We start from the raw sequence: 72,089 nt of genomic DNA, 5'->3' as shown, positions 1-72,089 counted from the left end.
GGGTTCTCATTCCGTATATATCTCTTGTTTTTCAGATACAGGTCCAGGTGCTCAGAAGTGAGTTGTGGGTCGTCTGAGAGACGGCGAAGATCTTTATTTCATCTACTTTGTGTTTTGATTAGAATCTCTCCACCTTTGTTTTGGAAAGTTTATATTATGTATTGAACTCTTTGAATTTGCCTATAGAGGCTCTCATGTTTCCTTCGGGAGAGATTAGGATATACTCTTGTCAACTAATTTCATAATGTACTCTAGCCGACCTAAACTTCGTGGGTCGCCACTAGTAGCTACTTACTTATGTTATATATATCTATCTGTTATCTATCTCTTAATCTCCTCTACGCCTTGTCCGTATATTGTTTTCGGCTTCACGGTTTATCTTTTGTTGTCGAAACGTGAGAGATACGTCTTCGCGATTTCATTTCTACTCTTTTCAGGCTTCTTGATTAATACTCCTTTCGAAATTACCTATATTTATTTATTAAAAATCCACCTGAGAGTCGTACCACCGTAATATCATTGACTTATGACTCGAGCATAAGGATTTGAATATTAGGGTGTTACATTATGGTATCAGAGCAGTTCGTCCTCGTGAGCCTGAGGGATGGAATTGCTTATGCTTCAATGCATACTCTGAGTCTGTGCCTGTGCTAGTTAGGGTATCTAATCGATACGTCTAGCATGAAGTCCATGAGTGTACCTTTGGTACTTTGAAGCACTATACTTCCGATATTGAGACTGATCAACTTGATATCGATTGTTTGATGTGTATAGGAACCAGATGGCACCTCGTGGACCCGGTTGGGAATGTGAAAGAGATCGTACTAATACGCAGGAACCAGAAATCAACCCGAATAACCCGGTAAACCTTATGGCGGCGTTGGAGAATATGGCTGCTGCTATGCAGGCCACTACGGAGGCTATTGGGCAACAGATGAACAATAATGGCAATGGCGGAAGGGAAGCTCAGGGCCCGATGACACTGGCAACCTTCTTAAAGGTTAATCCACCTAAGTTCAAGGGAACCACCAATCCGACTGAAGCTGATACTTGGTTTCAGGCCATGGAGCGAGCACTGCAAGCGCAGTTGGTGCCTGAAGAGCAGCGTGTTGAATTCGCTACCTATCTACTCACGGGGGAAGCATCGCATTGGTGGCAAGGGGCTCGACGTCTCCTGCAACAGGGGAATGATCATATCACTTGGGATGCCTTCCCGGTGGAATTCTATAAGAAGTACTTTCCGAATTCCGCCAGGACAGCCAAGGAATTGGAGTTACTGCAGCTAAAGCAAGGTGCTATTTCCATATCTGAGTATACAGAAAAATTTGAGGAGCTATTCAGGTTTTCTCGCATGTGTCAAGGAGCTCCGGGAGACTTCGAGGAATGGAAATGCATTAAGTATGAAGGAGGGCTCCGGAGCAACATCTTAAGTTCAGTGGGACCAATGGAGATCCGAACTTTTTCAGAGTTAGTGAATAAGAGCAGAATTGCTGAAGAGTGTGTGAAGAGGAGGGTTGCAGAGAAGGGAAGTCATAGAGAGCACAACCAAGGATTCGCACCAAGGGGTCGAGAGTTTAAGGAGAGAGGATACGTACAACACTTTCCCCAAGGACAGAATAACTTTGCGACGAGTAAGGAGTCCCAAAGGAATGGTAAGGGAAAACGGACAGCGGCTGCTTCTGATGTTTCAAGCTGTCAGAGATGTGGAAGTCATCACCCAAATAGGCCGTGCCGATTGGGGTTAGGTGTATGTTACAAGTGCGGGTTACCAGGACATGTATCAAGAAATTGCCAACAAGGAGAGAGTCAGGATGCGGGCCGATTGCGACAGTAAGATTGAGGTAATTGCCTTAATACAAATGGATAAATGCCTGTGATGTAAATGACTTTCTGTTGAGAATGATGTGTTGTGTTTGTTATGTAGTTGGTTGATTTCTGGATTTTTGGTGAAATGGATTGAACTCGTGACTTTTAGTTCATTTGATTTAAATAGATAAGGGATGGTCCTAAATGATGGATTTGGAAACGTTAATTCGAATTGTCGGTCAAGTTAAGTGATGGTTTAGTACTTGAGGAAATAAGTGATGGAACTAATACTTGACGAGAAATCAAGGTGGCATAGCGGAAGCTTGCTAAAGCGTTAGCATAGTATGGTAATAATAAGGAAAAGTAGAGCATGATTGGAAATGCTTTATGCTTTGAGTACTTAAAAGTTTAGTGAGCTTAGGCAGATAATGATTCTAGGTAATTGGAATTAATTGCGGCTGTGAGCCTTGATGGTTCTGAAACGGATGAGGAAATTATCATTGATGCATAATTAGATTTAGATGATGAGAGAGTGCGAGTTGTCGTGTTTGAGAGATGAGTACCATGATGTTTGGTCATAGTGACCTTGGAATTAGATTGAGATTTATAATGATTGGTTTTGAAAGACGAATGTGAAAGCCACTAAATTGAAATACAGATGCAGTACTGAGATTGGTTTGAGGGAGCCCGTGACGGGTGGTAAACTCCAATTTTTGGGGAGGTACTGTTGAAAATTTTTCTCCAAAAAATTTGAAAGAGTGCTGGTTATGGTTTTGAGGATAATTTTTTATATGAGTAACTTTAACGAAAGAGATGTGTCTCGAATGCTTTTATAGATTATTAAAGGAAGGCGGATTCTCATGATTTTTGTTAAATTGTTATTTCAAACTCATTTGCTTTCTAGAAATGAAAGGGGTTTTTGATTGATGAGTCAGAGACTTTATAACAGCAAGTCATGTAGAAATTCGAAGGTTTGAGAATAAGAAAGTAAGTTTGGAGGTTATGCTTGGAGTTGAGCTGTGATTAGTGGTAATTGGCTTGGCAGAGGGAGAGGATAGTGATGGATGGAATTTTCGAGGACGAAAATTTCTGTTAGGGGGTAGAATGTAATACCCGGTCTAACCGAAATTTAGTAAATAATAAGTTAAATAGGAGCGAATATGGTTGGAATATTTGGCAATTGGAATTTGATAATTTAAATACGATATTTGGATTCAGTGAATTTTTCCGAGTCGGAAAATATAGTTTTCTGCGTAAAAGTGCGCAGTGGAATTTTGACCGGCAGTACCGGCTGAGATCTGTCTGGTACTACAACTGAGGAAATTGATTATGGGTAAATAAGATTAAGAAATGAGGAATTATAATTAGGAAAGGTAGAAATATTTAAAGTGCGATTTAGAGCGCTAATCTAAAAGGTTTTGGCCCAAAATTGGGCCAATGGGCAAAAATAAGTGAACCGGGCCTAAGTGGGCCCAAGACCCAACATATATAAACATTAGTTGTGAGCATTTCAGCTCATTTTACCCTAAAAAGAAGGGTTGGGGCGCTGATTTGAGAAGAGAGAAGAGAAGAGAGAAAACCTAACTCTCTTTGATCTTCAAACCACCATAACTTGAGCTACGGAGCTCCGATTGACGAGCCGTTTGCGGCCACGCGTTGCTCTTCTCATCCTCTACAATTATATCTAAGTTTGGTGGTGAGTATTTCATTCATCTCTGCCCAGTTTTCGAAATTCCCTACTGTTACACGTTTTTGGGTAGTTAGTGTTGAAATCTTGTGATTTTGGGTGTTTAGGGATACTCCAACATGGATTCTAAGTGGGTTCTATCCCTACTTCATATGGACTGAGGTAAGAAGTGCTCAAACCCTTGTGATTTGTCATTTTTATGAGCCCTAGGTTGATATATGTATGTGACATTGGTTATGTTAGTGTATTTGGTGATGTTGGTGCACAATTGGGAGATTGGTATTGCTTGAGGAGCTTTGGTAAGGCTTGGAGCTAAGGTTGGTGAAGAATTCCAAAGAAGAGGCTCAATTGGTTTGGTTACAAGAGGTACGGTTTAAGTTTCATTTAAGTACCATGTGTTGTGATGAGAATTCCTAGGCTAGATGCCCCTAGGATTAAGTTTGGATTGTGTAAATGGTTGGTGCTAATATGCATAGTTGATATGTAATGTGAATTAATGATTGGGTTGAGAATTGTGTGACCTTGTATGCTTGGTGTATTGAGAATTTGATGTACTGGGTAATGAGTATTGATTTGTGGTTTATGCATTTAAATTGTGAAAATTGGGCCGGAGGCCGTGAATTTTGGGTCGGATGCTGGAAAGAGGTAAGAAAGGTAAGTCGATGTGTGCATTGTATGATGGCACAAGTGATTGGATGAATTTCAGATAATGAATATATGAATGATTAGGTTGGTTATTGAAGAATAAGGTTTGAGAAGTTGAAGTGTGGAATTTGGTAATTTTGGGTGAAATTATGTAGATGAGGTATGTTTGGTTCGGTTGAGATATATTATGTGATCATATATGTGATTATGATTATTGATGCCTTGATGGTATGATGATGCATTAGAGATATGTATGTTGTGATATATGCTTGGGGAATGATTAAGGTTGATTTGTGGGTGAAATCACGTGATAGTGAGTATGATATTGATTACGTATAATGATGGTTGATTGGAAATGGTATTATTGGAAATTGGGATGAGGAAGGATGTATGACATGATATTGTGTTTGTCCTTTAGCCATTTGATTGAGAAGTGTTAAAATGGTTAGATGTGGTTTTGGGAATTTTTGGTAAAGTGTCAATGTGTGAGTTGAGGATGGCTTGATGTGGATTTTGGTACATTTTGATTGATTTCAAAAAGGGTTGAAATTGGCATGTTTTGGTTGATTTTGAAAAGAGTTGAAAACGGCTTGTTTTGAAAATGACACCTAGTGGTTTTGTATGAAAATATGGTTTTTGGGCATACTTTGATGGGACATAACTTGGACTACGGATCTCTGTTTTGTGCCAAATCTGTTTAGAAATGAAATTGGATCTGAGATGTCCATGCCGTTTGAAGAACGGGTGAAAAATGATTTAAAATGAGAAAGTTATGTCCGTCGGAAGATTGGGGGTTGAATCTGTAAATTCTGCAGCTTTTAACTTAGAAAATTTTTAGCAGAATGACCCTCCACGCGTAGGCGCACTTGGCGCGTACGCGTCGTTCTTCAAGAAGGCACTATCCACGCGTGTGCATGGTGTGCGCGGGCGCGTTGATGCGCTGCACCAAATGCCTAGCTATTTTCCCGAGAGTTATGCCAGAGTTGTGCCAGTTTTGTGCCTGGGGCGCAAGAGCACCCACGCGTACGCGTGGCTGACTCTTGTGCGTCGTTTGGCTATTTTTCAACCCGTGCGTCCGCGCGTATGACGCTTGCGCGTCGATGAGTTTTGTGGCCATCCACGCGTGCGCGTGGAGTGCGCGTACGCGTGGCCCTGTTTTCATGCCAAAGTTGATTTTTGAGTTTTAAAAGCCAAATCTCATACTTCTAAGCCTCCGATCTCACCTCTTATGTATTAAATCATTCTGATATGCCTAGCAATGAGCTAGGGGATGTGGTAACTTGCGAGTGAAGCAAGGGGAAAAGTTATGATCAATGATGATCAAAGATGATTATATGAGATATGGAGGATGACGGTGGAAGTACCGTGCATGCCATGAGCCGGAGGGCTATATTTATTGATAAATGGCCCGTTCTTGATTGGACCATGAGCCGGATGGCTGAGTTATTGCCGGGTTACGGCAAGGCCATTATTGTTTATGGCTGAGTATAAATGCATATATGATTAATGAATGAATATGTTAAATGGATAATAATGAAAAAATATTGAAATGTGATGTGCGACCCCGAGTAGTAGGCAGTGGCGTTATCCACTTGCTCTGGGTATGATACGGAAAAGGAGGATTATGATAAACAAGTTTAATCGTGAGGTTTTGAATAAATGTGTATTTGTGATACCTGGGTAGTAGCAAGGGTCGTGGTTCGTCCCGCTTGCTCCGGGTCATTGTCTGAGGATTGATAATAATGAAGGGTGATTATGAATAAATGTTTATTTGTGATACTTGGGTAGTAGCAAGGGTTGTGGTTCGTCCCACTTGCTCCAAGTTAATGTTTGAGATTTGATAATAATGAATGTTGATAATATGAATTGAGATTGAATGAATATATGTTTGAGATGCCTGGGCAGTAGCAAGGGTTGTGGTTCGTCCCACTTGCTCCGGGCCAATGCTTGAGATACCTGGGTAGTAGCAAGGGTTGTGGTTTGTCCCACTTGCTCCAGGTCAGAGATTGCGACGCCTGGGTAGTAGCGGCAGTAGTGGTGAATCCACTCGCTCCAGGTTGAGCTTTTAGACACTCGCCTGGGTAGTAGCCGCAGTAGTGATTATTTCACTGGCTCTGGGTTGAGCGGGCAGTAGCAAGGGGGTTGTAGCTCAAACCTACTTGCTCCGCAAGGGGTGTTTCTGTCCAATGGTTAGCTACCAGGACATGTCGGGTTGGCTATATAACCGACAGATGATATCATCAGCCATAGGGCAGACATTCATCATTTGCATATGTTTGAATTGTTTGGGTTTGCCATTTGTCTTGGATTTCTACATCATATATGCCATGTTACCTGACTATATGCTACTTGTTCTACTTGTATCATGTTTGTGTATTACTTGCCTGTATTGCTTGTGTTTGTACAACTGAGAGGCCCCTCATGCTGGTGTCGGTGGGTGTGAGGGCTGTTCTTGATGGAATGAATTGATGATGCGATTGCATGATGATGTATTGATATAGAACTGCTGAGGCAGAACAACTGGTGATGGTTTTGCTTATGATTCTGAGTCTGATTCGTGGAAGAGTCAGCGAGTTGGGAAACATGTGAAACATGAATTGAATTTAGCACTCCCTTATGACAGTTGCCTATTCATGGATTAGTGAGAACCTAGGATGAATAATTGGTGAAGAAGTTTAGGATGCTTAGTGAGTTTTTGTTGCAGTACATTGAATTTATTTGGCACTTTTACCGTACTGGGAACCCATGGGCCCGGGGTTCTCATTCCGTATATATCTCTTGTTTTTCAAATACAGGTCCAGGTGCTCAGAAGTGAGTTGTGGGTCGTCTGAGAGACGGCGAAGATCTTTATTTCATCTACTTTGTGTTTTGATTAGAATCTCTCCACCTTTGTTTTGGAAAGTTTATATTATGTATTGAACTCTTTGAATTTGCCTATAGAGGCTTTCATGTTTCCTTCGGGAGAGATTAGGATATACTGTTGTCAACTAATTTCATAATGTACTCTAGCCGACCTAAACTTCGCAGGTCGCGACTAGTAGCTACTTACTTATGTTATATATATCTATCTGTTATCTATCTCTTAATCTCCTCTACGCCTTGTCCGTATATTGTTTTCGGCTTCACGGTTTATCTTTTGTTGTCGAAACGTAAGAGATACGTCTTCGCGATTTCATTTCTACTCTTTTCAGGCTTCTCGATTAATACTCCTTTCGAAATTACCTATATTTATTTATTAAAAATCCACCTGAGAGTCGTACCACCGTAATATCATTGACTTATGACTCGAGCATAAGGATTTGAATATTAGGGTGTTACATCCCCAGACACTCACACAGACTGCAGCACCTCAGGCTACCATAGAGACACCAGCAGAGCACCCTTCCGGAGATAACACTTCTTCACACCCAGCCTGATTGAGCATCGAGGACGATGCTATTATTTAAGTATGGGGAGGTCGCCATCTCTGGCGAACTTTATTTTGGTGAACTACTTTCAGACTCTTTATCCTATTTTATTTCTTTTTCTGTATTTTACTTTATTTTATTTTTATTTTATTTTATCTTATTTGTCTTTCAGTACTTGCACATTTTCTTTTGCTGTATTTCTATTTATTTCTACTTTATTTCTACATTTTGCATTTTGGGCTGTGTATATATATCTTAGATAGTTAGCTTAATTCGCACTTTTAGCTTATTTAGTTGTGATATAGAAACATATGGATTATTTAGTTTAGTTTACCCTTTTAGCATATAATAATTTGGTTTAATTGAAAATAAAAGGGTAAACTAGAAATTTTAGTTTTTCAGAATCACAACAATCCACCCACTATATATATAGCAATAAATGTTGGTAAATTGACAACATTTTTCAAAGAATACACTTATTTTTATATGAGCCACTCAAAGATTCACATTGAGTTGAATGGAAACTCTTAATTCCTACTTGCATGATATACATAACTGAGATATGGTTTCTGAGCTAAAAAACACACAACCTGTGAGTTTTTGAGCTTAATTGCGTGGTTATATTATTTAACCATAGTTTTCATTCCTATGTGTTTCTCCCTTCTTCACTATAATTACAATCTTTACTTTGTTTCATTCTATATGTCCAATATTCAATGTATTTACATTCTTACATATGATTGAGGCCATTACTTATTCTTTGCTCACTTTTTCCAAATAAGCCTACCCTTTTATGTCACCCTTGTTAGCCCCCTTGAGCCTTTTAATCCCCTTCTATTCTATAACCACATCACTAGCCTTAAGTAGAAAAACAAATTAAAAACCCTAAATTGGATCCTTGGTTAGCTTAAGATAGAGATTGTGTATCAATTAAGTGTGAAAAACTGTGGGAACATGGGTTGATAGGAAAGGATTAAATTGATAAATTATTTGGAATTTGGGTGCATGCTCATGTGAAACCAAAATAATTAAAATACCATGTGCATTGATATGTTGTGTTTAAAAAAAATTGAAAATATTCAAGTAGTTAAGTAAATAAGTAAATAAATAAGGGGACAAAATTACCCCAATAATGAGTTTAGTAAAGAAATCAATGCACATAGAAAAAAAATTGAAAATAATATGATGCATGAGTATGTGATACAAAAGTGGAAAAATTGGGGAGTTATGCATAATTTTAGAATCGTAGAGAGTATGTATATGTTAGGTGAGATTTTAGACTAATCAAGGATTCAATTTATAGCTCACTTAGCTTTATATATATGCCCTCACCCTTACCTTAGCCCCATTACAACCTTGAAAAAGACCTCATGATGTTTGCATGTGTACATTGAATATTTGTTGATTGGTTAGATGAAGAACAAAGTTTTAGAAAGCATGACTAGAGAAGAATAGAGTGATTAACCCCCAAACACTGAGTGACTAGAGTGTATAAACAAATCCAGTAAGGGTTCAATGGCTCATTTCCATATTTTCATATTTAATTATTGATTGTCTTGCAAGTTTGTGAAATCTTTTAATTAACTCAACTCAATTGTGAATGTGTTTTAAACATAATTTAGCCTTGGCTGTGCATATATGTTTTCTTGAAGAATTTAACTCAATTTAACCACATGTAAGCTTTATATATATAAGTGGATAATAATTAGAATTGCATGATTCATTTAGGTAGCTTGCATTTTAGAATAGATTGCATTGCATAAGATTCCACCATTCTACCTTCACTCTTTTTCTCTTGGATTTAGCATGAGGACATGCTAATGTTTAAGTGTGGGGAGGTTAATAAACCACTATTTTATGATTTATCTTGTGCTCAATTGAGTGTTTTTATCAATTCTTACCCACTTATTCATAAGAATTGCATGGTTTTACAATTCATTCCTTATTATGTGATATATGTGAAAATATGTTTCCTATGCCTTAAAAATATTAATTTTAATTATCCTTTATTACCATTCGATGCCGTGACCTGTGTGTTAAGTATTTTCAGGTTTCATAGGGCAGGAATGGCTTAGAGGACAAAAAGAAAACATGCAAAAATGGAAGGAACACACAAAATGGAGTTTTGAAGAAAATGGCAGCGACGCGCACGCATGGACGACGCGGACGCGTGCCTCACGCAGAACACAAGTGACGCATACGCGCGGCAAGAAAAATCTCCAAATAACGCGCACGCGTGACCCACGCGCACGCGTGACGGGCGCCACGTGCATGAAATTGCAGAAGTCGCCCCGAGCGATTTCTGGGCCATTTTTCGGCCCAAATCCAAGCCCAGAAATATAGAATAAAGGCTGGAGAATGGGGGAATCAATAGGACATTCATTCATTCAACAATTCATCATTCACAATTCTAGGTTTTAGATGTAGTTTTAGAGGGAGAGAGTCTCTCTCCTCTCTCTTAGGTTTTAGAATTAGGATTTCTCTTAATTTTAGGATTGCTTCTTCATTCCAAGTTCAATGTTCCTTTAATTTATGTTCTTTTCTACTTTTATTTATTCTAGTGCTTTCACTTGTTAATTACTTATGTTGCCAATTTGGCTTAAGAACTCTTCATGTTAGATTTGAATGTTCTATTTAATGCAATTTGAGGTATTTCAGATTTATGATTGCTTTATTCCATTTATGATACAAATAATTTAGGTTTTTTTCCTTTTGGCTTTGGTCGAGTAATTGGTGACACTTGAGTTGTCAAACTCAGCTGTTGATTGAAAATTGGAAATTGCTGATTGATTTGGATCCCTCTAAAGCTAGTCTTTCCACAGGAGTAGACTAGGACTTGAGGAATCAAATTGATTAGTCCACTTGACTTTCCTTTATTTAGTAAGGGTTAACTAAGTAGGAGCAATAACAATTCTCATCACACCTGATAAGGATAACTAGGATGGAATTTCCAATTCTTATACCTTGCCAAGAGTCTTTCTAATTATTAATTTATTTTTTTTCTTAACATTTAAATTACTTGTTCCGTATTTCAATAACCCAACGATACTTTTCCATAACCAATAATAAATCATACTACCCTACAATTCTTTTTTAGACGACCCGAGGTTTCAATACTTTGGTTATCAATTTTATTGGGTTTGCTTAAGTGACAAACAAGTTTTTGTATGAAAGGATTATTGCTTGGTTTAAAAACTATACTTGCAATGAGAATTTATTGTGAATTCTAAACCATCAATCTTCCGTTCATCAGAGATCACTTGGCAGGTGTGGTGTGCTTGGCTGTTTGCTCTTGGGAGAATTTGGACAATGCCAGGTTCACTAAAGCAACACTTTGAAAGTTGGACAAACACCTCAGGGAGGAAGATTGAGCGAAAGCGGTGGTTCATTGATTTGTTTGCAGTTATTTGGACAATTTGGCAAGAAAGGAATGCCATAATCTTTAAAGATCAAGCCTCAGATGTGGTGGACATTATAAGCAGGTCTTTTAGCTTTTCTGATGAATGGTTTGGGAATGCACCCTGTAATTGTTGATGGCAATGTCGAAGATGACTCGGGGTCACTAGGTTCTATGAGGTCTTTGACGTATTTGTTGTTATCTGGTTTATTTGTTTTTCAATGCTCCACCTTACGATATTGAGCTCTATGCACTTTAAAAAAAATGATTTAGTTGAATGACATAATTAAAGTAATAAAAGAATTCTAATACTAAGTGCGAAACTCACCTAGTAATAAAGTAAAAGCATATTTTTTTAAACTTATAATACAAATAAAAATTGAACATCTTAGGGTCATGTTTTAAAATAACTTTTATTTTGTTACTTTGAAGATCAGAATATTTAGATACAAAATTATTATATTCGAGGATGAAGTCTAATTTGAAGCATGAGAAAAATTGTTGAAGGTGCCATGAGAATAGCTAGTGTGTATGAGAATGATGGAAGAAGAATGGCAAAATTTTCTTATATACACAATCAATTATAGGATTATGTTACGTGTACACCAAAATCAGTCACCAGTATAAAATACATGTTAGAATACAAATATATATTGAAAATAAATTAAATCACATATGTATTTTTACACAAATACATTGGTGGTTGATTTTAGTGGCTGATTTTGGTGTACAAATAACATTTTCCTCAATTATATTATATGTATACTAAAAGTAGTTATTAAAGTCAGTTATTAGTATAAAATACATGTTAAAATATAAATATATATTAAAAATAAATTAAATCATATATATTTATATATAAATATATTGATGACTGTTTTTAATAGTTGATTTTAACGTACAAATAGTATTTTTGATATACAATAGATATATGCCACGTCAGCTGGCCATAATAACCACAAACTCATAACTAACTTCCTCTAACTTAATCTACTCATCATATGATCAGTGTAGACAATCTAACTACCTACTTTCTTAAATTAACAAGTTGTTAGTGCAGTTAAGAACAGAGGCAACAAGTAGTTAGTGCTAGCAATCCACTGCAGTTAGATGCATTTTTTATATTTCAGATAACAGAAATACTTTAACTAGATGCATCCTTAAATATAAACAAATCATGCGGCGCGGCCCACAAATTTTCTTTCATCTTAGCAAGTGCTTCTACGTTTCTTTCATAATATGCAGCCTTTGAGAGTTAAATTATCCATTTATTTACTAAGAAATAAATATGGTGATAGAACAGAATGAAAGACAATATATGAGTCCGATTACGTTTTCGAAAGTCAGGATATGAATCAATGATTTTGAAAATACAATGTTGTGGGTAATATTAGTTGTGTTTCTATATTTATGTACTAATATTTTTATTTTTGGATAATATTTGTGTGTTTTGTTTCAATTTTGTATTGATATATTTTTGTACATGACAGATCCAAAAAATTTTGATAATGGAGACAAAATATATATCATATAATAATAATTCTTTAGTTTAAGTACAATTTAAATCATTATATTAGATAATAAAAATTTTAATTAGATTCTTAATATTTGTTCCGTGAGTTACCTGAAACGGGTGAGTTTAGACCTGAATGTGAAGTCCAGACTCTTTTTTGGGGCAGCGTCCGACATTTTCTAGAATTGAGGTACCGCCGTCCAAGTTCCTCGTGAGGAGGTGGAGGGTGGTACTTGCAAGGGACTCCAATACTTAAGTTAACAAGAGTTTTAGGCAGATTTTAAGTATATTGAAATTCGAAGAATACCTGAGGGTATCATGATATTTATAAGTATAGATGTAGAGTCAATAACTATCTTTTAGAGTTGTTCCACCTTTGATGGTGGATAGTCATTTCCTTTTATTAGGGAGGTTGTTGGGATCTCCTTTCTAGATTAATAAGAGATATTGAGGGGGTTAGTTACTTATTTAGATAAGCAAGGCTAAGCTCGTGTCGCCGTGTCTGTAAAGGTCGGGTAAGTGTTGGTCTAGTGGTGCACGAAATTACAATCACACTTTTGTAACTCCGCACAACTAACCAGCAAGTGCACTGGGTCGTCCAAGTAATACCTTACGTGAGTAAGGGTCGATCCCACGGAGATTATCGGCTTGAAGCAAGCTATGGTTATCTTGTAACTCTTAGTCAGGATATCAGTAATTCTCAGATTTAATTGTAAAAAGTAAAAGAACATGAAATAAATACTTGTTATGCAGTAATGAAGAACAGGTTGAGGCTTTGGAAATGCTTTGTCTTCTGAACCTCTGCTTTCCTACTGTCTTCTTCTTCATGCATGCAAGACTCCTTCCATGGCAAGCTTTATGTTGGGCATCACCGTTGTCAATGGCTACATCCCGTCCTCTCAGTGAAAATGTTCCAAATGCGCTGTCACTGCACGGCTAATCATCTGTCGGTTCTCGATCATGTCGGAATAGGATCCACTGATCCTTTTACGTCTGTCACTACGCCCAACACTCGCGAGTTTGAAGTTCGTCACAGTCATCCCTTCCAAGATCCTACTCAGAATACCACAGACAAGGTTTAGACGTTTTGGATCTCAGGAATGACCGCCAATGATTCTAGCTTATACCATGAAGACTCTGATTTGAATCATGAGGCTAAGAGATATGCATTCAATCTAAGGTAGAACGGAGGTGGTTGTCAGGCACGTGTTCATAGGTGAGAATGATGATGAGTGTCACGGATCATCACATTCATCAAGTTGAAGTGCGAATGAATATCTTAGAATGGAAGCAAGCGTAATAAAATGGAAAATAGTAGTAATTGCATTAATTCATGAAGAACAGCAGAGCTCCTCACCCCCAACAATGGGGTTTAGAGACTCATGCCGTAGAAAATACAATGAGAAACGTGTAGAATGTCATGAGGTACAATATGAATCACTGAAAGTAGTATTTATAGTAAACTAGTGACCTAGGGTTACAGAAAATGAGTAAGCTAGGGTGTTTATTGTAAAATTCCACTTCCGGGGCCCACTTAGTGTGTGCTTGGGCTGAGCATTGAAGCTTTCATGTGTAGAGACATTTCTTGGAGTTGAACGCCAGCTTTTATGCCAGTTTGGGCGTTTAACTCCAGCTTTTGTGCCAGTTCTGGAGTTAAACGCCAGAATTCTTGAGCTGACTTGGAACGCCTGTTTGGGCCATCAAATCTCGGGAAAAGTATGAACTATTATATATTGCTGGAATTCCCAGGATGTCTAATTTCCAACGCAATTGAGAGCGCGCCAATTGGGCTTCTGTAGCTCCAGAAAATCCACTTCGAGTGCAGAGAGGTCAGAATCCAACAGCATCTGCAGTCCTTTTTCAGCCTCTGAATCAGATTTTTGCTCAGGTCCCTCAATTTCAGCCAGAAAATACCTGAAATCATAGAAAAACACACAAACTCATAGTAAAGCCCAGAAAAGTGATTTTTATTTAAAAACTAATAAAAACATAATAAAAACTAACTAAAATGTACTAAAAACATACTAAAAACAATGCCAAAAAGCGTATAAATTATCCGCTCATCACAACCCCAAACTTAAATTGTTGCTTGTCCCCAAGCAACTAAAAATAAAATAGGATAAAAAGAAGAGAATATACAATGAATTCCAAAAACATCTATGAAGATCAGTATTAATTAGATGAGCGGGGCTTTTAGCTTTTTGCCTCTGAATAGTTTTGGCATCTCACTTTATCCTTTGAAGTTCAGAATGATTGGCTTCTATAGGAACTCAGAATCCATATAGTGTTATTGATTCTTCTAGTTAAGTATGTTGATTCTTGAACACAACTACTTTATGAGTCTTGGCCGTGACCCTAAGCACTTTATTTTCCAGTATTACCACCGGATACATAAATGCCACAGACACATAACTGGGTGAACCTTTTCAGATTGTGACTCAGCTTTGCTAGAGTCCCCAATTAGAGGTGTCCAGAGCTCTTAAGCACACTCTTTTTGCTTATGGACCACGACTTTAACCGCTCAGTCTCAAGTTTTCACTTGACACCTTCACGCCATAAGCACATGGTTAGGGACAACTTGGTTCAGCAGCTTAGGCCAGGATTTTATTCCTGTGGGCCCTCCTATCCACTCGTGCTCAAAGCCTTGGATCCTTTTTATTACCCTTGCCTTTTGGTTTAAAGGGGTATTGGCTTTTTCTGCTTGCTTTTCTTTTTCTTTCTTTTTCTCCCTCTTTTATCTTCTTTTTTTTTCGCATTTTTTTTGCTGCAAGCTTTCTATTCACTGCTTTTTCTTGCTTCAAGAATCAATTTTATGATTTTTCAGATCATCAGATAACATTTCTCCTTTTCCCATCATTCTTTCAAGAGCCAACAATTTTAACATTCATGAATCAACAAATTAAAAAATATGCACTGTTCAAGCATTCATTCAGAAAAACAAAAGTATTGCCACCACATCAAAATAATTAATCTGTTTTAAAATTCGAAATTCATGCACTTCTTTTTCTTTTTCAATTGAAAACATTTTTCATTTAAGAGAGGTGATGGATTCATTTTCATAGCTTTAAGGTATAGACACTAAGACACTAGTGATCATGTAATAAAGACACAAACATAGATAAACATAAAGCATAAAAATTAAAAAAAAAAAAACAGAAGATAAAGAACAAGGAGATTAAAGAACGGGTCCACCTTAGTGATGGCGGCTAGTTCTTCCTCTTGAAGATCTTATGGAGTGCTTGAGCTCCTCAATGTCTCTTCCTTGCCTTTGTTGCTCCTCTCTCATGACTCTTTGATCTTCTCTAATTTCATGAAGGAGGATGGAATGCTCTTGGTGCTCCACCCTTAGTTGTCCCTTATTGGAACTTAATTTTCCTAGGGAGGTGTTAATTTGCTCCCAATAGTTTTGTGGAGGGAAATGCATCCATTGAGGCATCTCAGGGATTTCATGATGATGATTTTCCTCTTGCTCTTGTTGAGGTCCATGAGTGGGCTCTCTTGTTTGCTCCATCCTTTTCTTAGTGATGGGCTTGTCTTCTTCAATGAGAAGTCTTGGCCACAACTTCATAGAAGTGGTCTTGATGGACCTTTGAAATGAATTTCTCCATCTCTCATGACTCGAAGGTGGAAGCAATTGCCTTTCCATTCCTCTTTTTAGAGGTTTCTCCGGCCTTAGGTGCCATAAATGGTTATGGAAAAACAAAAAAAAAAACTGAGCTTTTCCACACCAAACTTAAAAGGTTTGCTCGTCCTCGAGCAAAAGAATAAAGAAATGAGGAGAAGAAGAAGAGATGGATGAGATGGAGGTGTGTGAATTATTCAGCCAAGGGGGGTTTTAGGTGGTTATGATGTGGAAAAGGAAGGAGTGATGGTTTGAATTTGAGTGGGTGGGTGTAGGTGGTTTGTATGATGGTTTTGGAGAAGTAATGGAGGTGATCGGTGGAGGTTATTTGGGGAAGAGTATTATGAAAAGGTGTGAAGAAGTGAGAGAGTGAGTTGAGGTTGGTGGGGATCCTATGGGGTCTACAGATCCTGAGGTGTCAAGGATTTCCCATCCCTGCACCAATTAGGCTTGCAAAACGCCCTTTGCTGCCAATCCTGGCGTTAAACGCCAGGTTGCTGCCCATTTCTGGCGTTTAACGCCAGCTTCTTGCCCTTTTCTGGCGTTAAACGCCAGTCTGGTGCCTATTTCTGGCGTTAAACGCCCAGAATGGTGCCAGACTGGGCGTTTAACGCCCATTCTGCTATCCTTACTGGCGTTTAAACACCAGTAAGTTTCTCCTCCAGGGTGTTCTATTTTTCATTCTATTTTTCCTTCTATTTTTGCTTTTTCAATTGTTTTTGTGACTTCACATGATCATCAACCTACAGAAAACATAAAATAACAATGGAAAATCGAAATTTAATATAGATTGGGTTGCCTCCCAACAAGCGCTTCTTTAATGTCAATAGCTTGACAGTGGGCTCTCATGGAGCCTCACAGATGTTCAGAGCAATGTTGGAACCTCCCAACACCAAACTTAGAGTTTGAATGTGGGGGTTCAACACCAAACTTAAAGTTTGGTTGTGGCCTCCCAACACCAAACTTAGAATTTGACTGTGGGGGCTCTGTTTGACTCTGTATTGAGAGAAGCTCTTCATGCTTCTTCCTTTTCCTGTCTACAAACATGGTGCTTCCTGAATGGCGTAGAGTTGCTCATCCAGAAAGGTTTCAGAGATCTCAGTAGGAGGGTGGGACGCCTCTGCTACTGGTTCTATCCGGGACAGGTGATCAGTGATGTTAGGATTTTTGCTAGTAAAGAATGTCATAAAAACAGTCGCGTTGTAGATATAGTCTCTAAACCGACAAAAATCTCTTCGTACAAATGTTTTGGTTGTCACAAGTAACAAAACCCTTTGAAATTGATAACCGAGTATTCAAACCTCGGGTCGTCTTCTCAAGGAATTGCAGGGAGGTATGTTCTTATTATTGGTTATGAGTTTGTAAATTGGGGTTTTGGAAGTAAGGTGGGAATATGTTATATGACAAGTAAAATAAAATAATAATAATAAAATCTCTTGGCAAGGTATAAGAATTGGAATTCCTATCCTAGTTATCCTTATCAGGTGTGAAGAAGATTGGGTTTTAATCCCACTTGGTCATCCTTTATTTAAACAAAAGAAGGTTAAGTGGACTGATCAGCTTGATTCTCAAGTCCTAGTCAACTCCTGTGGAGAGACTAGTATTAGAGCAATCCTAGCTCAAGCAAAATCTGTCAATTTTAACCATTTGCTGAGTTTGATAACTCAAGTATTACCAATCACTTGACCAAAGCCAAAAGGGAGAAAAATATCTAAATTAAATCGAAAGCAATCTTAAACAGAGCAAAGCAATCTTAAATCTGAATTACCTCAAATAACATTAATTAGGAAAATTATATGTAACACAGAAGAGTTCATAAATTAAATAAAAATAAATAAAAATAAAGAACCTGGGATTGAGAGTCACTCCTAAAACTAAGAGAAATCCTAAATCCTAATCCTAAGAGAGAGGAGAGAACCTCTCTCTCTAAAAACTACATCTACTCCTAAAATTGTGAATTATTAGAGCCTCCTTATGAATGGATACAGTCCCCCACTTTATAGCCTCTAATATGTGTTTGCTGGGCCACAAACTGGGTCAGAAACAGTCCAGAATTCGCTGGTTTCGAATTTTGCCACGCTGGATTTCCGTCACTGCGACGTGGCCGCATGGATCACGCGGTCGCGTTGCCTAGCGTCAGGGGAACTATACCATATTATATATCAAATCAAAGCTCCGGATGTTAGCTTTCCAACGCAACTGAAACCGCGTCGTTTGGACCTCTGTAGCTAAAGTTATAGCCATTTGAGTGCAGAGAGGTCAGGCTGGACAGCTTAGCAATTTCTCCAACTTCTTGCATTCCTTCCACTTTTGCATGCTTTATTCCCATCCTCCAAGCCATTCCTGCCTTATAATATCTGAAAACACTTAACACACATATCAAGGCATCTAATGGTAATAAGAGAGGATTAATAATAAGCAATTATAAGATCAAAGAAGCATGTTTTCAATCATAGCACAAAATCAGGAAGGAAATATAAAACTATGCAAATATTATGAATAAGTGGGTAAAGAGTAGATAAAAGCCACTCAATTGAGCACAAGATAAACCATGAAATAGTGGTTTATCAATCAGCTACCTGGTTCTCTGTCCCTTTTCTGTCCCTTATTTCTATATCAAACTCTTGCAGAAGCAACACCCATCTTATGAGCCTGGATTTTGAATCCTGCTTTGTGAGTAGGTATTTAAGAGCAGCATGGTCAGTATACACAATCACTTTTGAACCTACTAAATAGGATCTAAACTTGTCAATGGCATAAACCACTGCAAGTAACTCTTTTTCTGTGGTTATGTAATTCTTCTGTGCATCATTTAAAACACGGCTAGCATAGTAAATGACGTGCAGAAGCTTGTTATGCCTCTATCCCAACACTGCACCAATGGCATGGTCACTGGTATCACACATTAGTTCGAATGGTAATGTCCAGTCAGGTGCAGAGATGACTGGTGCTGTGACCAGCTTGGCTTTCAGGGTCTCAAACGCCTGCAGACACTCTGTGTCAAACACAAATGCAGGTTGCTTAGAGGTTTTGCAATTTTTGAAAAATCCTTTATGAACCTCCTACAGAATCCTGCATGCCTCAGAAAGCTTCTGATTGCCTTAACATTGGCAAGTGGTGGTAATTTCTCAATTATCTCTACCTTGGCTTGATCCACCTCTATTCCCTTGCTTGAAATTTTGTGCCCAAGGACAATTCCTTCAGTCACCATAAAGTGACATTTTTCCCAGTTTAAGACCAGGTTAGTCTCTTGGCACCTTTTCAAGACAAGTGCTAGATGATTAAGACAGGAGCTGAATGAGTCTCCAAATATTGAAAAGTCATCCATGAAGACTTCCAGAAACTTCTCTACCATATCAGAGAAGATAGAGAGCATGCACCTCTGAAAGGTTGCAGGTGCATTGCACAGACCAAAAGGCATTCTTCTGTAAGCAAATACTCCAGAAGGACATGTGAATGCTTTTTTCTCTTGGTCCTGAGGATCCACTGCAATTTTGTTGTAACCTGAATAGCCATCCAAAAAGCAGTAATATTCATGACCTGCTAGTCTCTCTAGCATCTGGTCTATGAATGGTAAAGGAAAGTGATCCTTTCGGGTGGCTGTATTGAGCCTTCTGTAGTCAATACACATACGCCACCCTGTAACTGTTCTTGTAGGAAACAGTTCATTCTTTTCATTATGAACCACTGTCATGCCTCCCTTCTTGGGGACAACGTGGACAGGGCTCACCCAGGGGCTATCAGAAATAGGATAAATAATCCCAGCCTCTAGTAACTTAGTGACCTCTTTCTGCACCACTTCCTTCATGGCTGGATTTAGCCGCCTCTGTGGTTGAACCACTGGTTTAGCATCATCCTCTAATAGGATCTTGTGCATGCATCTTGCTGGGCTAATGCCCTTAAGGTCACTTATGGACCACCCAAGAGCTGTCTTGTGTGTCCTTAGCACTTGAATTAGTGCTTTCTCTTCCTGTGGATTTAGAGCAGAGCTTATGATCACTGGAAAAGTGTCACCCTCTCCCAGAAATGTATATTTCAGGGATGGTGGTAGTGGTTTGAGCTCGGGTTTAGGAGGTTTCTCCTCTTTTTGAGGGATTTTCAGAGGTTCTTTTATTTCCTCTGATTCCTCCAGATCAGGCTGAACATCTTTAAAGATGTCCTCTAGCTCTGATTCAAAATTTTCAGTCATATTGACCTCTTCCACCAGGGATTCAATAATATCAACGCTCATGCAGTCATTTGACGTGTCTGGATGCTGCATAGCTGATGAGCGGATAATTTATACGCTTTTTGGCATTGTTTTTACTTAGTTTTTAGTATGATTTAGTTGGTTTTTGGTATATTTTTATTAGTTTTTAATTAAAAATCACATTTCTGGACTTTACTATGAGTTTGTGTGTTTTTCTGTGATTTCAGGTATTTTTTGGCTGAAATTGAGGGAGCTGAGCAAAAATCTGATTCAGGCTGAAAAAGGACTGCTGATGCTGTTGGATTCTGACCTCTCTGCATTCGGAATAGAATTTCTGGAGCTAAAGGAGTCCAATTGCGTTGGAAAGTAGACATCCAGGGCTTTCCAGCAATATATAATAGTTCATACTTTGCTCAAGGATAGATGACGTAAACTGGCGTTCAACGCCAGTTCCATGTTGCAGTCTGGCGTCCAGCGCCAGAAACAAGTTACAAGTTGGAGTTTAACGCCAGAAACAGGTTACAACCTGGAATTGAACACCCAAAACAGCCCAGGCACGTGGGAAGCTTAAGTCTCAGCCCCAACACACACCAAGTGTTCCCCAGAAGTGGATTTCTGCACTATCTATCATAGTTTACTCATTTTCTGTAAACCTAGGTTACTAGTTTAGTATTTAAACAACTTTTAGAGATTTATTTTGGATCTCATGACATTTTTAGATCTGAACTTTGTACTTTTTGATGGCATGAGTCTCTAAACTCCATTGTTGGGGGTGAGGAGCTCTGCAGCATCTTGATGAATTAATGCAATTATCTCTGTTTTCCATTCAAACACGCTTGTTCCTATCTAAGATGTTCATTCGCGCTTCACTATGAAGAAGGTGATGATCCGTGACACTCATCACCTTCCTTAATCCATGAACGTGTGCCTGACAACCACCTCCGTTCTACATCAGATTGAATGAGTATCTCTTAGATTTCTTAATCAGAATCTTCGTGGTATAAGCTAGAATTGATGGCGGCATTCATGAGAATCCGGAAAGTCTAGACCTTGTCTGTGGTATTCCGAGTAGGATTCAAGGATTGAATGGCTGTGATGAGCTTCAAACTCGCGATTGTTGAGCGTAGTGACAGACGCAAAAGAATCAAGGGATTCTATTCCGACATGATCGAGAACCAACAGATGATTAGCCGTGCTGTGACAGAGCATTTGGACCATTTTCACTGAGAGGACGGGAAATAGCCATTGACAACGGTGACACCTTACATACAGCTTGCCATGAAAGGAGTCTTGCGTGTGTGAAGAGGAGTACAAGAGAAAAACTGAAATAAAGAAGACAAAGCATCTCCAAAACCCCAACATATTCTCCATTATTGAGTAACAAGTATTTGTTTCATGCTCTTTTATTCCTTGCAATCAAATTTGATAAGTGAATTGTTTTATTGTTTTCCTGACTAAGAGTTACAAGGTAACCATAGATTGCTTCAAGTCAACAATCTCCGTGGGATCGACCCTTACTCACGTAAGGTATTACTTGGACGACCCAGTGCACTTGCTGGTTAGTTGTGCGAATTTGTGAAGAATTGTGATTTCCAATTTCGTGCACCAAGTTTTTGGCGCCGTTGCCGGGGATTGTTCGAGTTTGAACAACTAAAGGTTTATTTTGTTGCTTAGATTAGGAATAATTTATTTTGTTGTTATAGAGTCATCAAATCTGAGTCCTTTAATTTATTTTCAAAAAAAAAATTTCTTCAAAAATATTATTTTTCTTTATTAATTTTTAATTTTTCTTTTGTGAGTTTAGTGTCATGTTTTAAGTTTGGTGTCAACTGCATTCTTATCTTTTTCTCTTAAATTTTCGAATTTGTGTTCTTTATTCCTCCTTGATCTTCAAGTTGTTCTTGTTTAATTTTCTTGTTTGATCTTTGGTTTTTCTTGTTCTGTGTCTTTTCTTGTTTTACTTGTGCTTTCTCAAAACATTAGTTTTCAAAAAATTTATTTTTAGTTATTAAAAATACCTCTTTAAAACAAGTGTTACATTTACTGCTCAATTGGCTAGAGCGTTGGTTTATGTTCTTGGTGATTGGGTATCTTCTTTTTCAAAAATAATTTTTCTTTGATTGAATCTGGTGCCAAACTTTAAGTTTGGTGTTTTCTTGTTAATCTTTTTATAATTTTCGAAAATTTTATTGAAGTTTTCTAAAAATTTTAAGTTTGGTGTTCTTTCTGTTGTTCTTGTTGTTCTTGTGAATCTTCAAAGTGTTCTTGAGTCTTGTTTGTGTTTAGATCTTAAAATTTTTAAGTTTGGTATTCCTTGGTGTTTTCCCTCCAAAATTTTTGAAAACAAGGAGCATTAGATCTAAAAATTTTAAGTCTTGTGTCTTTTGTGTGTTTTTCTCTTTTATCATTAAATTCAAAAATATCTTTTCTCTTTATTTTAAGTAATTTTCGAAATTTGCCCTTAAAAATTCAGATTTTTATTTTAAAAACTTTTTGTTTCATCTTATCTTAGTTTTAAAATTTCAAAAAATCATATCTTTTTCAAATCATATCTTTTCCAATCAAATCCTTTCAATCATATCTTTTTCAAAACTTCCTAACCAATTTTTTTTCTTTCTCTCTCTCTCCATTTTTCGAAAATCTTCACCCATTTTTATTTATTTTATTTTAATTTATTTTATTTTCGAAATAAATAAATAAATAAATAAATAAATAAATAAAAATATTTTTTCTCTATTTTACATCATCTCCCTTTCTCCATCATGGATCTAAGTGGAAATGAACAGTCCAGAAGGACTCTGGGGTCATATGCTAACCCCACCACTACTTCATATGGGAGTAGTATCAGTATACCCTCCATTGGAGTCAGTAGCTTTGAGTTGAATCCTCAGCTCATTATCATGGTGCAGCAAAGTTGTCAGTATTCCGGTCTTCCACAGGAAGAACCTACAGAGTTTCTGGCACAGTTTTTACAAATTGCTAACACAGTACATGATAAGGAAGTAGATCAGGATGTCTACAGATTATTACTGTTCCCATTTGCTGTAAAAGACCAAGCCAAGAGGTGGTTAAATAACCAACCTAAGGCTAGCATAAGGACATGGAAACAGCTGACAGAAAAATTCCTAAATCAATACTTTTCTCCAAAATGGATGACACAGCTATGGCTGGACATCCAAGGCTTTAAACAAGGAGATAATGAATCTCTTTATGATGCTTGGGAGAGATACAGAGAGATGCTACGAAAATGCCCCTCTGAAATGTTTTCAGAGTGGGTTCAGTTAGACATCTTCTATTATGGGCTTATAGAAAGGGCTCAGATTTCTCTAGATTACTCAGCTGGTAGATCTATCCACATGAGAAAGACAATTGAAGAAGCTCAAGAGCTCATTGATACAGTTGCCAGAAATCAACATCTGTACCTAAACAGTGACCCTTCCATGAAAGAAGAGGCTAAAACAGTAACTGCTGAACTCAGTCCTGTAGAACAAGCTGCTGAATTCAATCAGCAATTGGACTTTCTAACAAAGCAGTTAGCCGAATTCAAGGATAGACTACAAGAGACAAGGATGGCTAATATAAATATGGAAGTATAATTAAAGCAAACAAAGCAGCAACTATCAAAACAAATAACAGAAGAATGCCAAGCAGTTCAATTAAGAAGTGGGAAAACATTAAATACCCCACTTCAAGGCAGCAGGAAGCCAAGAAATGAGCAAACCACCCAAAATCCATCTGAGGACAGTAAGAGCCCAGGAAAAAATAATTATAGCATTAAAATGCCAGAAATTGGGTGGAAGGCTGGCGCTGAACGCCCAGACCATGCTCAGGACTGGCGTTCAACACCAGAAACAAGCAAGGAACTGGTGTTGAACGCCCAAAAGAAGCACAGTTCTGGCGTTCAGACGCCAGGAACAGATGAGGAGTTGGCGTCTAACGCCACTCCAGCTTCCAACCCTAGCTTTCAAATGCCAGTGAGGGATCAGACACCTGCAAGTGCTGATAATAAATCCCTCAAGAAGGCTTCTCAACCTACCTCTGTAGGAAATAAACCTGCAGCAACTAAGGTTGAGGAATACAAAGCCAAGATGCCTTATCCTCAAAAACTCCGCAAAGAGGAGCAGGATAAGCAGTTTGCTCACTTTGCAGACTATCTCAGGACTCTTGAAATAAAGATTCCGTTTGCAGAGGCACTTGAGCAAATACCCTCTTATGCCAAGTTCATGAAAGATATCTTGAGTCATAAAAAGGATTGGAGAGAAACTGAAAGAGTTCTCCTCACTGAAGAATGCAGTGCAGTCATTCTGAAAAGCTTCCCAGAAAAGCTTAAAGATCCCGGGAGCTTTATGATACCATGCATATTAGAGAGTAACTGCACCAAGACAGCTCTATGTGATCTTGGGGCAGGCATCAACCTAATCCCTGCATCCACTATCAGAAAGCTTTGCTTCACTGAAGAGGTCAAACCAACCCGGATCTGTCTTCAACTTGCTGATGGCTCCATTAAATACCCATCAGGCATAATTGAGGACATGATTGTCAAGGTTGGGCCATTTGCCTTCCCTACTGACTTTGTAGTGCTGGAAATGGAGGAGCACAAGAGTGCAACTCTCATTCTAGGAAGACCATTCCTAGCAACTGGACGAACCCTCATTGACGTCCAAAAAGGGGAGATAACCCTGAGAGTCAATGAGGATGAGTTTAAGTTGAATGTTGTCAAAGCTATGCAACATCCAGACACATCAGACGATTGCCTGGGCGTTGATATTATTGACTCCCTGGTGGAAGAGGTCCATATGACTGAGAGTCTCGAATCAGAGCTAGAGGACATTTTTAAAGATGTTCAGCCTGATCTGGAGGAACCAGAGGAAATAAAAGAACCTCTGAAAACTCCTCAGGAAGAGGAGGAACCTCCTAAACCCGAGCTCAAACCACTACCTCCATCCCTGAAATATGTATTTCTGGGAGAAGGTGACACTTTTCTTGTAATCATAAGCTCTGCTTTAGGGCCACAGGAAGAGAAAGCACTAATTCAGGTGCTAAGGACACACAAGACAGCTCTTGGGTGGTCTATAAGTGATCTTAAGGGCATTAGCCCAGCCAGATGCATGCACAAGATCCTATTAGAGGATGATGCTAAGCCAGTGGTTCAACGACAGAGGCGGCTAAATCCCGCCATGAAGGAGGTGGTGCAGAAAGAGGTCACTAAGTTACTAGAGGCTGGGATTATCTATCCTATTTCTGATAGCCCCTGGGTGAGCCCTGTTCATATTGTCCCTAAGAAGGGAGGAATGACAGTGGTTCATAATGAAAAGAATGAACTGGTTCCTACAAGAACAGTTACAGGGTGGCCTATGTGTATTGACTACAGAAGGCTCAATACAGCCACCAGGAAGGATCACTTTCCTTTACCATTCATAGACCAGATGCTAGAGAGACTAGCAGGTCATGAATATTACTGCTTTTTGGATGGCTATTCAGGTTACAACCAAATTACAGTAGATCCTCAGGACCAAGAGAAAACAACATTCACATGTCCTTCTGGAGTGTTTGCCTACAGAAGGATGCCTTTTGGTCTGTGTAATGCACCTGCAACCTTTCAGAGGTGCATGCTCTCTATCTTCTCTGATATAGTAGAGAAGTTTCTGGAAGTCTTCATGGATGACTTTTCGGTATTTGGAGACTCATTCAGCTCCTGCCTTAACTATTTAGCACTTGTTCTGAAAAGATGCCAAGAGACCAACCTAGTTTTAAACTAGAAAAAATGTCACTTTATGGTGACTAAAGAAATTGTCCTTGGTCATAAAATTTCAAACAAGGGAATAGAGGTGGATCAATGCTAAAGTTGAAGTAATTGAAAAATTACCACCACCTGTCAATGTTAAGGCAATCAGAAGCTTTCTAGGGCATGCAGGATTCTATAGGAGGTTTATAAAGGATTTTTCAAAAATTGCAAAACCTCTGAGCAATCTGCTAGCTGCTGGCACGCCATTTGTGTTTGACACAAAGTGTCTGCAGGCGTTTGAGACCCTAAAAGCTAAGCTGGTCACAGCACCAGTTATTTCTGCACCAGACTGGACATTACCATTCGAACTAATGTGTGATGCCAGTGACCATACCATTGGTGCAGTATTGGGACAGAGGCATAATAAGATTCTGTATGTCATTTATTATGCTAGCAGTGTTTTAAATGATGCCCAGAAAAATTACACAACCACGGAAAAAGAATTACTTGCAGTGGTTTATGCCATTGACAAGTTTAGATCCTACTTAGTAGGATCAAAAGTGATTGTATACACTGACCATGCTACTCTTAAATATCTACTCACAAAGCAGGATTCAAAGCCCAGGCTCATAAGATGGGTGTTGCTTCTGCAAGAGTTTGATATAGAAATAAGAGACAGAAAAGGGACAGAGAATCAAGTTGCTGATCACTTGTCCTGGATAGAACCAGTAGCAGGAGCATCCCTCCCTCCTACTGAGATCTCTGAAACCTTTCCGGATGAGCAATTGTTTGCTATTCAAGAAGCTCTGTGGTTTGCAGACATTGCAAACTATAAGACACAAGGTTCTCCTTCTGTAACCATGGAGAGGAAGCATGAAAAGCTTCTCTCACTGCAGAGTCAACCAAAGCCCCCACAGTCAAACTCTAAGTTTGGTGTTGGGAGGCCACAACCAAACTCTAAGTTTGGTGTTGGGAGGTCCCAACCTTGCTCTGATTATCTGTGAGGCTCCATGAGAGCTCACTGTCAAGCTATTGACATTAAAGAAGCGCTTGTTGGGAGGCAACCCAATGTTATTTAATTATATCTATTTATTTTCCATGGCTATTTTATGTTTTCTTTAGGTTGATGATCATATAAAGTCACAAAAACAATTGAAAATTCAAAAACAGAATGAAAAACAGCATGAAAAATAGCACACCCTGGAGGAAGATCATTCTGGTGTTTAAACGCCAGAAACAAGCATCTGTCTAGCGCTTAACGCCAGAAACAAGCACCAACCTGGCGTTTAATGCCAGAAACAAGCATCAGTCTGGCGTTAAACGCTAGAAACAGGCTACATTTGGGCGTTTAACGCCAGAAACAGGTAGCAGTCTGGCGTTAAACACCAGGATTGCACAGTAAGGGTATTTTGTATGCCTAATTGGAGCAGGGATGCTAAATCCTTGACCCCACTGGATCTGTGGATTCCACAGGATCCCCACCTACCTCACCATTCAAATTCAAACCATTCCCCTCCCAAACCCACCCATTCACACACTTCTATCTCCTCCATTTTCTCCACTTCTTTCTTCTTTTGCTCGAGGACGAGCAAACCTTCTAAGTTTGGTGTGGTAAAAGTATTGCTTTTGTTTTTCCATAATTCAGTGGTAGAGCAATTGACTGTAGATCAAAGAGCTATGAGGAAAGAGCAACAAAGGCAAGGAAGAGACATAGAGGGGCTCAAAAGCACCATTGGTTCTTCAAGAAGAGGAAGACGCCACCCTCATTAAGGTGGACCTATTCCTTAATCTCCTTGTTCTTATTTTCCTGTTTTTTGTTTACTATGCTTCATGTTTAATTATGTTTGTGTCTTTACTATATGATCACTAGTACCTAAGTGTCTATGTCTTAAAGATATGAATGTCCTATGAATCCATCACCTTTCTTAAATGAAAATTATTTTCTGAAAAAGAAAAAGAAGTACATGAATTTCGAATTTTAAAATAGTTTAATTATTTTGATGTGGTGGCAATACTTTTTGTTTTCTGAATGAATGCTTGAACAGTGCATATGTTTTTTGAATTTGTTGTTTATGAATGTTAAAATTGTTGGCTCTTGAAAGAATGATGAAAAAGGAGAAATATTATTTGATAATCTGAAAAATCATAAAAATGATTCTTGAAGCAAGAAAAAGCAGTGAAGAACAAAGCTTGCAGAGAAAAAAAAATACAAAAAAAAAAAAGAAAAAGCAAGCAGAAAAAGCCAAAAGCTCTTTAAACCAAAAGGCAAGAGCAAAAAGCTAATAGCCCTTAAAACCAAAAGGCAAGGGTAATAAAAAGTATCCAAGGCTTTGAGCATCAGTGGATAGGAGAGCCTAAAGGAATAAAATCCTAGCCTTAGCGGCTAAACCAAGCTGTCCCTAACCATGTGCTTGTGGCATGAAGGTGTCAAGTAAAAACTTGAGACTGAGCGGTTAAAGTCGAGGTCCAAAGCAAAAAACAGAGTGTGCTTAAGAACCCTGGACACCTCTAATTGGGGACTTTAGCAAAGCTGAGTCACAATCTGAAAAGGTTCACCCAGTTATGTGTCTGTGGCATGTATGTATCCGGTGGTAATACTGGAAAACAGAGTGCTTAGGGCCACGGCCAAGACTCATAAAGTAGCTGTGTTCAAGAATCAACATACTAAACTAAGAGAGTCAATAACACTATCTAAATTCTGAGTTCCTATAGATGCCAATCATTCTGAACTTCAAAGGATAAAGTGAGATGCCAAAACTGTTCAGAAGCAAAAAGCTAATAGTCCCGCTCATCTAATTAACACTGATCTTCATAGATGTTTTTGGAATTCATTGTATATTCTCTTCTTTTTATCCTACTTTGTTTTTAGTTGCTTGGGGACAAGCAACAATTTAAGTTTGGTGTTGTGATGAGCGGATAATTTATACGCTTTTTGGCATTGTTTTTACTTAGTTTTTAGTATGATTTAGTTGGTTTTTAGTATATTTTTATTAGTTTTTAATTAAAAATCACATTTCTGGACTTTACTATGAGTTTGTGTGTTTTTATGTGATTTCAGGTATTTTCTGGCTGAAATTGAGGGAGCTGAGCAAAAATCTGATTCAGGCTAAAAAAGGACTGCTGATGCTGTTGGATTCTGACCTCTCTGCACTCGGAATGGAATTTCTGGAGCTACAGGAGTCCAAATGGCTCGCTTTGCGTTGGAAAGTAGACATCCAGGGCTTTCCAGCAATATATAATAGTCCATACTTTGCTCAAGGATAGACGACGTAAACTGGCATTCAACACCAGTTCCATGTTGCAGTCTGGCGTCCAGCGCCAGAAACAAGTTACAAGTTGGAGTTCAACGCCAGAAACAGGTTACAACCTGGCGTTGAACACCGAAAACAGCCCAGGCACGTGGGAAGCTTAAGTCTCAGCCCCAACACACGCCAAGTGGGCCCCAGAAGTGGATTTCTGCACTATCTATCATAGTTTACTCATTTTCTGTAAACCTAGGTTACTAGTTTAGTATTTAAACAACTTTTAGAGATTTATTTTGGATCTCATGACATTTTTAGATCTGAACTTTGTACTCTTTGATGGCATGAGTCTCTAAACTCCATTGTTGGGGGTGAGGAGCTCTGCAGCGTCTTGATGAATTAATGCAATTATCTCTGTTTTCTATTCAAACACGCTTGTTCCTATCTAAGATGTTCATTCGCGCTTCACTATGAAGAAGTTGATGATCCGTGACACTCATCACCTTCCTCAATCCATGAACGTGTGCCTGACAACCACCTCCGTTCTACATCAGATTGAATGAGTATCTCTTAGATTTCTTAATCAGAATCTTCGTGGTATAAGCTAGAATTGATGGCGGCATTCATGAGAATCCGGAAAGTCTAACCTTGTCTGTGGTATTCCGAGTAGGATTCAAGGATTGAATGGCTGTGATGAGCTTCAAACTCGCGATTGTTGGGCGTAGTGACAGACGCAAAAGAATCAAGGGATTCTATTCCGACATGATCGAGAACCAACAGATGATTAGCCGTGCTGTGACAGAGCATTTGGACCATTTTCACTGAGAGGACGGGAAGTAGCCATTGACAACGGTGACACCTTACATACAGCTTGCCATGGAAGGAGCCTTGCGTGTGTGAAGAGGAGTACAAGAGAAAAACTGAAATAAAGAAGACAAAGCATCTCCAAAACCCCAACATATTCTCCATTATTGAGTAACAAGTATTTGTTTCATGCTCTTTTATTCCTTGCAATCAAATTTGATAAGTGAATTGTTTTATTGTTTTCCTGACTAAGAGTTACAAGGTAACCATAGATTGCTTCAAGCCAACAATCTCCGTAGGATCGAGCCTTACTCACGTAAGGTATTACTTGGACGACCCATTGCACTTGCTGGTTAGTTGTGCGAATTTGTGAAGAATTGTGATTTCCAATTTCGTGCACCAATAGCTTTGACAACATTTAACTTGAACTCATCCTCATTGACTCTCAGGGTTACTTCCCCTTTTTGGACATTAATGAGAGTTCGTCCAGTTGCTAGGAAAGGTCTTCCTAGAATCAGAGTTGCACTCTTGTGCTCCTCCATTTCCAGCACTACAAAGTCAGTGGGAAAGGCAAATGGCCCAAACTTGACAATCATGTCCTCAATTATGCCTGATGGGTATTTAATGGAGCCATCAGCAAGTTGAAGACATATCCGGGTTGGTTTGACTTCTTCAGTCAACCCAAGCTTTCTGATAGTGGATGCAGGTATTAGGTTGATACTTGCTCCAAGGTCACATAGAGCTGTCTTAGTACAAGCACCCTCTATTGTGCATGGTATCATAAAGCTCCCTGGATCTTGAAGCTTCTCTGGTAAGCTTTTCAGAATGACTGCACTGCATTCTTCAGTAAAAAACACTTTTTCAGTTTCTCTCCAATCCTTCTTATGACTTAAGATCTCTTTCATGAACTTAGCATAAGAGAGTATTTGCTCAAGTGCCTCTGCAAACGGGATCTTTATTTCAAGAGTCCTGAGATAGTCTACAAAGCGGGCAAATTTTTTATCCTGTTCCGCTTGGCGGAGCTTCTGAGGATAAGGCATCTTGGCTTTATATTCTTTAACCTTAGTTGCTGCAGGTTTATTCCCTACAGAAGTGGTTGAAGAAGCCTGCTTAAGGGGGTTGTGATCAGCACTTGCAAGTGTCTGACCCCTTTGTGGCATTTGAACGCCAGGATTGGATGCTTTTTGGGCATTTAATGCCAGATTGCAGCCCTTTTCTGGCGTTTGAACGCCAGATTTGGCTACCCGTTGGGCGTTTAACGCCACTTTCTTACCCTTTTCTGGCATTTGAACGCCAGAGTTATTCCTCTCTGGGCTCTTGATGTCCTCAGAGGGATCTTGGGTAGTGGTTTGGTCATCCTCTGTCATTTGTTCCTTTCTTGACTTTTTGCTATTTTGAGCTGAGTTATTCAATGTCTTCCTGCTCCTTAGTTGGACAGCTTGGCATTCTTCTGTTATCTGTTTAGATAGCTGCTGTCTTGTCTGATTCAATTGTGCTTCTATATTCTTGTTAGAATTTTTAGTGTCTTGGAGCATCTCTTTGAATTCTGCTAATTGTTTTGTCATAAGGAGTAATTGCTGATTAAGTTCAACAATCTGTTCTTGAGGATTAGGATCAGTAGTTACTGCCATAGCCTCTTCTTTTATGGAGGACTCACTGTTTGAGTACAGATGTTGATTTCTAGCAACTGTATCTATGAGCTCTTGAGCTTTTTCAATTATTTTTCTCATGTGTATAGATCCACCAGCTGAGTGGTCTAGGGACATCTGAGCTTTTTCTGTAAGCCCATAGTAGAAGATGTCTAACTGTACCCACTCTGAAAACATTTCAGAGGGGCATTTTCTCAGCATCCCTCTGTACCTCTCCCAAGCATTATAAAGGGATTCATGATCCTCTTGTTTAAAGCCTTGGATGTCCAGCCTTAGCTGTGTCATCCTTTTTGGAGGGTAAAATTGATTCAGGAATTTGTCTGTTAATTGTCTCCACGTTTTTATGCTTGCTGTGGGTTGGTTATTTAACCACCTCTTAGCTTGATCTTTTACAGTAAATGGAAACAATAATAATCTGTAGACATCTTGATCCACTTCTTTATCATGTATTGTGTCAGCAATTTGTAAGAACTATGCCAGAAACTCAGTAGGTTCTTCCTGTGGAAGACCAGAATACTGGCAATTTTGCTGCACCATGATAATGAGCTGAGGATTTAGCTCAAAGCTGCTTGCTTTGATGGGAGGTATACAGATGCTATACCCATATGCAGCTGTAATGGGGTTAGCATATGACCCCAAAGTCCTTCTAGACTGTTCACTTCTACTTAGGTCCATGATGGAGAAAGGGAGATGATGTGGATTGCAAATAAAAAAAAGATATGATTGAGAATTATTTTGAAAAATATATGATTGAGAAGATATGATTGCAAATTAAAAAAAAAAGATATGATTGAAAAGATATGATTGAAGAAATTAAAAAGATTTGATTTTTGAAAAAGATTTGAAAAGATCAATTTTTGAAATTAGAATATTGACTTGACTAAAAAAAAGATATGATTTTGAAAATCTTTGACTAAATTAATGCAAAATTTTGAAATTTATGAGTAAAATAAGGAAAGGATATTTTTTTGATTTTTAAATTTTAATGCGGAAAGAGAAAAACAACAAAATGACACTAAACTCAGAAATTTTAGATCAAAACACAGAGAACAAACAAGAAAACTTTGAATGTCAAGATGAACACCAAGAACACTTTGAAGATCAAGATGAACACCAAGAACAAATTTTTGAAAAATTTTTAAGTAAATAAAAGCACAAAAACACACCAAACTTAAAATTTTTAGAAAATCAAACACAGCTTTTCAAAAATTTAAAGGAAAAAACACAAAGAAGACACCAAACTTAGAATTTTTAAAAATCAAGAAAGAACTAAAGACATGTAATTTTGAAAAATTAAAAGAAAATAAAAGCATGCAATTGACACCAAACTTAAAATATAAAACTAAACTCAAATAAAAGACTCTAAACCAACAAAAATAAAATATTCCTAATCTAAGAAACAAGATAAACCGTCAGTTGTCCAAACTCAAACAATCCCCGGCAACGGCGCCAAAAACTTGGTGCACGAAATTACAATCACACTTTTGTAACTCCGCACAACTAACCAGCAAGTGCACTGGGTCGTCCAAGTAATACCTTACGTGAGTAAGGGTCGATCCCACGGAGATTGTCGGCTTGAAGCAAGCTATGGTTATCTTGTAACTCTTAGTCAGGATATCAGTAATTCTCAGATTTAATTGTGAAAAGTAAAAGAACATGAAATAAATACTTGTTATGCAGTAATGAAGAACAGGTTGAGGCTTTGGAGATGCTTTGTCTTCTGAACCTCTGCTTTCCTACTGTCCTCTTCTTCATGCACGCAAGACTCCTTCCATGGCAAGCTTTATGTTGGGCATCACCGTTGTCAATGGCTACATCCCGTCCTCTCAGTGAAAATGTTCCAAATGCGCTGTCACCGCACGGCTAATCATCTGTCGGTTCTCGATCATGTCGGAATAGGATCCACTGATCCTTTTGCGTCTGTCACTACGCCCAACACTCGTGAGTTTGAAGCTCGTCACAGTCATCCCTTTCCAGATCCTACTCAGAATACCACAGACAAGTTTTAGACGTTTTGGATCTCAGGAATGACCGCCAATGATTCTAGCTTATACCACGAAGACTCTGATTTGAATCATGAGGCTAAGAGATATGCATTCAATCTAAGGTAGAACAGAGGTGGTTGTCAGGCACGCGTTCATAGGTGAGAATGATGATGAGTGTCACGGATCATCATATTCATCAAGTTGAAGTGCGAATGAATATCTTAGAATGGAAGCAAGCGTAATAGAATGGAAAACAGTAGTAATTGCATTAATTCATGAAAAATAGCAGAGCTCCTCACCCCCAACAATGGGGTTTAGAGACTCATGCCGTATAAAATACAATGAGAAACTTGTAGAATGTCATGAAGTACAATATGAATCACTGAAAGTAGTATTTATAGTAAACTAGTGACCTAGGGTTACAGAAAATGAGTAAGCTAGGGTGTTTATTGTAAAATTCCACTTCCGGGGCCCACTTGGTGTGTGCTTGGGCTGAGCATTGAAGCTTTCATGTGTAGAGACATTTCTTGGAGTTAAACGCCAGCTTTTATGCCAGTTTGGGCGTTTAACTCCAGCTTTTGTGCCAGTTCTGGAGTTAAACGCCAGAATTCTTGAGCTGACTTGGAACGCCTATTTGGGCTATCAAATCTCGAGCAAAGTATAGACTATTATATATTGCTGGAAAGCCCAGGATGTCTACTTTCCAACGCAATTTAGAGCGCACCAATTGGGTTTCTGTAGCTCCAGAAAATCTACTTTGAGTGCAGGGAGGTCAGAATCCAACAGCATCTGCAGTCCTTTTTCAGCCTCTGAATCAGATTTTTGCTCAGGTCCCTCAATTTCAGCCAGAAAATACCTGAAATCACAGAAAAACACACAAACTCATAGTAAAGCCCAAAAAAGTGTTTTTTATTTAAAAACTAATAAAAACATAATAAAAACTAACTAAAATGTACTAAAAATATACTAAAAACAATGCCAAAAAGCGTATAAATTATCCCTCATCATCTAGATAACATCTGTAGATTGGACTTTATTCATTTTGGGCTTGGCTAAGTAACGGACCAGGGTATGAACAGTGTCCCTACTTAAGGCCGACCTTTGTTGGTTCGGACTCAAGCATTCCTAAGTTGGTCTTGATTTTTCGTGGCTTTTAGTTCATCACCTTGGGTATACTGCCTTTCTCGGGACTAGCTCGGGCACTTAATGTGTTTTTTGAATTTGAACGTTATGTCTTTTCGTAATTATTCGTACGTCTTTTCAGTTACCTTGAAAATTGTGCCATCCATTAAATGTGGGGTAAATGTACCATTTTGCCTGTAGTGGCTATATATAAATATTATCGTTTTCCCTTTCTTCTTTCTCGCTTCATCTTCTGTGCTTTTACTTCATCTCTCTCAAGTTTCATCTCCTTCACTGTGTTTCCATTTTTATTGATCTTCTTTCAAGATTTTCCTATCTTGAAGTTTAATCTTGGTTCGAACAAATGTTTGGGGATTGCTCAGCATTACCGTCACAGTTACTCCCTCCTATTCTTCAACAAGGTTGATTTTTTTCTTTGTCTTTTTTTTTTTGCTTGGTTGATATTCTTTAGTAAAGCTTTATATTGTTTTTGTGAAGGACTATTTCCTACAAATATAGGCTCTTACTGCTTGTTCACTAAAGTTCCTTCCTTTCTTATTCTTGCCTATTTCCCTGACTATCATGAATCTTCAGTATTGTTTGTAGAATTTGGTAGAAAGAGATTTGTAGAATTTTTGACTTTGTTTGTTGAATTTCTATAAATTTATTGAATTCTTGAATTTCGGGGTTTTGTCTTGTCCCCAAATGGTGCCATTTTCTGAGTAGTGGTGCCATTTTGCATTCTAGTTTTGCTTGAAAAATTTGGACTTACTTCTGTTTTTCTGTAGATTCGGACTTCTTTAAATATTTTGGTGTTGTTTTTCCTTGGCCCGAGTTTCTTCTTGTGGTGACCTAGCTTTATTTTGCTTTTGTAAGTATTTCCCTTTATGTCTTGCTCAGTTATTCTCAGCATGTCTTTTAAGGTTCCTTCTAATTTAGACTGGGTAGATAGTACTGTCCTTTCTACTGTTTCTGTAGTTGATAATGAATATGTAGAAATATTTTGTAGGCAGCACAAGCTTTACATGACCTAAGAGGATAAGAGGAAGTATGAACTAGTAGGCCTCAATCCAGAAGATAGGATTTGCTTTCCTCAACTTAGTAACTCAAAAAGTCATTTTCTTTTTATGTATGACTGTCTGTTTACTAGGCTCGGGATTACACTTCTTTTTTCCGATTTTGAGACTGAAATCCTTGGTATCTGGTGCACGAAATTGTGATCTCTAGCAACGGCGCCAAAAATTTGGTTCGCACGTTTATAATCTCAAATTCTTTTTCACAACTTCGATACAACTAACCAGCAAGTGCACTGAGTCGTCCAAGTAATAAACCTTACGTGAGTAAGGGTCGATCCCATGGAGATTGTCGGCTTGAAGCAAGCTATGGTCACCTTGTAAATCTCAGTCAGGCAGATTCAAATGGTTATGGGATTTTGATAATTATGATATAAAATATAAAATAGGATAGAGATACTTATGCAATTCATTGGTGAGAATTTCAGATAAGCGTATAGAGATGCTTTTGTTCCTTCTGAACCTCTGCTTTCCTACTGCTTTCATTCAATCATTCATACTCCTTTCCATGGTAAGCTGTATGTTGGGCATCACCGTTGTCAATGGCTACTTCCCATCCTCTCAGTGAAAATGGTCCAAATGCGCTGTCACCGCACAGCTAATCATCTGTCGGTTCTCGATCATGTTGGAATAGGATCCATTGATCCTTTAGCGTCTGTCACACGCCCAACACTCGCGAGTTTGAAGCTCATCACAGTCATCCCATCCCAGATCCTACTCGGAATACAACAGACAAGGTTTAGACTTTCCGGATCTCAAGAATGGCCGCCAATAATTCTAGCTTATACCACGAAGACTCCGATCTTTTGGAATAGAGGCTAAGAGATAAACGCTCAATCCAAGGTAGAACGGAAGTGATTGTCAGGCACGCGTTCATAGGTTGAGAATGGTGATGAGTGTCACGGATCATCATGTCCATCTTGTTGAAGTGCAAGCGAATATCTTAGAATAGGAATAAGCTTGAATTGAATAAGAAAACAATAGTACTTTGCATTAATTCATGAGGAATATCAGAGCTCCACACCTTAATCTATGGTGTGTAGAAACTCTACCGTTGAAAATACATAAGTGATGAAAGTTCAGGCATGGCCGAATGGCCAGCCCCCTAAACGTGATCTCAGAACATAAAATTCGTCAAAAACTAACCAGAGATGTGAAATAAATCACTAAAAGTAGTTTTTATACTAAACTAGTAGCTAAGGTTACATAAGATAAGTAAATGATGTAGAAATCCACTTCTGGGCCCACTTGGTGTGTGCTTGGGCTGAGCATTGAGCTTTCATGTGTAGAGACTCTTTTCAGAGTTAAACGCCAGGTTGTAGCCTGTTTCTGGCGTTTAACTCTGATTTGCAACCTGTTTCTGGCGTTTAACTCCAGAATAGGGTAGGGAGTTGGCGTTTTATTGCCAGTTTGCATCATCAAAACTCGTGCAAAGTTTGGACTATTATATATTGCTGGAAAGCCCTGGATGTATAATTTCTAACGCAATTGAGAGTGCACCAATTGGGTTTCTGTAGCTCCAGAAAATCCACTTCGAGTGCAGGGAGGTCAGAATCCAACAGCATCTGCAGTCCTTCTTCAGCCTCTGAATCAGATTTTTGCTCAAGTCCCTCAATTTCAGTCAGAAATTACCTAAAATCATAGAAAAATACACAAACTCATAGTAAAGTCCAGAAATGTGATTTTTATTTAAAAACTAATAAAAATATACTAAAAAATAATTAAAACATACTAAAAACTACCTAAAAACAATGTCAAAAAGCGTATAAATTATCCGCTCATCACAAAACCAAACTTAAATTGTTGCTTGTCCCCAAGCAACTGAAAATCAAATAGGATAGAAAGAAGAGAATATACAATGAATCCCAAAAACATCTATGAAGATCAGTCTTAATTAGATGAGCGGGGCTATTAGCTTTTTGCTTCTGAATAGTTTTGGCATCTCACTTCATCCTTTGAAGTTCAGAATGATTGGCTTCTATAGAAACTCAGAATTTAGATAGTGTTATTGATTCTCCTAGTTCAGTATGTTGATTCTTGAACACAGTTACTTTATGAGTCTTGGCCGTGACCCTAAGCATTTTATTTTCCAGTATTACCACCGGATGCATAAATGCCACAGACACATAACTAGGTGAACCTTTTCAGATTGTGACTCAACTTTGCTAGAGTCCCCAATTAGAGGTGTCCAGAGCTCTTAAGCACACTTTTATTGTTTTGGACCACGACTTTAACTGCTTAGTCTCAAGCTTTTCACTTTACCTTGCCTTTTGGTTTAAAGGGCTATTGGTTTTTCTGCTTGCTTTTTCTTTCTCTTTTTTCTCTCTTTTTTTTCCTTTTTTTCGCCTCTTCTTTTTTTTTTTCGCAAGATTTTGTATTCACTGCTTTTTCTTATTTCAAGAATCAATTTTATGATTTTTCAGATTATCAATAAAATTTCTCTTTTTCATCATTCTTTCAAGAGCCAACAATTTTAACATTCATAAACTACAAATTCAAAAGACATATGCACTGTTCAAGCATTCATTTAGAAAACAAAAAGTATTGCCACCACATCAAAATAATTAGACTATTTTAAAATTCAAAATTCATGTACTTCTTATTCTTTTGCAATTAAAAACATTTTTCATTTAAGAAAGGTGATGGATTCATAGGACATTTATAGCTTTAAGGCATAGACACTTAGACACTAATGATCATGTAATAAAGACACAAACATAAATAAACATAAAGCATAGTAAACAAAAAACAGAAAAATAAAGAACAAGGAAATTAAAGAACGGGTCCACCTTAGTGATGGCGGCTAGTTCTTTCTCTTGAAGATCTTATGGAATGCTTTAGCTCCTTAATGTCTCTTCCTTGCCTTTGTTGCTCCTCCCTCATAGCTCTTTGATCTTCTCTAATCTCATGGAGAATGATGGAGTGCTCTTGGTGCTCCACCCTTAGTTGTCCCATATTGGAACTTAATTCTCCTAGGGAGGTGTTGATTTGCTCCCAATAGTTTTATGGAGGAAAGTGCATCCCTTGAGGCATCTCAGGGATTTCATGGTGAGGAATTTCCTCATGATCTTGTTGAGGTCCATGATCTCTTGTTTGCTCCATCCTTTTCTTAATGATGGGCTTGTCTTCATCAATGAGGATGTCTCCCTCTATGTCAATCCCAGCCGAATTGCAGAGGTGGCAAATGAGGTGAGGAAAGGCTAACCTTGCCAAAGTGGAGGACTTGTCAGCCACCTTGTAGAGTTCTTGAGGTATAATCTCATGAACTTCCACTTCCTCCCCAATCATGATACTATGGATCATGATGGCCGAATCCACAGTTACTTCGGATCGGTTGCTAGTAGGAATGATAGAGCGTTGGATGAACTCCAACCATCCTCTAGCTACAGGCTTAAGGTCCGATCTTCTCAATTGAACCGGCTTGCCTCTTGAGTCAACTTTCCATTGAGCTCCTTCCACACATATGTCCATGAGGACTTGGTCCAACCTTTGATCAAAGTTGACCCTTCTAGTGTAGGGGCGTGCATTTTCTTGCATCATTGGCAAGTTGAATGCCAACCTTACATTTTCTGGACTAAAATCTAAGTATTTCCCCCGAACCATTGTAAGCTAATTCTTTGCAATTCATTGGTGAGAATTTCAGATAAGTGTATGGAGATGCTTTTGTTCCTTCTGAACCTCTACTTTCCTACTGCTTTCTTTCAATCATTCATACTCCTTTCCATGGCAAGCTGTATGTTGGGCATCACCGTTGTCAATGGCTACTTCCCATCCTCTCAGTGAAAATGGTCCAAATGCGCTGTCACCGCACGGCTAATCATTTGTCAGTTCTCGATCATATTGGAATAGGATCCATTGATCCTTTTGCGTCTGTCACACGCCCAACACTCGCGAGTTTGAAGCTCGTCACAGTCATCCCATCCCAGATCCTACTCGGAATACCACAGACAAGGTTTAGACTTTCCGGATCTCAAGAATGGCCGCCAAATTCTAGCTTATACCACGAAGACTCTGATCTTTTGGAATGGAGGCTAAGAGATAAATGCTCAATCCAAGGTAGAACGGAAGTGGTTGTTAGGCACGCGCTCATAGGTTGAAAATGGTGATGAGTGTCACGGATCATCACGTCCATCATGTTGAAGTGCAAGCGAATATCTTAGAATAGGAATAAGCTTGAATTGAATAAGAAAACAATAGTACTTTGCATTAATTGATGAGGAATAGCAGAGCTCCACACCTTAATCTATGGTGTGTAGAAACTCTACCATTGAAAATATATAAGTGATGAAGGTTCAGGCATGGCCGAATGGCTAGCCCCCTAAACGTGATCTCAGAACATAAAATTCATCAAAGACTAACCAGATATGTGAAATAAATCACTAAAAGTAGTTTTTATACTAAACTAGTAGCTAAGGTTACATAAGATAAGTAAATGATGTAGAAATCCACTTCCGGGCCCACTTGGTGTGTGCTTGGGCTGAGCATTGAGCTTTCATGTGTAGAGACTCTTTTTGGAGTTAAACGCCAGGTTGTAGCCTGTTTCTGGCGTTTAACTCCAGAATAGGGCAGGGAGTTGGCATTTTAACGCCAGTTTGCGTCATCAAAACTCGTGCAAAGTATGGACTATTATATATTGCTGGAAAGCCATGGATGTCTACTTTTCAACGGAATTAAGAGCACGCCAATGGAGTTTCTGTAGCTCCAGAAAATCCACTTCGAGTGCAGAGAGGTCAGAATCCAACAGCATCTGCAGTCCTTCTTCAGCCTCTGAATCAGATTTTTGCTCAAGTCCCTCAATTTCAGTCAGAAATTACCTGAAATCACAGAAAAACACACAAACTCATAGTAAAGTCCAGAAATGTGATTTTTATTTAAAAACTAATAAAAATATTCTAAAAAGTAATTAAAACATACTAAAAACTACCTAAAAACAATGTCAAAAAGCGTATAAATTATCTGCTCATCAGTATCTGTAAAGTAGCATCCTCTCATCTCCACTCAAACTCATGGGGTTTTATGAAAGTTTACCAACTCAGAAGTCGAGAACTTGACCTTCCTCTGTCTTAAAAAATTTTCTTTTATTTGTTTCAACTCACTAAGCCTTTTAGCTCAAAAAAATAACACTAGCTCTCTTTCTGAGCTATTCAAGGCCGAAAATTTTTTCTATCTTTGATGAATCTGTTCATGACTTCAAGAACTATTACTTCAAGGTTCGGGCTATTGAGGGCACCCAACCTTTTTTACTTAATGACAAAGACGAACCCGCCTTTAGTTTATACTGGGAAGAGGCCTCCACCATTATTAAATATAATCTTGAGGATTTGGATGAGGTAGAGGAGTTTATAGTATCCTTTTTCTAGGAGTGTTAGGGTCGAGTTCCGAACCTTGACACAAAGAAGTTTTTGATAGGCAAACTGAGCTATGTTAGAACCGAACTAGGTAGCTAGATATTTCTTTTGTAAATACTTATTTTATATGTGTTTGGGTTATGTAATCTGACTCTCTTTGTTTTATGTTGTAGAGAGGATAACTAATGGCTCGGATGATTTGTTGAGAATTTGACAAGTAAAGAAGGACGCAGTCGCTCAGGCCGTTCAACTGAAAGAGTCCAGTAAGTCCGGTAAAACTTCTTCTCCTTCTAAGTCGGATTCATCCTCTTCCTAATGGGCCAAAGTGGTTTGTCCTTCTCCTCCTCATCTGAATACAGAGTCTTTGCCTCGAAATGTTCCTCTTGTGCCTCCCTTCTCTGACCCGAGCTCTCATAAGCGAAAACTCTATCTTCTAAGTTTGGCAGTGTTCAGGATTTTGATGCCATTACTTTTTGTGAGGAGCATATTGTTCCTCATAGTTTTATAAGCATGGACAATGTCTCCCTCAAAACACACTTAGAAGTACTCGCCTGAGGTGGTATCCGAACTACAGGGGTGTGTTCATCCCTCTTAAAACAATTAGAAAAAACTCCGCTTGGCTCTATTTAGAGGGAACTGACCGACCTTAGGGTTGAGGTCGCTTCTCTTCGGGAGACCAAGTTGGAATTGGAGGTTGAAAAAGAGGCTCTTACATTCAACCTTTCAAAACTCCGTGAGAGGGTGAAACAATCTGAAGCGGCTAGTGCTATGGCCAAAGGTTTACAGAAAAAAGCTGAGGAGAGTTATACCCGTGTCTTTGTGGAGAGTTTGGATATGAGGGACGAGCTGTCTAAGCTAAGGGAAGAATATGCTAGGTTGGAGGAGTTGGTGGCTAAGGGAATGGATACGATGAATGAGAGTCTAAAGGCTCAATTCTGAGTTGTAGTTTCCAAGATTGATCTCTCTCTTATTGACCCTGACAAGGTTGTGGTTGATGGAAGGATTGTTCTACCTGAGGTCGAGTCCATTCCTGAGGATCTGAAGACTTCCAGTGCCCTAGTTGAGGAAACCCCTGTGGACTGTTCCCTTTCGATTTCTAACAGTCACCCTTCTTCTTCTATCCAGGTTGAGGGGGGTAGCGACTATGACTACTGATGAACAGGATCCACCTTTTTCTTAGTTTTATTTCAAAACTCCTTTGTATTTGATGGACTGGTCTGTGGGTCTTTTGAACACCTTATTTTATATTAGTTTAGTTTGGATACTTGTCGGGTCCTTTAAATGTTCCTGTTTATGGCTTAGTACTAGCTAGTTTGGAGAGGGTATCAGCTCGGTAATTGAGTTTTCAAGTTATATGCATGGCCTCTGTTTCTTGGAATTGTCTGAGTTGTTCTTGTGTTTATTTTAAGTATCTCTTCATGTTAGAATCTTTGGCTTGGTAATTCCTATTTATCTGAGAGGTTATTACTTGGGATTCACTAAACACCGTGACTTTTGATGCTCTGACCTCTTTGGCTAGCCTTAAGCCAGCAAGTATGTCATACTCGGCTTGATTATTGGAGGCTGAAAACTTGAATTTTAACGAAAGCTCTACCCTAGCTCCTTCTTCATTTTCAAGAATGATTCCTGCTGCACTACCAGCTTTATTTGATGATCCATCCAAATAAAATGCCAAGCTATTGGGCTTCCTTGTTGTTTGCCTGTGTATTCAACTAAGAAGTCGACCAGGTATTAAGATTTGATGGCTGTACGAGCTTCATACTTGAGGTCGAACTTGGATAATTCTATATTCCATTGTAACATTTGACCTACAATATCCATCTTTTGGAGGATGTGCTTCATAGGTTATTTATTTTAGATTCAGATGGTGTAGACTTGGAAGTAAGGTCTATAAGAACCGTAATTAATTAACCGCTTAATTAATTTAATTGCCTAAAAATAGGTTCAAAAATTTAGAATATTAATTAAAAATTTAAACGTGATATTTGAACTCAGTAGACTTTTCTGAGTTGGAAAATATAATTTTCTACAGAAAATCGTGTAAAAATGTGTACCGGTAAATTAGTCGGCAGTACCAGCTTAAATCTACCCGGTACTATATGAGAGCAGTAAAAACTATAGAAAAACTTAGAAAAATAATTAAAGTTAAAAACCGGACGCTAATTTTAAAGGTTTGGCCCAAAGTTGAGCCAAACGGGCCAAAAACGCTAACGGATTGGACCGGGCCCGTATTGGGCCCAAGCCCAACATATAAAATCACATTAATGAACCCCATTCGGCCACCATAATCCTTAGAGAGTGAGAGCATGCAGATGAAGTGAGAAGTGAGGAAGGGTTTTAAAAACACTATTCACATATAACTTCATCTGATCATATCTCGAGCTACGGTCCTCCGATTCGCATGCCGTTTGCGGCTACACAAAGCTCTCGCCGAGCTCGTTAATTCTAACAAACTTTTTCTGGTAAGGTTTTGAATTTTTCTTTCCATTTTGTATCCCTAAGAAATTTAAAAATTAAGATTTGAGTTTTGAGTAGATTTTGTATTTTTGATTGATTAGGTGGTATATAAGGTTGAGCTATTGGTGGTTTGTTCTCCAAACATCATCAAAAAAGGTAAAAAAAACTCTTTACCTTTGTGAATTTGTGAATTTGGTAACTCTAGGTTGATTTGTGGTATTTGGTATGATTTTAGTTTGTGTTCTTGCGAATGTTGGCATTTTTTTGGTGCTTTGGATGTGAATTGGTGATTTATTGGTGATTGGAAGCTTGATTTGGACTCAAATTGGTGTATTGTGCATATTGAAAATCGGCTAAGGTATGGTTTCGATTTCTTCTATGTAATATATAATATTTCTGGACACCTAGGCTAGTGGACTTTAGGATAGGATTGAATTGATTGTTAGAAATTGTTGAATTGATAATGTATGTTGGCACTGATGATTATGATAAATTATGAGGTTGAATTTTGATGTTGTTGTTGATCTTTAAGATTTAAGTGAATAATGATAGTTTTGAGGAGTGATAATGAATTATGATGCTTGTTGATGTTGATGAATATTGAGGATGGTGAATTGATGTTGAGTTGTTAATTATTGAGAAGTGGGATGTGTAAGTAGGAATTTTTGGATGAAAATCACGAAAATGTGTATTGGTAGGTTGTGGAATGAATTAGAAGATATATGAACATAAATTAGGTACATTGGAACTGTTTTGGTTGTATGATAATTGGTTTTGATTGTGAATTTTGGAAGTTTGAGAACCGTTCATGCCTTAGGTCGAGCTGTATGACCCGGGCTGATAGACGACAAGTCAACCGACCTCTTCAGGTCAGAATTATCCGACCTCTTCTTAAAGAGTTCGGCCAAATCACCAAGGAGAAGCCCAAAAAGGGCCCAAACGGAGGAACACAACCCAAATCCAAAGGCAGCCCAAGCCTAGAGAGATAAGAGCGGTTCTCTTAAAGATAAGATGACTTCACTTAAAGATAAGATAAGATAACTATCTTATCCCCAGAAAGGTCACTCCACACCATTATAAATACACTGGAGCACCCAGGTATAACTCATACTCTGATTCTACTAAAAAACCTACTTAAAGCCCATGCTAACTTAAGCATCGGAGTCCCTTGCAAATACCACCACCCTCCGGTGACGAAGGATTAGCATCACCAACAAGTCCAACAAGTCGGACACGGCGGCTCCAGCCACCATCATCAAGTCGGACACAACAGCTCCGACCAAGTACAGAACATCTCGTCCGAGATCGACCTACATTTTCAGGTAACTCTCAGAACATTGGCGCCGTTGCCGGGAAACCAGGAAGTCATCCCATCACCATGGCAGACGACCACAACAACGATCACAACTTTGGTTTGGTGGACAGAACGCCAAACAAAGACACGGATGCCACCTCCAAATACACACCTCAGAACGGGGGAGATAAGCAACCCCCAAACACAGAAATTTTGGAAGCTATACGTGAGCAACAAGATCGTCTCAAACAGCTCGAAAAAAGAGGCCGAGCATCAACGGGAAGCCGAGAGGGACCTACGAAGGGAAACTAGGCGACGCCGAGAGCTAGAGGACAAGCTCCTAAAGCTTGAAGCCGATCTCAAAACTAAGATTCCTAGAAAGTAAGACTCCAACACTCCAAAGATTCCTGGAAGTGCCAAAAAGCTGCAAACAACCATATCATGAAGAAGCAAAGCTACTATAATCAACATTGAGAAGGCCACCTGAAAGTCGACATCAAGAGTTCAAAAGCATTTATTTTTCTAAATAAAGTTGCTTAGGAAAAAGCAACTACAAAGTCACAATTAAACAACTACAAAGCTACAGAAAATAGAGTTCAAAAACCCACAAACCGGGCCACTAAGATACAGAAGAAAAAAACTATAAAGGATTCAAAGATTCTCCAGTGGCGGCATCTCGAGGCGAAAGAGGACGAGTCACAAAAGGGACAGCATCAACAGTCCCATCCGGCCAGTTCAGGATTTGAACATCGGGATTCGACTCAGGGTGGCTGACCTCAGCTGCAGGAGTAGGAAAAAACGGGGCAACAGAAGCCTTGGTGGATGGCACAGGAGGTGGATCCACATCATCATCATCTTCATCCGAGGCAGGAAGGATTTTCCCATTTTCCACAATATTGTCCAAACTTAAGAGAGACAGGTCGAGCTCGGGAGCAAAGACTCGGACATGATCCTTCAAATTTTCATAAGCAGAAGTCACACTACCCATGAGATGGCCCTGGAGCTCGGCATAATCAGCCCGAGCAGACTCCAACCTTTCCCTGAGCTCTATCATCTCATCATAAGCCTAAACATAGCTCTCCTTATGCTTTTGCACTATCTCCTCAGCCAGATTTAGAGAAGCCACAGCCGCAGTAGCTCGAGCCCTCTCATTCTCCAAGTCAAGCTCCAACTTGATCACTTTGGCGTCCAGCTCATTCTTCACCCCCTTGATCCTGTCGAATTCCGACTTGGCCTCCTCCATAGAAGCCTTCATTGCATGAACCGGGATATCCTGAGCAGTTCGGAACAAGGCTGCACCTATGTGTGTGATGAGCGGATAATTTATACCATTTTTGGCATTATTTTTACATAGTTTTTAGTAAGATTTAGTTACTTTTTATTATATTTTTCTTTATTTTTATTCAAAAATCACATTTCTGGACTTTACTATGAGTTTGTTTTTTTTCTGTAATTTCAGGTATTTTCTGGCTGAAATTGAGGGACTTGAGCAAAAATCTGATTCAGAGGCTGAAAAAGGACTGCAGATGCTGTTGGATTCTGACCCTCCTGCACTCGAAGTAGATTTTCTGGAGCTACAAAAGCCCAATTGGGCGCTCTCAATTGTGTTGGAAAGTAGACATCTTGGGCTTTCCAGCAATATATAATAGTCCATACTTTGCCCGAGATTTGATGGCCCAAACTGGCGTTCAAAGAAAGCCTAAAACTTTCTGGCGTAAAATGCCAGAATTGGCACAAAAACTGGAGTTAAACGCCCAAACTGGCACCCAAGCTGGCGTTTAACTCAAAGAACAGCCTATGCACAAAAAAGCTTCAATGCTCAGCCCAAGCACACACCAAGTGGACCCCGAAAGTGGATTTTTGCACTATTTGCACTTAGTTACTCATTTTCTGTAAACCTAGGTTACTAGTTTAGTATAAAAACTACTTTTTTTATATCTTTGGATCATCTTATGTAACTTTTATCATCTCCTTTCACGTATGGAGGCTGGCCTCATGGCCATGCCTAGACTATTTTCACTTATGTATTTTCTACGGTGGAGTTTCTACACCTCATAGATTAAGGTGAGGAGCTCTGCTGTTCTTCAAGAATTAATGAAAGTACTATTGTTTTTTTTCTTTTAATTCACGCCTACTTCTTCTCCAAGATATACTATTGTACTTAATTTAGTTAAGTCAGAATGAAGGGGTAACTTGTGACAATCACCCACTATCTTCATTACTTGCTTAGCCAAGATCCACGTGCCTGACAACCACAAGCGGTCTACATGATGTTCAACGAAGTCATTGGATGACAGCCGGAGTATATTCTCTTGGGTATCTAATACACGGACCGAGTCTGTGAGATTAGAACCTTCGTGGTATAGGCTAGAACCATTGGCAGCATTCCTGAGATCTGGAAAGTCTAAACTTTGTCTTTGGTATTCCGAGTAGGATCTGGGAAGGGATGACTGTGAAGAGCTTCAAACCTGTGAATGTTGGGCGCAGTGACAGTGTGCAAAAGGATAGAGAGATCCTATTTTGACGCTAGCGGGAACCGACAGATGATTAGCCTTGCGGTAGCTGTACCTGGTATTTTTCATCCGACACGAGAAATCTGACAGTTGATTAGCCGTGCAGAGATCGTACCTGGTATTTTTCATCCAAGAGGATCATACAGCTTGCCATGGAAGGGAGCACGCATGGTTGGAAGAAGATAATAGGAAAACAGAGGTTCAAAAGCAACAAAGCATCTCCAAATGCTTATCTGAAATTCCCATAAATGAATTACATAAGTATCTCTATCTTATTTTAAGTTTTATTTATATTTTAATTATCAAAATCTCATAACCATTTGAATCTGCCATTTACAAGATGACCATAGCTTGCTTCAAGCCGACAATCTCCGTGAGATCGACCCTTACTCACGTAAGGTATTACTTGGATGACCCAGTGCACTTGCTGGTTAGTTGTGCGGAGTTGTAAAAAGTGTGAATCACAATTTCCTACACCAGTGTCCCATCTTCACGCTACTCCGGCTAATAAAGTCCAGATGGTGAAGAATGGACACGTCGTCCATAGAAAGTCAGCCATAAGGGGCAATTTGGTTGTCAACAAACCCCACAGCATCAAAGTCAGGGGCGTCAAGGTCAAAGGGTTCAGCACTCCTCTATCTTTTTGGCGGAGGGACAGAAGTAGGAGACGAGGTAGCAACAAAAGTTTGGGGAGGATCAACCAAATGGACCTGAGGAGTAGGAATCACCCTCCTCGGCTCAGAAGTGCTCGAGATCGGCTTTTTAGGAGAAACCTGAGAAGATCCTTCTCCAGCAGCCTTAGCCGAGATGTTCTGGGCAGCTGTAGCTTTCCTCGCCTTCTTAAAGGCCTTCATGGAATCATTATTCTTAGCCATCTCTGAAAAAACACAGCAAAAGACAAGTTACAAATTGGAAGAAAAAGAACAAAATTAACAAAGACAAACAAGTAAAAAGAAGTCGACCACTACCTAGCTCAGCTCGGAGAAGTGAGGGATCCCCTAAAAACCTCTTAGTATCGAGATGAGGTGGTTGCCCTTAATTCTCCTCCAACACATTCACAAAGGCCTGTTCGACCTCATCCAGCATCTCCCACGAATATCTAGAGACTACAACATTCTTTTGCCAACATAAGGGGAAGGCAGGTTCATTCTTTGACTCCAAGAAAAATAGCCAAGCTCCTTCAACAGATCAGACCTTAAAGTAATAATTCTTAAAGTCCCTAAAGGATTCATCATACATGGAAAAAACCTTCTTTCCCTGGGCAGATCAGAAAGAAATCCAAGAAGCTTTCTTTTTTGAAAAAATCCCAAGCTTAGTCAAAACAAAGAGATAAAGAAAGAGGGTTTGAGAAGGCTTAATATCTAGTTCTTGTCACAACAACTGAAAGATCTTAATAAAGCCCCATGAATTCGGATGGAGTTGGGACGAAGCTACATTGCACGACCACAACAAATCGGTCTCGAAGGAGGTGAAAGGAATGGTAATGTTCATTTCGCTGAAAAAATAGTCATAAGCAAAAAAGAAGGGACGTTCCCCCTAGATCGGAGAAGGAAAACAAACCCTCTCATCGGAGTCAGGTGCTACTAACTCGTAGTTCTTCTCCTGATCCCTACTACTACAGATCTAGTGATGTTTTCTAAGCTCCACGCAGTATTCAGAGTTAACTACTGAAATGCACATCAGGACGAGGGAGTCCAGCCAGTCAGACATTCCCTCGGGGACTTTGGAGGATGTCTCGACAATATTTTTTCGAGAAGACATGGTCAACTAATCCTACAACAAGAAAAAGAAAAAGCGGTTACTATCCAAACAGGTCGGGCAAATCATAAAGAAATCAGCTCGGACAAATATGGATACAACTCATACAACAGCAAAAGGAGACCCCAGGACTCGCACCAATGTCCAAGGGCATCCTTTGGAGGCAGTAACAGAGTGAGGACTCAGAAAAAATCTACAAGACTACATCCCAAAATCTCTCAGTAAGAAAATAACCCTCTTTCAACAAGCGACATGACGAAAAGAAAGTCACAAATCGAAAAGTCATAAAAAATGCCATCTTTTTACAAATCTATCAGCAAAGAAAACTACCAACATCAAATAGGCCAAGTGAAAATCATCAAAGGCGCAATGTTTTTCAGAATCAAGAAGTTCATAAGCCTCAAAATCAAAGGATACAATCAGAAACAGTAACAACATGCAAAAACCCTAAAAAACATCAACTATCAGGAAATGCAAAAAGGATCATACAAAGTTGAAGAAACTCCCACAGCACACATTGCAGCAATAATCAGGCATAGCAAAAGCAGAAAGATTCAAACTTTTTTTTAAGCAAGATCAAAACTTTCTCAGACACAAAAAGAACGACGTGGAAAAGAAAATGAGAGCGGAAGAAGACCAACCTGTAACAAGGAGGAGACAATAAACGTTGGGAGATTGAAACAATAACGAAGCCGCGCCAGACGATCACCTTTCGAACAAGAGAACGAAGCACTAGCAGTGAAAGAAGAGAAGTGAAAAGAGGAAAAATGAAACAAAGCTTTGAAATTTCAAATCAAGACATGTAGAGGGAAGTAAAAAAGGAAATGGCAAAGAATTAATGAGTATTTAACCTTCGCACGTTCCCTACGCAATTTAAAAGGAGTGAAGGAAAACGCTTCACATTCAAGAAGTCTCAGCGGAATCAACCTAAGTGCTCGAGCCCGGCCTCTCCAAAGAAGGATCGAAGTCCTAAAAAAGGACTCGACCTCAAAAGGAAGACCACGCTCGAGTAGGGGCACTGTTCATGCCCGGGGTCGAGCTGTATGACCCGGGCTGATAGACGACAGATCGACCGACCTCTTTAGGTCAGGATTACCCGACCTCTTCTTAAAGTGTTCGGCCAAATCACCAAGGAGAAGCCCAAAAAGGGCCCAAATGGAGGAACACGACCCAAATCCAAAGGCAGCCCAAGCCTAGAGAAGATGACTTCACTCAAAGATAAGATAAGATAACTATCTTATCCCCAGAAAGGTCACTCCACACCATTATAAATACACTGGAGCACCCAGGTATAACTCATACTCTGATTCTACTAAAAAACCTGCTTAAAGCCTATGCTAACTTAAGCATCGGAGCCCTTGCAGGTTCCACCACCCTTCGGTGACGAAGGATCAGCATCACCAACAAGTCCAACACGGCAGCTCCGGCCACCATCATCAAGTCAGACACAACAGCTCTGACCAAGTACAGAAGATCTCGTCCGAGATCGACCTACAGTTTCAGGTAACCCTCGGAACAAGAACTTAGTTAACTTTTAGTAAAAATCTGTTTTTGGTAAACTTTGTCGGATCATAACTTGAGCCTCAGTTTTCAAAATTGAATGAAATTTATGTTAAATTAGAGTTCATTTAAAGAGCTTTAAATTGATATAAATTTTAAGGAAAATAAAATTTTGTAAAGGAAGTTATGAACATTTGAAGTTTGGTGTTTAAAATTGAGATTCTACAGAATTGAAAATTTTCTAAGTCTCGTCAGGGTTGCGTATGCGACACAATGCACGTGACACAAGCATTCTACTTGGGTTGGGCATCTCGCGTACGTGGGCACTGCATGCGTACGTGAACTATAAGAATTTTGACCCTTGCATACGTGAATACTTAACACGCAACGCCAGCATCCCATTCGGGTTGGGGAATTCGCATACGCGAGCATGGGGTTGCGTACACGACCACCCAATTTTCCATGCATGTGTACGCGACAACTAAACCGACAATTAAACCTCAATCAACGTTTAAATTATTTGTCACTTAAGCAAACCCAATAAAATTAACCGAAGTATTTAAACCTCGGGTTGTCTCTCAAGAAATTGCAGGGAAGTGTAGTTTATTATTGGTTATGGAAAAGTATATTTTTGGGGTTTTTAAAATAAGGAACAAGAAAGTAAAATGGCGAGAAAAAAATAAACTAATAACTAAGAAAGCTCTTAGCAAGGATTGAGAATTAGAAGTCCTATCCTTATTATCATCATCAATTGTGATGTTAAATGTGAATTGCCTTCACTTAGTTAACCTCAAACCAATGGAGGAAGGTCAAGTGCATACAATTAATTTGAGTTCACAAGTCCTAGTCAACTCATAGTAAGAGACTAGCTTTGGTGAAGTTCAAGCTAACCGGGAATCTTCAATCACCAATCAATAAAAGACTTTTGATAACTCAAGAGTCTCTAAATAATCAATCCCTGTCAAGAATATAAAAATCTAAATTAAAATTCACCCAAGCATTTTATCAAACACTTGGGAGGCACAAAATAAAGCATAGAAAATTGACAAGACATAGGAAATTCTAAGACTAACCAAAGCAAAGAAATAACCATAACAAAGCAATTGAACAATAAGAAATATGAAACATAAATTGCATTAATGAAAATTGAGAGTAACACATGAACTCATAAACTAAATTAGCAAAATAAAGGAATCAATAAGGGAGGTAGATAACTAAAGTGCTAGAACAAATAAAAGTAAGAGAAAACTAAATTAAAGGAAGGTAGAAATTTGAATTTGAGAAGAACTAAAACTAAAAACCCTAAAGCCTAGAGAGAGGAGAGAGCCTCTCTCTAGAAACCTACATCTAAAACCTAAAATTGTGAATGAATGAAAAGTGAATGATTGATTCTCCTTCCAGCTCCACTCTGCAGCCTCTAATCTTCACTTTCGGGCTTGAAACTGGGCCAAAAGCAGCCCATAAATTGTCCCCAGCATTTTCTGTTAATTGCAGCATGTGACGCTCGTCACGCGTACGTGTCAGCCACGCGTACGCATCACTAGACTTTTCACTGGCCACGCGTAGGCATCATCCACGCGTGCGCATCATCTGTCGAATGCACCAGTCACGCGTACGCGTCGTCCATGCGTGTGCGTCGCTACCAGATTCTCAAAACTTCAATTTCTTGTGTTCCTTCCACTTTTGCATGCTTCCTTTTTCATCCTCTAAGCCATTTCTACCCTAGAAAACCTGAAAACACTTAACACACATATCACGCTATCGAATGGTAATAAGAGAGGATTAAAAGTAGCAAATTTAAGGCCAAAGAAGCATGTTTTCAATCATAGCTCAAAATTAGGGAGGAAAATGTAAAACATGCAAATTATATGCATAAGTGTAAGGATAATTGATAAAATCCAGTCAATTCAATACAAAATAAACCATAAAATAGTGGTTTATCAATCTCCCCACACTTAAACATTAGCATGTCCTTATGCTAAGCTCAAGAGAAGCTATAATGGAGGTGAAGAGGGATGGTAGGACTTGTTAAATGCAACCTATCTATATGAATGCAACTACATGCTAAATGCTTTTACCTACTTGGTTAAAAGTAAATCAACCTTCCAAAAACAAATATGAACTAAATTCCACTAATTCAAATTCCAAAATAAAGTACAAGTAGACATGCAAGAAGACAGCTCGTAAAAGCCGGGAACAAAGAATCGAGTATCGAACCCTCACCGGAAGTGTATACACTCTAATCACTCAAGTATTTAAGATTCGATTCTCTCAATTCTCTACTAATCTTGCTTTCTAAGGCTTGCCCTTCTTCTACCAATCAACAAAAATTTAATGTACAAATACACATATCAAGAGGTCTTTTCAAGGGTTGTAATGTGGTTAGGGTCAAGGTAGGATTGTATTTGGTTAAGTGGACTAAAATCCGAATCCTTGATTAACTTAAACTTCCCACATAACTTAAGACAATCCACGTAATCAGAATATAAAATCTAACTACCCATTAACTATGTTTTGCCACATATTTATTCATCTCAATTTTGAGTACAACTCATATGCATTGCTACCACTATTTACTTTGGGGCATTTTATCCCCTTTTTATTGCTTCTCTTTTTCTTTTCTTTTCCTTATTCATATTTTTTTCCTTTTTTTTTCAGGGAGTTAATGCATATAATTAATGTGCTGGATGCATGAACAAGTGCCCAACTTTTTCACATTTTCATATGAGAATATAAAATACCCAATTCCCTAACCCAGTAATTCCCCAACTCAATTTTCCCACACTTAATTCATATACATCTCACTAGTCTAAGCTAACCAAGGATTCAAATTAGGGACATTTATTATTTTTTGCTTAGAGTTAATGATGTGCTAAAATAAAGAATAAATAGGGTAAAATAGGCTCAATATTGGGTTGCAAAGGGAAATGAAAGGGTAAGGCCATATGGATATGTGAGCTATAGTGAAACAAAGCCTCAATATCGTAAGTGCATGCATACATCAAATAATGGAAATATAGAATCAAGCAAGACAAAGATCACAATTTTAGAGAGAACGACACACACCAAAATAAAACATTGGTTGATAAAATGCAACCAATTAAATAGGTTCAAAATCTCACTGGTTTTGTGTGTTCGAGCTCTAAACCACGTTCCAAAATTAATTTCTTAAAGCAAGTTCAAAAAGTTTTAATTCAAATTAGTGAAATGCTATAAACAGTTTCTTGGAAAAGAAATTATTACTTTAACCAAGTAGGACATAAATGCAAGCAATTAACTACACATGCAATCTATTATGCAATGCAACAACTAACTAACAAAGAAAATTAAACATTGGTGTTGAGATAGGAATTGTTACCCGTGGACGTCGATATCGACCTCCCCACACTTAAAGATTGCATTGTCCTCGGTGCATGCAAAGATGTGCAAGTGGACTGGTTCCTACAACTGATGTGCTTTCTCAAAAGATTATACGGCAGGACTTGTTTGTCGCCCCATTTAGAAGTTTTTTCGTTTCCCTTCTTGTGGCCATCCTGAAAGAAGAGAAAAAGGAAGAAGAATAACCCAAAAACAAAGATATGCAAACAAATAAAATATGGGTGAGCTAATACCAAAAAATAATGAGGTTCTCATTTACATAGTAGCTACAACATGCAAGTGAGAAAACAATATAGGCAAATGGCATATCAATAGTGCAAGAAATGCAACAATGAAGGAGAGAAAGTGGGTCATGAAAGACAATATAAGTTCATATCAATGCAAAAAGGAATACAAGTGTTATAAAAGAGTAGCATTGACCTCTAAATAATATCACCCAACAATATAAAACAAGTCACTAAGTGTTAAGACAATGGAAGAAATATTCAACAGATGAGTAAGAAAATTTAACACCAATGAAAAAATAGCGAACTTAGAAAAGAAAATTAAAAACATGCACAAAGTTAAAATGCAATGAATAAAAGTATGAAAATACAATAAGTAAAAGAGAATGAAAGAGAATAAGGATGAGAAGTTAAAGATATGAAGAAGAAAAAAGTAAGAAAGGAGGAAGAAAGAAAGAGAAAGGAATAAGAAAGGAGAGAAGAAAGAAGAAGAAAGAAAAAGAAGACGCGACGCATAAGCGTCATCCACACGCATGCGTGGGTTGCAGATTGAGGAGTCGACATGTACACGTCAGTCACGCGTACGCGTGGAGGTGAATTGTGCTCCTCGCACAACACTCGTACAATTCTCACACAACTCTCGAGTTTTAGTACTGGACCATAAAAATTTTGGCGTCGACGCGCACGCGTCATCCACGCCTACGCGTGGATGGCTAAAATCTCAAATGACACGTACGCGTCAAGGACGCACACGCATGGGTTGGGTTGTGCCTCTAGCATCTCACCTGCACGTTCCAGCACAACTCTCTGGTTTTTGTACCAGAGAGCAACATTCAATATGACGCGTGCACGTCGGTCATGCGCACGCATGGGATGGATTTTTTTGAACCAATAAGCTATCAAATTAATGCCAAACATTATTAAAAAGGTGAAACCACAACTTAAACCAAATAAACCCAACTAAAATTAAAAATTCAACTTATTACCAATATAAATAAAAGAAAAAATAGGGAGAATTTACCATGGTGGGGTGTCTCCCACCTAGCACTTTTAGTTAAAGTCCTTAAGTTGGACATTTCGTGAGCTCATTGTCATGTTGGCTTGTGCTTGAACTCATCTTGAAACTTCCACCAACGCTTGGACTTCCAATAAGCTCCAACATTTCCAAGTGAATTCACCAAGCCTTGATGAAGTTTCTCACAAGCTTTGAGCTCCCAAAGTTGATCCTCTTGTATGCCGGGATCCCAAATCTTGTTTCTACACCTGTCTTTAAGTGGATCATCATTATTCCAACTGGGTGACAAGCAATCCGAATTCTCTATGAAGTACCAAACTCTTCTCTTAGATTCAACCAATTGATCACTAGTCCAACCCTTGCATCTAGCTCCTGAAATCTCAACCTTGATGAGCCTTGATTTGTAACTCCAACCACTAAACATCCTTCTCTTACGCTTCATTCCACAAAGCCTCCTAAGTTGGCCATCGGTTTCAAGAATACCATACTCAAGTGGGACAGTAAAGCTAATAGAGATAAGTTTTACCCACTCAAATGAAGGAGTAGATGGCAACCTAGGTAGAGAAGTCTCCAACGATCTTGACAAAGCATATTCAACTCTCGTCCAACCTTGTCGAAGGACTTCCACCTTTTGAAAAGATTCTTCACTTTGAAGCTCTTTCTCACCGAGTTCATCCAACTCTTCTCCGTCACTCAAATCATAAATATGAGGTTGAGAGAAATCTACCTCAACGTTTCTTTTAAATTCATCGGGAGAAGGTTCTTCAAACTCACGGGGTTCACTTGTGGATGCAAATTCATTACTAGGATAGCTTGATTCAGGATCATCACCACCAAGGGAACTTGCTTCTTGATCTATCCCATCTAATTCTTCATAGGGAATATGCCTTGGAAGTTGTGCACTAGCCTCCTCAACATCGATTTCAAGCTTCTTGGAGAAATACTTTACAACTCTAGATTCCCACAGAGGTTCAGCATCTCCTAAGTCTTCAACTACTTCTTCCTCTTTATCAATTACGGCTTCCTCCAATTGTTCCAATACAAAGTCACATTCCTCACTTTCCACCGGACTTCCTAGTCTCTCCTTCATGCTACGTTCCTCATTAGATTCTCCACATGCGGCCATAGGGGTACTTTGAGTGCTGAAGCACAGTGAAGCTAAATATCTAGTGTCGTCCGCTGCATCTCTCTTTGCCCTTGAAGAAGAATACCAAGGGTGTCATCCATTGGAGACTGGAGTGGATATGAGGGTTCATCGGTTGGGAGAAGGGGTTCATAATAGGAGGGTGGTTCATCATGATAAGGATGTGGCAGTTCTACACTCTCCATCTTTTTCACTTGTTGTACAACACACTCCAGTTCCTTGTTCTCAAGTTGAGATTTATTAGCCATGAGAGCTTCGTGTTCTTTTCGACTTTCCTCTCGCTTCATTTGATGGATGGTTGCTTGAAGTCGATCCATTGCTTCCTTAAAATAATCCCGTGGCTCTTGTTCCGCTTAGCTAACATAATTAGGATCATATTGCTCTTGGATTGATGGATATGGACATTCCCCTATGGAAGGTTGTGGTGGAAAGTAAAATTCATCTTGTGGTTGAAAATTCGCATACATTGGAGGTGGTGTATATTGAGGTGGTAGTTCTTGGGAGTAATTGTGTTGGGATGTGGGTGGTTCTAAGTATGGCTCATATGGTGGTTGGTATGGTGGATAAGGATTAGAGTCATAGGGAGGTATTTGGTAAAACGGGACTTGTGAGTATGGTTGAAGGCTATGTTGTGGGGTATAAGGGTCATAGGTGTATGGTGGTGGTTGTTGATTGTCACAGAGAGGTCCACCATATCCATTGTCTTGGTATGCATCATGGAATGGTTGTTGCTCACAGTACATTGGAGGAGGTTATTGCCAAGATGGTTGCCCATAAGCTTGAGGCTCCTCCCACCTTTGATTGTTCCATCCTTGATGCATGTTCTCAATGTAGCTTCCATTCCCTACAACAAAATTTGAACCAAACTCATAGCCAAAGGGGTGAGAATTCATAGTAGTAAGAATTAATAAAAACAAAAACTAACAAGAAATAATGAAAATAAACTCCTAAAACTAGAAACAACTAACAAAGAAACGAAAAGGCAAATATATTCACAATATTCACAATAACCAATAATAAGGCACACATTTGCAATTCCCCGGAACGACGCCAAAAATTGATGGGAGGAAAAATGTCGGTAAAGATTTTCACAAAAATATCGTGTTGCAAGTATAGTTCTAAACCGACAATTAAACCTCAATCAATGTTTAAATTGTTTGTCACTTAAGCAAACCCAATAAAATTAACTGAAGTATTTAAACCTCGGGTCCTCTCTCAAGAAATTACAGGGAAGTGTAGTTTATTATTGGTTATGGGAAAGTATATTTTTGGGGTTTTTGAAATAAGGAACAAGAAAGTAAGATGGCGAGAAACAAATAAACTAATAACTAAGAAAGCTCTTAGCAAGGATTGAGAATTAGAAGTCCTATCCTTATTATCATCATCAATTGTGATGGTAAATGTGAATTGCCTTCACTTAGTTAACCTCTAACCAATGGAGGAAGGTCAAGTGCATACAATTAACTTGAGTTCACAAGTCCTAGTCAACTTAAAGTGAGATACTAGCTTTGGTGAAGTTCAAGCTAACCGGCTGATGGGAGGAAAAATGTCGGTTAAGAATTTCTGATAAAAATAGCGTTGTAAGTACAGCCTTAACCGACGAAATTTTTACTATCAATTTAGAATATGTCACAATTAAGAATAAATAACCGGGAGTAGAATCCCGGGTCGTTTCCCAAAGAGTTGACACAAGATGCAAATTATTGGCTAGAATTTTCTTGAATATTTTTGAAATTGAGAATAGAAAAATAAATGGCTAGGAATTAAAGTAATGACTACTAACAAGAGGTGTTATGTATTTAAAATAAAAGGCCTTGGTCAGGGGAGAGAATTGGGGTTTCTATCTGTTCCGAGGGTTACCTGAAACTGTAGGTCGATCTCGGATGAGATCTTCTGTACTGGTCGGAGATGACGTGTCCGGCTGGCTGGTGGCGGCCGGAGCTGTTGTGTCCGACTCATTGGACTGGCTGCACTTCTGATCCTTGGTCACTGGAGGGTGGGGGGTACATGCAAGAGACTCCGATGCTTAAGTTAGCACGGGTATTAAGCAGGTTTATTGTAGAATCAGAGTATGAGTTATACCTGGGTGCTCTAGTGTATTTATAGTAGTGTGGGCTGACCTTTCTGATAAGATAAGTTAGTTATCTTATCTTATCTTATCTTATTTTGGGTGAAGTCAGCTTATCTTCAAGGGAACCGCCTTTATCTCCATAAGCTTGGATTGCCTTTGGATTTGGGTCGCGTTCCTCTATTTGGTCCCTTTACTGGGCTTTCCTGTTGGTTTGGCCGATCTCTTTAAGAAGAGATCGGGTAGTCGGACCTGAAGAGGTCGGTCGCCATGTCGCTAAACATCCCGGGTCGGAGAGCTCGACCCAGGGTATGAACGGTGCCCCTGCTTGAGCTCGGTCTTCTACTTTGAGGTCGAGTTTTTTGACTTCGAACTTTTTATAGCGAAGCCGAACTCGAGCACTTTTGTCGATTCCTTTCTTTGTAGAGCTTTTTGAATGTAGAACGTTTTTCCTCTAAAAACGCGCGGTTTTGTATTAGCGCTTTGTTCTAGGGAACGTGCAAGGGTTTAATACCATCATTAATTGGTATTAATTGCCCCGTTTCTCTTGGCTTTATTTTGAATTTTGCTTCCTCAGAAAAACGGTTTCTCTTTTTCCTTTTTCTTTGTAACTCCTTCGTTCTCTCTATCTCTGTCTTTTCTTGCGTTGTGGTGCCTTCCGGCGGTCCGGCGATTCCTTCCTTTCTACTTCTTCCGGAACTTCTCATTTCTCCAGGTTAGTTCCATTTTGCAATTACTTTTCTCTTTCGTTGCTTTGGCTTTGGTTTTGTGGTGAAGTTTTGACTTTGCTTGGAGAAAGTTTTGATCTTTCTGTTTTTGTTGCGCCTAATTGCTATTGTATTGTGCGTTCTGGGAGTTTCTTTGTCTTTCGTATGAACTTTTTTGCTTTCCCTATTGCTTGATGCTTTTAGGGCTTTTGCATGTTATCACTGTTTCTGCTTGTGCTTTCGATGATGATTTTTGTTTGATTCTGAAAAAGGTTGTGTCTTTGATGATTTTCTGCTTGACCTTTTTGATGTCGACGATGCTTTTTGCTGATAGACTGTAGAAAGATAGTGGCTTAGATGACTTTTGTGTTTTTACTTCCCTTTTTCAAAACATTTGTCTACTTGAAATCTTCTTTTCTTGTTTGGGAAATGCCGGGACGTAAGCTGTAGATTTTTCCTGAAACCTTGCTTTGCCATTGCCTCCAAAGGATGCCCCAGGACTTTGGTTTGAATCTTGGGGTTTTCCTTTTCTGTTTGTTTGTCTGTATCATATTAGTCGAGTTACTTTGCCCCTCCTCCGAGATGTTTTTAGTAATCCAATCTCCTTTTCTTTTTGTAGGATTAGTTGGCCTCATGTCTTCTCGCAATAACGTTGTAGAGGTGTCTTCCAAAGTTCCCGAGGGGATGTCCGATTGGCTGGACTCCCTTGTCCTAATGTGTGTCTCTGTCGTGGATGCTGAATTTTGTGTAGAGCTGAGGAAACGTCATAGGATCTGTGGTAACAGTGCTCGGGAGAGGGATTATGAGCTTGTAGCTCCTGACTCTGATGAGAGGGCTTGTTTTCCTACTTTCGTCGAGGGGGAGCATCCATTTTTCTACGCTTATGAATATTTCTTCAGCCAGTTGGACGTTACTTTTCCTTTTACTGCTTTCGAGACCGATTTGTTGTGGTCATGTAACATTACTCCATTCCAGCTTCATCCGAATTCCTAGGGTTTTATCAAGATATTTCAACTGCTTTGCCAAGAGTTAGGCATAACACCTTCTCAAACTCTTTTCCTCTATCTTTTTGTCTCGGCCAAGCCCGGAGGTTCTTCCAAAAAGAAAGCTTCCTGGGTTTCTTTCAGATCGGCCCAGGGGCATAAAGTTTTTGCTATGTATGACGAGTCTTTTAAAGATTTTAAGAATTATTTCTTCCGAGTCCGTGCTGTTGAGGGGGTTCGCCCCTTTTTTCTTGATGAGAATGACGAGCCTGCTTTTCCTCTAGAGTGGCAAAAGAATGTGAGAGTGCCACGTTATACATGGGAGATGCTTAATGAGGTTGAGCGGGCTTTTAGTTGTTCTTGAAGATTTGTGGGGGGAACCACCCCATCTGGATACAAAAAGATTCTTGAGTGATCCATCTTTGGTTCGAACTGCTTTAGGTACTGTCTGACTTGTTTCTATACTTGTTTCTGAGTTTTTCTTCTCCTATGTTGTAACTCGTCATTATGGTTGATTCTGTATTTTCAGAGATGTCAAAAAACAATGATTCCATGAAGGCCTACAAGAATGCGAAGAAAGCTGCTGCTGCTCAAAACATCTCGGCCAAGGTGGCCGGAGAAGGATCTTCTCAAGTTCCAGTGAAGCTGCCCGTGTCGAGTTCTCCTGGGCCAAGGAAGGTGATCCCCACTCCTCGAGTTCTTCTGACTGATCCTCCACAGACTTCTGCCATTACTTCTGGTGCTCCTCCCAACAAGAAACAGAAAACAATTGAGGCCTTTAACCTTGACGCCCCCGATTTTAATGCAATCGAGTTCGTAGATCAGCAAATTGGTCCCTACGGTACCCTCCCCATGGATGATGTGTCAATCCTTCGCCATCTGGATTTTATGACCCGAAACAGTGTTAAAATGGCATATATGGGGGCTGCCCTGTACCGAACTGCTCAGAATCTTCCTCTCCATGCCACCAAAGAATTTATGGAGGAGGCTAAAATGGAGTTCGACCGGATGAAGAGCCTGAAGGAAGAGCTTTAGGGTTTATGGGGGGTTCCCTTGCTCTGGCGGCTTCTGTGCGGTTGGCCGAGGACACGGCATTGAGGCATAAGGACAGTTATGTGACATCTTATCGGGAGGTGGTGCGCCTGAGGGAGGAGTTGGAGAATGCCCGAGCTGATTACTCCGAGCTCCAAGGTCATCTTGTTGGCAGTGTAACTGCTGCCTATGAGAACTTGAGGGAGCAGGTTCGGATTATTGCTTCTGAGGCGGACCTTACTCTTTTCAGCCTGGATAATATTGTGAGGGATGGTAAGATTGTCCCTGATGACCAGGATGATGATGATGTTGAACCTCCCCTTGTATCTTCTGCCAAAGTGTCAACCTCTTCAATTCCTCCAGTTGTGTCTGATCCGGATTGCCAGATTCTGAACCGGGATGATGGAATCGTGGATGTTGTGCCTATTCAGACTCGCCTTCCTTCTCCTTGTACTGATGCTGTCAAAAAGGCTCCCGATCTTTGCTGATTTCTCTTGGATATTTTGTGTAAATAGCCCGGCTTGTGGGCTTCTGAACTCTTTTTTTGTAGTTTGAATATTTTGCTCGACTGTGGATACTCTTTTGGGTTGCTTGTTTAGCAACTTTGTTTTTGAAAAACAACAAGTAGTTTTCAAGCTTTTGGGGCTGACCCTGAAGCTCGTTATAATATTGTATTTTATATCCTGCTCGTTTGCGCTTGTCTTAGCACTTTTTGGAGATGTCGGAGCCTTGCTTCTCGGCCTCTTTCAATCGCTTTGCACCTGTTGCTTGCGGGTTGACTCCTTTGAGGTTGTGAATGGGCAGGTCCAACTTGTTTCTCGGTTTTCTTGCTCTTGCTTGTATTTTTAGCAATCCATAGCCGATTTCTTTATGTTGGTCCTCGTCTTAGCTACCTTTGCAGTCCTCTTTCTTGGACCTTTGCTAGGTCTCTTTCAGGGATTTCTTTATAACTTGTCTGTGGGAGGTCGACTTCTTTGCGTCGTCTTTTTCTAAGTTATTTTGTAATCCTCTTTTTTGGACTTTTGTCAGGTCTCTTTCAGGGATTATTTATATAACTTATTTTGTAGGAGACCGACTTCGTTAGGTCGATCTCTTCTAAGTTATTTTGTAATCCTCTTTCTTGGACCTTTGTCAGGTCTCTTTCAGAGATTACTTATATAACTTATTTTGTAGGAGACCGACTTCGTTAGGTCGATCTCTTCTAAGTTATTTTGTAATCCTCTTTCTTGGACCTTTGTCAGGTCTCTTTCGGGGATTACTTATATAACTTATTTTGTAGGAGACCGACTTCGTTAGGTCGATCTCTTCTAAGTTATTTTGTAATCCTCTTTCTTGGACCTTTGTCAGGTCTCTTTCGGGGATTACTTATATAACTTATTTTGTAGGAGACCGACTTCGTTAGGTCGATCTCTTCTAAGTTATTTTGTAATCCTCTTCTTGGACCTTTGTCAGGTCTCTTTTAGGGATTACTTATATAACTTATTTTGTAGGAGACCGACTTCGTTAGGTCGATCTCTTATAAGTTATTTTGTAATCCTCTTTCTTGGACCTTTGTCAGGTCTCTTTCAGGGATTACTTATATAACTTATTTTATAGGAGACCTGCTTCGTTAGGTCGATCTCTTCTAAGTTATTTTGTAATCCTCTTTCTTGGACCTTTGTCAGGCCTCTTTCAGGGATTACTTATATAACTTATTTTTTAGGAGACCGACTTCGTTAGGTCGATCTCTTCTAAGTTATAGCAATTCCTCTTTTATAGGGTTGGCCAGACGTCTTTCCAGGGATTTGCTGATAACTTGGGTTGACTTGGTCCGACTTCTCAACGTCGGCCAGTTTAGCAATCCATAAGACCTCGTTAGGTTCTTTTTTCGGATCACTTTTGATAACTTCTTGCATTATTCTGTGTTCATCTTTGCCGATTTGTAGAAGGTGATTTCTGTCGACCTTTAGATGAATCGCGTTTTCATCTTTATTGCTTTTATCGTGATCGTGCAGTGAATCTGATTTTCACTTTCTGCCGATTTATTGCTTTATAATCGGACGATGAATGCTTCAGATTAATGTGTCTTGAGAATTTGTAGAATATCTAAAATATTTTTTATTCAAAAGAAAGCGCAAATATATACATGTTGGAGTTTTTCATCCTTTTAAGTCGGATAATATCTAGATCTCAACTTGATGCCTCATTAAAAAACCTTTTCAGGAAAAAGAGTGCATCCTATGACGAGATCTTTTACCTTTTCGAGCTATAGTACCTTCTTAGGTTGCAGGTGTGCCACGATCTGGGAAGCTCTCGTCCATTGAGTTCGGACAGTCTGTAGTAGCCCTTCCCAAGTACTTCTATGACTCGGTAGGGTCCTTTCCAGTTTGCTAGCAACTTTCCTTCTCCGGGTCAAGTTGTTCCAATATCATTTTGGATTAGGATGAGATCATTCTCCGTGAAACCTCTTTGCACTACCTTTTGATTATATCTTGAAGCCATTCGGCGCTTTAGCGCTTCTTCCCTGATCCGAGCTCTTTCTTGGATTTCTGGAAGTAGGTCGAGTTCTTCTCTTTGAAGTTGCGAGTTGGCTTCTTCATTGTAGTGGACTACTCTAGGCGACCCTTCCTTGACCTCTACTGGGATTATTGCCTCCACTTCGTACGCTAATCGGAACGGTGATTCGTTTGTGGTAGAATGTGGCGTGGTTCGATATGCCCATAGGACCTGTGGAAGTTCTTGATGCCAGGGCATTTTGGCCAGTTTCACTGACCTTTTCTTTATTGTTTTTAGGGTAGTTTCATGCATTTTATTAGGGAATAAGCAAGTTTTGGGTAGAATTTCACTTACATCTTGATTCAAGCATATATTGTGCACTTTACATGATTTCATGAGGATTTTGCATGAATTTAATGACAAATTGGATGATGCATTTCTCATGACCGGGACTAGAGTTTTGATGCACTTTATTACTTGATTTTAGGACAAAGGAAGCAAGGAAGAACCACGTTAGCAGCCACGTTAGTCTAACTAACGTGACCTCTAACGTGGAATGGGAGCTAACTTGCAAAGTTAATGAGAAAAGTAATCGCCAATAATGCTCTCGAAGCCATAATAGCCCACGTTAAGAGTAGCGTTAACTAAGTTAACGTGAACTCTAACGTGGAAGAAAGAAATGAAGCCAACGTTAGTGACACTTACCTTTGTCACTAACGTTGGACCAAGCTCACAATTGGCCACGTTAAGAGCCACGTTAACTCAGTTAACGTGGACTCTAACGTTGAAAAGCAAAAGAGAAGCCAATGTTAGTGACACTTACCTTTGTCACTAACGTTGAGCTAAGCCACAATGAGCCACGTTAACTCCCACGTTAACTTAGTTAACGTGGAAGCTAACGTGGAGGGAGCAAGAATCGCCAACGTTAGTGACACTCACCTTTGTCACTAACGTTGGAATGAGCCAATGTGAGCAACGTTAACTCCCACGTTAACTTAGTTAACGTGGAACCTAACGTGGATAAGGGAATGATGAGCCAACATTAGTGACACTCACCTTTGTCACTAACGTTGGAAATGGCTATCATTGCTACGTTAGAAGCCACGTTAACCTAGTTAACGTAGACTCTAACGTGGGAAGTAGGGGCACATTGGAACGTTAGTGACAAAAGTAAGTGTCACTAACGTTCTCGAAGGATTGGCAAGCTTACGTTAAGAGCCACGTTAACCTAGTTAACGTGGACTCTAACGTAGGGGGAAGGGAAGACTCTCAACGTTATTGGGAAAGGTGAGTCCCAATAACGTGTGCGAAGGACCAAGAGGCAACGTTAGTAGTCACGTTAGTGCCACTAACGTTGAAGTTAACGTGGACCATCCCTGGGTGAGGAACGTTAGTGAAAAAGGTGATTGTCACTAACGTTCTCAAACCCACACTCTCACTTAACGTTAACGCCACTAACGTCCTGAGCTAAACACCCTGCCTACTTCAAACTTTCTCTCTGCAAGTAAAGCTAAGCCCACTGCAGAAGATAACTGCTTCAAACTCAAGATCCAAAGGCCCATATCCAAGACTTGAAGAACCAACTAGAAGATCAGAAGAGTAGTATATATAGGGGTAGTTTTGAATTAGGAAAAAAGAGCTTTTTGGGGGATTGGAAATTGGGAACTACTCTCTGTATAATTTACTTTCTCTGCACTTCTAGTTCTAATTTTCATGATGTATTCTCCATCTTTGTTTTCTATTTCCAGAGCTTTGAACAACTAAACCCCTTTCATTGGGTTAGGGAGCTCTGTTGTAATTTGATGGATCAATACTAGTTTTCATTACTCTTCTACTATCTTTTTTCTTGATTTTACTAGAAAGCTTTCAATCTTCATCTAATTAGGTAGTTATCTTGGAAAAGAAGCTATTCATACTTGGATCTCTTCTGAACCTTGGAAGAGGAATGAAGAGATCATGCTAGAAATGCTTTCTCATGTTGGACCAAATTGGGTTTGGTTGGATATGGTGACTATAATCCTACGAACACTTGATTTGGGAATGCATGTGGTATAATCAGTGACAATACTTCATCTCTTCTCATGAGCAATTGACCAAGGAATTGGCTATTGATTAAGATTTGAGAGATTGAATTGCCAAGGAATTGGAATTCGATCACTTAAGATTGCCAAGGAGATCAATGAATGTATTGATTAAGGAAGAGATGAAAATGAATTTGATCCGAAGAATGCAACATCTCCTAAGCCCAATAAATCCCCATCTCTGATCTTACCCATTCTCTTTAATTTCTGCAATTTACTTTTATGAGCATCTTCCCCATTCCCATTTAAATTCTGCAATTTACCTTCCGCCATTTACTTTCAGCTCTTTACTTTTGGCATTTACATTTTCTGCTATTTACTTTTTTGCCATTTAATTTCCTGCAACACTCAAACCAAATTCTGCTTCGCTCAACTAGAACATTCCTCTAATTAAAGTTGCTTGACCAATCAATCCCTGTGGGATTCGACCTCACTCTATTGTGAGTTTTTACTTGACGACAATTCGGTACACTTGCCGAAGGAAAATTGTTGAGAGACAAGTTTTCGTGTGCATCAGTTCTTCAGCCCAAGCTCCCTTCGCATCTTGCAGTCTCCGTTTCAACCCAGCCAATATGACTTTGTTTGCAGATTTAGCTTGCCCATTGGCTTGAGGATGTTCGACGGAGGTGAACTGGTGCTTTATGTTCAAATCGGCTACTAATTTCCTGAAGCGTGAATTTGTGAATTGAGTGCCATTGTCTGTGGTGATGGAATATGGAACCCCGAACCTTGTGACAATGTTCCTATATAGGAATTTCTGGCTTCTTTGAGCAGTGGCATTGGCTAGGGCCTCTGCCTCAATTCACTTTGTGAAATAGTCTACTCCAACTATGAGGAATTTGACTTGTCCTGATCCCTAGGGAAAGGGTCCGAGAAGATCGAGTCCCCATTTTGCAAATGGCCAAGGCGAAGTTACGCTGATGAGTTCTTCTGGCGGGGCGATGTGAAAGTTGGCATGTTTCTGGCATGGGAGACATGTCTTTACAAATTCTGTAGCTTCCTTTTGTAGAGTTGGCCAGTAAAATCCCGCCCGAAGTACCTTTTTGGTGAGAGCTTGTGCCCCGAGATAATTGCCACAAATACCGCTGTGTACTTCCTCTAAAACTTCCCTTGTGTTAGAGGTCGGCACACATTTTAACAATGGTATTGAAATCCCTCTTTTGTATAGGGTGTTGTTTATGATGGTGTAGTACTGAGCCTCTGATGCCAGGGCATTTCGGCCAGTTTCACTGACCTTTTCTTTACTATTTTAGGGTAGTTTCATGCATTTTCTTAGGAAATAAGCAAGTTTTGGGTAGAATTTCACTTACATCTTGATTCAAGCAAACATTGTGAATTTTATATGATTTCATGAGAATTATGGATGAATTTAATGACAAATTGGATGATGCATGACTCATAACTTGGATTAGAGCTTTGATGCACTTTATTTGCTTGATTTTAGGACAAAGGTGGCAAGGAAAAGCCACGTTAGTAGCCACGTTAGTCTAACTAACGTGACCACTAACGTGGAATGGGAGCTAGCTTGCTACGTTAATGAGAAAAGTGATCGCCAATAACGTCTTCGAAGCCATCATAGCCCACGTTAAATACCACGTTAACTACATTAACGTGGTAGTTAACGTGGAGGAAAAGGAAGCTCCAAGCGTTAGTGGTAAAAGTGAGTACCACTAACGCTCCAAAAAGGGCAATTGGCCACGTTAAGAGTCACGTTAACTCAGTTAACGTGAACTCTAATGTGGAAGAGAAAGATAATGCCAACGTTAGTGACACTCACCTTTGTCACTAACGTTGGACTAAGCCCATATTGGCTACGTTAAGAGCCACGTTAACTTAGTTAACGTGAACTTTAACGTGGAAGGAGCAAGGAATCGCCAACGTTAGTGACACTCACCTTTGTCACTAACGTTGGACTAAGCCACTATGAGCCACGTTAGTTACCACGTTAATTGCATTAACGTGGAGGAAAGGGATAATGAGCCAACGTTAGTGACACTCACCTTTGTCACTAACGTTGGAGATGGCAATCAACACCACGTTAGTGGTCACGTTAATGTAATTAACGTGAGGCACTAACGTGAGAAAGGGGCGTTTTGGAGTGTTAGTAAAAAAGGTAGGTGTCACTAACGCTCTCGATGATTTGGCAAGCCTACGTTAAAGGTCACGTTAACTATACTAACGTGAACTCTAACGTAGGGAGAAAGGGGTACTCTCAACATTATTGGGAAAGGTAAACCCCAGTAACGTTTGCGAAGGGCCAAGAGGCAACGTTAGTGGTCACGTTAGTGCCACTAACGTTGAAGTTAACGTGGACCATTTTGGGTTAGGAACGTTAGTGAAAAAGGTGATTGTCACTAACGTTCTCGACCCCACATTTTCACTTAACGTTAACACCACTAACGCCCTAAGCTAAAGTCCATGCCTACTGCACACTTTCTCTACAAGTGAAGCTGAGCTCACTAAAGATGATAACTACTTCAACTCAAGATCCAAAGGCCCATATCCAAGACTTGAAGAAGCCAATCAGAAGATCAGAAGAGTAGTATAAATAGGAGTAGTTTTGAACTAGAGAAGGGCTTTTTTGGATGGGGAGGACTACTCTCTGTATAATTTTACTTTCTCTGCTACTTCTAGTTTTACTTTTCAGAATGCATTCTCCATTTGTGTTTTTCATTCCCAGAGCCATGAACAAATAAACCCCTTTCATTGGGTTAGGGAGCTCTGTTGTAATTTAATGGATCAATAATAGTTTTCATTATTCTTCCTCTTTCTTTTCTCTTGATTTTACTAGAAAGCTTTCAATCTTCATCCAATTGGGTAGTTGTCTTGGAAAAGAAGCTATTCATACTTGGATCTCTTCAGAACCTTGGAAGAGGAATGAAGAGATCATGCTAGAAATGCTTTCTCATGTTGGACCAAATTAGGGTCTGGATGGATATAGTGACATAAAATCCTACCAACACTTTGATTTGGAAATACATGTGGTATAATCAGTGACCATACTTCATCTCTTCTCATGAGCAATTGGACCAAGAAATTGGCTATTGATCAAGATTTGAGAGATTGAATTACCAAGGAATTGGAGTTCAATCACTTAAGATTGCCAAGGAGATCAATGAATGCATTGATTGAGGAAGAGATGAAAATGAACTTGATCCGGAGAATGCAACATCTCCTAAGCCCAATGAATCTCCCATTTCTGATCTTACCCATTCTCTTTAATTTCTTCAATTTACTTTCATGCTAAATTCCCCATTCCCCATTTAAGATTCTGCAATTTACTTTCCGTCATTTATATTCAGCTCTTTATTCCCGGCATTTACATTTTCTGCTATTTACTTTCCGCCATTTAATTTCTTGCAACTCTCACATCAAATTCTGCTTAGCTCAATTAGAACATTCCTCTAATTAAAGTTGATTGACCAATCAATCCCTGTGGGATTCGACCTCATTCTATTGTGAGTTTTTACTTGACGACAATTCAGTATACTTGCCGAGGGAAATTATTGAGAGATAAGTTTCCGTGCATCAGCCTTCCGTTTTAACCTCTTTGCTTCCTTCTCATTTGTGGGGAGTGTTTCTTTTTTGAGGTAATTAATTATGGGGGTCATCCATTCTTGATCCTGACTTGTTATAGCTAGGACTTTTTCTGCTTCCGAGATTGACGGGTTCTGTAGCATTTCCTGGATGAGGCTTCTATTGTTGCCCCCTGGTTTGGTGCTGGCTAGCTTTGAGAGTGCATTAGCTCGGGCATTTTATTCGCGTGGTATGTGACAGATCTTATATTCCCCGAGTTGTCCGAGCTGTTCTTTGGTTATATCCAAATACTTTTTCATGGTGGGATCTTTGGCTTGGTAACTCCCTGTTATCTGTGAGGTGACTACTTGTGAGTCGCTGAAGATGTTGAGTTTTTGAGCTCCAACCTCCTTAGCCAGCTTTAAACCAGCTAGTAACGCTTCATATTCTGCTTGGTTGTTTGAGGCCGGGAATCCAAATTTGAGGGAAGCTCAACTTGGGTTCCTTGGTTGCTTTCTATTATCACACCTGCGCCGCTTCCAGTCTTATTTGAAGACCTGTCCACGTAGAGATTCCATTCTGTGGGGGTTTCCAGGGTATCTGTGAATTCTGCAATAAAGTCGGCCAAGTATTGTGATTTGATGGCTGTCCGAGCTTCGTATTGGAGGTCGAACTCAGATAACTCGACTGACCATTGTAAAATTCTGCCTGCTAGATCTGTTTTCTGCAGTATCCCCTTTATGGGCTGGTCGGTCCGAACCTTAAGGGTGTGGGCCTGGAAGTATGGGCGAAGTCGTCGAGATGTCAGTATGACAGTGTAGGCGAACTTTTCTATTTTTTGGTAGTTCAACTCGGATCCCTACAACGCTTTACTGATGAAATATACAGGCTGTTGCCCTTTGTCGTCTTCTCAAACCAGTGCTGAGGCTACTGCCTGACTTCCTACTGCAAGGTATAATACGAGTGGTTCTTCCTCTCGTGGTCAAGTTAGGATAGGCGGTCGTCCCAGGAAGTTTTTGAAATCCTGGAAGGCTTGCTCGCATTCTGTTGTCCATTCGAACTTCTTTCCTTTCCTTAAAGTGGCATAGAAGGGGAGAGATCTTATTGCTGATCCTGCTAAGAATCTGGATAAGGCTGCCAATCTCCCATTGAGTTGTTGTACCTCTCTGACACAAGTCGGGCTCTTCATGTTGAGTATAGCTTGGCATTTGTTTGGATTTGCTTCAATTCCTCTTTGTGTGAGCATGAAACCTAAGAATTTTCCCGCTTCTACTGCAAAGGTGCACTTTGTGGGATTGAGTCGCATGTCATGCTTCCTTATAGTGTCGAACACTTGGGCCAGGTCGAACAATAATGTTTCTTCACTTTGTGTCTTTATTAACATGTCGTCCACGTAGACTTCCATGATTTTTCCGATATGATCTGAAAAGACTTTATTCATTAGCCTTTGATAAGTAGCTCCCGCATTCTTGAGGCCGAAAGGCATCACAATGTAGCAGTAATTTACTTTTGGCATTAAAAACGAGGTCTTTTCTTGATCTGGTGGATACATGGGAATTTGGTTGTATCCGGAATATGCATCCATAAACGAGAGGTATCTATATCTGGAAGAAGCATCTACCAGGGCGTCGATACTTGGGAGTGGGTAAGGATCTTTTGGGCAGGCTTTGTTGAAGTCGGTGTAATCGGTGCACATTTGCCACTTCCCATTTGATTTTTTCACCAAGACGACGTTAGCTAGCCATAGTGGGTACTTGACTTCTCTTATGAATCCTGCCTCCAGTAGTGCTAGTACCTGTTCTTCCACAGCTTGGGATCCTTCTGGCCCAAGTTTTCTTCGTCTCTACTGTACCGGCCGAGATCCTGGATAGACCGCCAACTTATGATTCATTAGCTTGGGGTCTATGCCTGGCATGTCTGCAGCTTTCCATGCGAAGAGATCGACATTATCTCGTAAGAACTGTACTAGTAATTCTTTTGCGTCTCCCTTCAGGATCGTGCCAACATTAGTTGTTTTGTCCGAGGTATCCCCGATCTGAACTTTCTCTATTTCTCCTTTGGGTTGTGGACGGAGTTCTTCACGTCTCTGAACTCCACCAAGCTCAATTGTATGGAACTGTTCTCCTCTACCTCTGAGGTTTAGACTTTCGTTATAACAGCGGCGTGCCATCTTTTGATCTACTTTTATTGTAGCTATCCCTTCTGTAGTTGGGAATTTCATGCATAGGTGTGGAGTTGAGACAATCGCGCCGAGTTGATTTAGTGTTGTCCGACCTATTAGGGCATTGTAGGCTGAACTCACGTCGACCACGATGTAGTCTATCTTGAGTGTTCTGGATTGGTTCCCTTTTCTGAAGGTTGTATGTAGTGACACGTATCCCAGTGGTTGTACTGGGGTGTCGCCCAGTCCAAATAGGCTGTTCGGGTATGCTCTAAGCTCCTTTTCTTCTAAGCCGAGCTTGTCGAAGGCAGTTTTGAATAAGATGTTGGCAGAGCTCCCTTGGTCTATTAATGTGCGGTGGAGCTTGGAATTCGCCAGTATGATGGTGATGACCATGGGATCGTCGTGTCCTGAGATGACACCTGATGCGTCTTCTTTGGTGAATGTGATTGCAGGGATGTCGGGTGCTTCCTCCTTCCCTTCGACATGATATACTTCTTTGAGATATCTTTTACGGGATGACTTGGAAATTCCTCCTCCTGCAAATCCTCCGTGTATCATATGGACAT

The 72,089-nt window shown here is 39.5% G+C and overlaps 1 pseudogene; it reads right to left on the bottom strand.

Moving 5' to 3' along the window:
* Positions 1-46,031: 46,031 nt before the first annotated feature.
* Positions 46,032-57,318, bottom strand: LOC148578054 (uncharacterized; annotated as a pseudogene).
* Positions 57,319-72,089: the final 14,771 nt, after the last annotated feature.

This window comes from Arachis ipaensis, chromosome B1 (assembly GCF_059453495.1).
Source record: "Arachis ipaensis isolate K30076 ecotype BB chromosome B1, ASM5945349v1, whole genome shotgun sequence".
Taxonomy (NCBI): Eukaryota; Viridiplantae; Streptophyta; class Magnoliopsida; order Fabales; family Fabaceae; genus Arachis; species Arachis ipaensis.
Note: the sequence above shows the minus strand (reverse complement) of the source record. Positions and strands in the feature narration are given on the sequence as shown.